General features: G+C 44.8%; 2 long non-coding RNA genes and 1 pseudogene across 3 annotated transcripts; 1 reads left to right on the top strand and 2 right to left on the bottom strand.

The window, feature by feature from the left end:
* Positions 1 to 15859: 15859 nt before the first annotated feature.
* Positions 15860 to 26910, bottom strand: LOC136792071 (uncharacterized). 2 transcript variants are annotated; one of them, XR_010835237.1, is made up of 5 exons: positions 26787 to 26910; positions 25911 to 26020; positions 24900 to 24970; positions 18026 to 18102; positions 15860 to 16695 (listed from the first exon to the last, which is right to left on the bottom strand). It is a non-coding gene; the product is annotated as an uncharacterized lncRNA (long non-coding RNA). The 2 variants fall into 2 exon arrangements; XR_010835238.1 differs by having other exon boundaries at positions 24900 to 24967.
* Positions 26911 to 26996: 86 nt separating this feature from the next.
* LOC131765451 (serine/threonine-protein kinase MARK2 pseudogene) lies at positions 26997 to 63070 on the top strand (annotated as a pseudogene).
* LOC131765455 (uncharacterized) lies at positions 29554 to 30391 on the bottom strand. The gene is made up of 3 exons (XR_010835467.1): positions 30309 to 30391; positions 30124 to 30194; positions 29554 to 29659 (listed from the first exon to the last, which is right to left on the bottom strand). It is a non-coding gene; the product is annotated as an uncharacterized lncRNA (long non-coding RNA).
* Positions 63071 to 72089: the final 9019 nt, after the last annotated feature.

Genomic DNA, 72089 nt, shown 5'->3' with positions numbered 1-72089 from the left:
CACAACTTCCCCCGGCTGCCACATGTTCCCTGGGGCTTGCCCAGCACATACACCTGAGCACTTTCCCAGCTGTAACGAATACCAGTGACCCGGGGTACCTTCAAGGACCAACAGTGCTCACTGCTGAGGACAAGTGAAAGGTCACCCGTGGACAAGTGTGCGGGAAGGTTCTGATCTTTATCAAAGGAGCCTTCCCCTTTGGGCTACAGGATGCTTCCATTCAGACCCTTTCCTGATGGGCCTCTTAGCAAAAGACAAGTGCGTTGTTGCTGGCGAATGGTAAATGGAGCAGTTTGAGGAAGAGGGCCACCCTTGAACTGCACCTTCAAACCCAGGCACCTCTGTGCTGTCGTGTAGACATCTAGATCGGTCCCGTCAGACACATCCCATACTGAGCGGCTGAGTACTAGGGCCGAAGGTGGTGCCCTATTGATGGCAGGAGCAGTAGAACCAAGGGGGAGTGATGAAGTGCTAGCGAGACCGGAGGGCTGAGGAGATGGTGTCCCAGGAGGCTGGGTTGATGTGAGCCTAGGCATGGTACCCAGAACCCGGTTCTGAGTCTCCCGATCACTCTGCCTCAGTATGTGGCCTGTTCTAATCGAGATAAAAGGATCAGAGGACTAGAGTTCCGTGTGGTTGAAACAGGCACTGTAAAAATGGGACCCAAGAGGGGTTGCCAAGGTGGGAGGGGTTCTGAACCAACTTATATTAGATTACCTTTTTGCAAAACTTGAACGATATTTCCATTAAAGCCTCACAAGTGACAGACTGCAAGAAATGTTTTCTCTGTTGTGGAAGGGAGAGATGGAGAGGATCATGCTTGCAATGACTTTCGTGTTCTACTGTTTGCCCTGGAAACGGTGAAGGGACTCCCTCATCTGCTGCAGCCGTAGGCCCTAGGAATCGCTTTTGCAGCCAGGGTCCCTTCTCCAGGGACTCAGAGAGGTGATGGGCCAAGGCTGTGTTTTGGATGTCCAGTAGATGAAAGGTCTCTGGACAGAAACTGGGAGAGACATGAGAGAGGGAGATTCGGCCAGGAGACTGTGCACAGCAGAAGGGACTGATCACTTTTGATTTTCTTTGCAGCAGCAGCGGTTCCCGTTCCTCCTCGTACAGCTGGTCACTGCCACGTCCTCAACCGAGGGTGTGGGGAAACGCAGTTGGGCTGCCATGGGGAGACACACTGCCGCGCTGGTGGCTACTGGGCCTACGGGGATGTTCCTTCGGCCACGCCAGCAAAGGTGGAAGCGGAGCAGGAGCCAGTCGCCAGACGTGCGCCCAAGAGAAAGCGTGCTCCGCAAGACTCGGACGAAGATCTTTGCTCCCGACCCAAAATCCGGCGATTGTAGCATGGTGCCAGGAGGCGGACTCCACAGAATCTTGCTGGCTGAGCCATTCTCAAGAGAGGGCCATGGCAAAGCTCACAAGGTTACCACCCGCCCCCCCCCAACGCACCATTTCCTGCCCCCGAAGCAAGAACAGGATGGAGAGTCAAGCAGCACGCACCCTGCCCCGAGGTTCACATGCTCCTTTATTCCCAGCCCCTTCTGTCCCAAGTGGGGTCCCCTACTGCTCGGCAAAGTGTTTTTCTGTAACAGATTTCTAAAGGTCGCCACAGCTCAGACTTAGGTCACTACCCCTGTGCTGGGTACTCCTGTCACCCGGGAAAGGTTCCAAAGCTGGAGAAGCTCCAGGGGGTGCCAGGGATCAGAGCAAAAACTTGAGAGGCTGGGGATGAAGGAGTTTGGGCACAGTCCCTAAAGCATCTCAGTGGTTGAGCTTCTGTGAGAAGGCACATCCCCACTGTGTGGGGAGGTGGTGGGGGGAAGGGGTCCCTAGAGGAGGCAGCTAGGGGGAGGGCCTGAGGCTGGAAATGGGGAATGGCGTGCGGCCTCTGAGCGAGCACAGGCACTTAGCCCTTGAGGTTTCTGGGAAAGCTAGAGCCACAAGGGCCACGAGAGAAGGCAAGTGGAGCAGCAGAAGCCAGGTGCCAGATCTCTCCTCAGAACCTATACTTCTCCACGAGGCCGGGCCTTCCACGCTGAGGTAGGAGCGATCCTGGCCAGAAGGACAGCCAGCGGCAGCTCTGGGAGGAAGGGTGCTGCACTGGGGGCTCTGCTGCCATGGAAATGACTTCATTTCCTTCCACTCAAATACCGTATGGACTGGGTTCCTGCTCTGGTGAGTACAAGGGTCGCTGACTCTCCCCAGAAGGTTGTTCAGTTCACATCCCCAAAGTCCCTCTATTCGGGCCCTGGGGGGGTGTAGCAACTCCTGAGGGCGCTCTTTCCTGAGGCTGGCTGACCGAAGTGGGGGAGGTTCCTGATAGGTCCCAGGTGCTGGTTGAAGTCCCCAGAGAATGGTCATGAAGGCTGGAGAGTCAAGTAGGTGGAGAGAGAAGGCCGGGGGCAGAGGGCCCCTACCTGAATCCAGAGCTCACAAGGTTATTACCCCCCACCATTTCCAGAAACTATCTCTTCCCCAATACCAGCCCCAATGGCCCGGTACCGGGAAACCGGGAGCGCAGAGCACTTGTGGCCACAGAGACACTCGCACGCAGCCCTCGGCGTGGGCTGGGCCTGCTGCAGGCGGATGGGGACGAGGTGTGCTCCCGGGAGGCCTCGGGCTGAAAGTGGCCCTCTGAGAGAAGCACCCCAGCTTGGACAGGAAGTTTAGAGGTGGGGGAGAGCAACCTAGGGCGCCCCCTCGGAGCAGTGGGAGTGGGAAGAGGGCCGGGGGCAGAGGGCACCCACGATGGGAGGCCAGTGGGCTCTCAGCAGAGGCCAGCTGAGCCCGCGGGACCTGCCTCTGAGCAGGGGCCGGGAGGGCAGTGCTGCCCTGTGGCTTCCGGGCTTCGTGGATCACGGCTCTCCGCACACGGGTCGTAGGGTCCTCTGACCCTGTATCGCCTCCCTCACCCAGGGCCCCTCGCGAGGCCATGCCGCTGGGTGGCCTGTGTCGACGGGCACAACCCCATCACCCGCCCCTCTCAGACCCGCCGCCTCTGCCCGCCTGCCTGGCCCTGTGCAGCTTGTGATCTGGGGGGCCTCGAGGGTCCCCGCGCACTCCACCAGCGGCCTCTGCTGGGTCTGCTGCTCCTGCTGGGTCTGCTGCTGTGGCCGGTAACCCGTGTGCACACCACGCCGGCCACGTCCAGTACCCCAAGTCCGCGGGAGCGCACGCGGGCCCTGATGCGGGACTTCCCGCTTGTGGAAGGGTGGCTGCAGTGTGTGAGGGCTGCTTGGGGCCGTTGGGGGCCTAGCCTGGCCCTGGGCAGCAGAGGAGGTCCGGAGGTGTCCACACAAGCGTGGTGTGAGGCTCCCTCAGGCTGCCCCAGGCCAGGCAATGTATCCTGCCTGATCCCAAGACCTAAGGGGCCCACCCATTTGCCTTGACCTCCCTCCAGCCACAACGACATGCCCCTGGTCCTGAGGCAGTTGCACCACAATGGGCTCCAGGCTGTTAATCTGCGCAAGTTCAGCCACGGCCACACCAGCTTGGACGGGCTGAAAGACGGTCTCGTGGGTGCGCAGGCACCAAGGGGACACACAAGGTGTCCCCGTGGCTGCTGGGGAATAGTGGGGTAGTTTGGGGGCCTCCGAGACCACAGGTTAGTCACATTGGAACTATGTTACCATAGTGACCTAGAGAGTGCCATGCCATGGATGCTGCGGGCTACTGGGGTCACCGTGAGGCACCCTGACGGGCATCCAAGTACCACAGAAAAAAACAATGCGTTACAGGTGACTTCTGGGCACAGTGAGCGCTGTGCCAGCTGAGGAGGCGATGAGAAGCCCAAGGAGTTCCAAGCCCCAAACCAAGCCCTGGCCTTCCCTCACTTCTGGTCAGCCTACGTCCCACGCCAGACCCACCAACGGGATGCCGTGCGCCTCACCTCGGAGCAAATCAACCTCATCCGCCTCATGTGTGCCTCCTATTCTGCGCTGGAGCTTCTGACCTCAGTTAAAGGTACACGGGGGACTTCCCTGGTAGTCCAGAGGTTAGGACTCCACGCTTCCACTGCAGGGGGCTCGGGTTGGATCCCCGCTCACCGGGGAAGAGGCTCAGGTTCAAGGGCTCCTGCTTTGAACCATCTTCTACTCAACATGTAGAAAACAAAGCCTTGATCTGCCCTCCTAAGCCTTGTCCTCTCTCTCCAATTATGGAGTCAACAGACACTTACTGAGCCCCTAAGATATGTCAAGCACTGGTAGGCACTGGACATAACCTGATGAGACAGGAGGGAAAGGTTCAGTAGAACACAGGGTTATAGAAAAGGCACTTAAAATATGTGAGAAATTCAAACTGTGTATGGTGCTATGAAGGAGCAGTTATGTAAGGCTGTGGGAGTCTACGTCAGCAGGAAAGAGATGGATGCGGCTTGAGGAGGGCCTCCCTTAAGAAATAAACTCTGGGGACTACCCTGGTGGTGCAGTGGTACAGAATCCGCCTGCCAACACTATTTACGGTGGCCAGGACAGGGAAGCAACCGAAGTGTCCATCGAGAGACGAACAGATAAAGAAGATGTGGCACATATATACAATGGACTCTTACTCCGCCATAAAAGGAAATGAAACTGAGTTATTTGTAGTGAGGTGGATAGACCCAGAGTCTGTCATACAGAGTGAAGTAAGTCACAAAGAGGAAATCAAGTACCGTATGCTAATACATATATATGAAATCTCAAAAAAAAAAGGCTCTAATGAACCTAGGGGCAGGGCAAGAATAAAGACGCAGATATAGAGAATGGACTTGAGGACTCGGGGAAGGGGAAGGGTAAGCTGGGAGGCAGTAAGAGAGTAGCATTGACAAATATACAATACCAAATGTAAAATACCTGACTAGTGGGAAGCAGCTGCACAGCACAGGAAGATCAGCTTAGTGCCTTGCAACCACCCAGAGGGCTGGGATCAGGAGGGTGGGAGGGAGATGCAGGAGGGAGGGGATGTGGGGATATAGGTATGCATGCAGCTGATTCCCTTTGTTATACAGCAGAAACTGACACACCAGCGTAGAGCAATTATACTCAAACAAAGACGTTTAAAAACAAAAACAAAAAAACAATCTGCCTGCCAAGGCAGGGGACACAGGTCGGCTACCTGGTCCAGGAAGCTCCCACATGCCGCGGAGCCAGTAAGCCCGCGAGCCACCACTACCGAGTCCACGTGCCACAATTAGTGAGGACCGCGTGCGCAGAGCCCGTGCTCGGCAACATGAGAAGCCACTCCACTGAGTAGCCCGTGCACCGCAGAGAAGAGTAGCCCCGGCTCGCCGCAACTACAGAAAGCCCGCGCCCGGCAACGAAAACCCAACGCAACGAAAAATAAATAAATAAATAAATTCATTCATTAAACAAATAATCAAAAGTTATATTAAAAAAAAGAAAGAAACGAAAAGCAAAAATCTCTGCTGGGAATTCCCCGGTGCTCCGGTGGTCTAGTGGTTAGGACCCCGGGCCTCCACTTCAGGGGGCCCGGGTTCAATCCCTGGTTGGGGAACTGAGATCCTGCAAGCTGGCATCGCAGCCCAATTAAAAATGCAATAAAATAAAATATAACTAAATAAGAAAAGAAAGCATCTCTGATTCAAGGTCTAAAGGGTGAGAAGGTATTTATCGGGCCAGTATGTGGGCAGAAAACGTTTCCCATTTCAGTAAGTAGCACCTCCATTTACCCAATTACACACCCTTAACCCACATTCCCCACATCCAATTCATCACTAACTCCTATTCACCTCCAAGCCATCACTAACCTTCCAAATAGGACTCTAACCTGCCTGCTTTACTCCACCTCCAAGGCCACCACTGTGCACAAAGCCAGTCTCCTAATGAGTCTCCCCAAATCCAGTCCTGCCCCCTCCTAGCCATTCTCTTACACTAGCCAGTATGGTGTCTGAAAAAGGCATCTCTGCCAACCCCACTTCTCTCTTTATACCCTGCAATGGCTTCCCACCAAGTTTACGATCAATCCCAAACAGATGATGGACTGCAGGCTGAAAGACAACAAGGAGGTAGGGAGGGTGTCAGATTCGAAAGAGGGATGAAGGGTCTGGACAAACAGCGAAAAGGGCTGAAAAGAAAATGATCAGCACTTGCACAACAGTCCTGATGCAGGCAGGAAAAATGCAGCAATAGTGAAGGCATACCAAGAGCCACTTTTGATTTCTGCAATGCCCTTTGCAGTTCCCCATGTGCTTCATTGATAACTGTGATTCTCAAACCTAGCTGTACATTAGAATCATCTGGGGACATTTGAAAAACTACCAATGGCCAGGCCTCACCCTAAACCAATTACATCACAATATACAGTTCACTGGGGCAGGAATTTTGTCTGTGTCGTTCACTGGACATATGAAAAGTAAGTGGCACATACGTGCTGCTCAGAAAATAGTTCCTGAATGAATGAAGGAAGGAAGGAAGGAAGGAATGCACCACTATCAGCTGAGATCCAAGGAAGAATTCTTTTCAAACCTTAGGGAGTCACCAGGCAACGACAGTTACCATGGCAGCCGTGGGAAACACAATACCAAGTGACACTAACACTCCCAGGAGCCCACACTGGTTTCCACAGTAAGTAAACCTTTCTCGTTTCTAAAGAACTATACTGGGAAATACGCATCTCAGTAACAGCTAGAGGTTACTCAATGTCTGCTGGGAGCAGGAGGAAAAGACAAGGGCCTTACACACTATCGAAAGCCACGACAGGAAGAAACTAGGGGCCACGGGCAGAGACAGACAGGCTCCGACAGGCTCCAATCCCTGTGACATTCCTAGGTGATCCCATTGGAAGGGCTCGAGCACGAGAAAGCAGCCACTAACCAGCTACCCTGCCTCAGATATTTGGAGAAAGTCAATGCAAATACATACCTATGCATTATTCCTTTCTGATCATTCTTTCAGTGTATCCTTTCGGGCTTTGTGCAAAGCGATTCTTTCTTTGGTACCTGAAAAAGGAGTGGCACGTGTCAACGGATGAAACATGTCAGAGCAGACCTCCAAGGAGCTCTGCAGCTCACGAACGAGGAGCTCCGAGTCCTGGGAAAGAATCGTGAAAGTAGTGTAGAATCACAAGATCTTAGAGCATCCTTTATATCAGCCCCCCCATCATATCACCAATCAGTGGGCATCAGCCTATACAGGAACTCTTGAACTCTGCAGTGACAGACAACCCAGCACTCTCTAGACAGATCCAGGCATTGCTCGTTGCTACAGCAGTCGATATCAAATTCACAATCTGACTCCCTGGCACGCATCACTCCCAGGCTGCCTTCTGGAATGGGACACCCCAGGGCACACCTCATCTCTTTTCCATCTGGCACATTTCCCAAACACATGAGGACAATGTTGTTCTTCCTAAAGTTCTCTTTAGGAAGAGAACTTTAGGGCTCCCACGTCACCCTCCTAAATCACTCCTTCCTGTGTTTAGGACTTTCAGGAGCCCCCAAGGGTTTCGCACCCCAAGGACATGACAAGCATTGGCATCAACGTGCCTGCTACAGATTCTGGGAAAGGGGCAGGGCCACACAACAGTCTGGCAAATGTGACTGACTACCTGACGTGAGAGTACATCGGACAACCTCAGCCTCTCTTCAGTCCTCAGCCTCTATCCAAGGTTTCTCCATAGCACACGATTGACATTTTGGGCCAGCTCATTCTTTTGGGGTGGTGGGGAAAGGCTGTCCTGTGCCTTGTACGATATGTGGTACCATCCTGGCCTCTACCCACTAGATGCCTGCAGCACCGCCCCGACCAGATGTGAACCAAGGAAAATGTCTCCAGCCATTGTCAAACGTGCTGGGGGAAGGGTGAGGGCAAAATCACCCTCACTCAAGAGCCACTGCTCTATCCCATGGCGCTGTTCACCCATGAGTACTCAAAACGCTCTCCTCTGCTGGCTTAACAGCTAACCCTCCAGAACGTCTATCGTGTATCAAAATGCTATAGGAAATTGAATAGTATTTATAACGGTATCTCCTGACACCAAAGGAATACTCTTTCTCCAGAGGTTAAGAACCTCCCAGGTGCTTAATCCGCATTTACCTTATCTCCTACCCCAGGCACTGGAAATGACAGAAATGATCTGACACCCATTTTCGGGATCCGTTCAAGAAGTACCAGTAGTGTAAGGCTTTCTGGCAACCTGAACAACCGAACTCACGTAGAATATCCTGCCTGACCCTGGCTTTGTGAGACAAGCCGCAAACCTGTAGCAGGACCCTCCTCGCTGCTATTTACGGAATCGAGGCAGCTGACTGGAAAGCCGGTGGAGGTGAACAAGCCAAGAAAGCAGTGGGCTCAGCATGAGAAGCTGGAAAGGGTGACAAGGGAGGGGAGAATGAGCCTCAGCTGAAAAGAAAGGGGAAAAGTACCAAGCGATGAGTTCTCTTGACTGAAGAGAAGATATGCTGAAGGCCATCAGCTTGCCCTCGGGGCCGCCCTCAGCTGTCTGGGGAGCTATAAGGGAAGGGTGAGCCTGGATCTAGGACTCCGGACCCCTGGTGTCGGACCCCAGGCCTGACCATTCACTCAGACTCTCAATAAATAACTTGTATTCAAAGACCTTGCACGGGGACCCCATCTGGGGAAACATCGCCACACCCTCATAAGTTACAGGGCGAGACCCGAACTGGCCAAGCCATGACAGGAGCTGTGAGGGTGACAAAAGAGCATTGCAGGGATCCGACATCGGATCACCACAAGCCCTCCGCCCTCCTGGCTCCTAATGCCAGGGCCCCATCACCGCGTATCCTCGGACCCCCGTCCTGCCTCCAACACGCACCCTTCCCCAAGGTTGGCCGGGGCCTGGAGTCACCAGCCCTTGTTCGGACCTACCCACCTCGCCGCTGCTGAGCTCTACACATTCCGCTCCTTCCACACGCTTCGCCAATTCCGTGGCCCTGACTGAGCCACGCCAGCCACCGATCGCCAGAACTTGGCGCGCCCGTGAAGTCACTGTCGTGCGCCTCTCTGGCAGCAAGGGGAATAGGGCTCTGGCACCCCGGCTGCGGCTCTTGTCGCTCGTGGCTCGGTTGCTTCTGGCGCTTCGCCGGGACCTCACGGTCCGCGGTCCCAACGAGCCCCGGCCCGTGGTGCGCATCCCGCGGGCGCTACAGTGGCGGCAGGAGGAGCGGCAGAGCGGGCAGCGGAGCACCCCGCGACCGGTTCTGGTGCGACCCGGGCTGCTGCTGATCTCCGCGTGGCGGCCCGAGTTGAACCAGCCGGTACGCCTCACGCTGGGCCCTTGTCAGCCCGCGCCACTGGCTTCGCGCCGCGCCCACGAGGACCAATTCTCAACATGTAGAAAACAAAAATAAAGCCTTGACCTTCCCTCCTAAGCCTTGTCCTCTGTCTCCAATTAGGGATTTAACAGACACTTACTGAGCCCCGAAGATATGCCAAGCACTGGCAGGCACTGGAGATAAAATGATGAGGCAGGAGGGAAAGGATCAGTAGAACAGAGGGTTATAAAAAGGGAACTTACAAATGTCTGTGAAATTAAAACTGTGTATGGTGCTCGAAAGGAGCAGTTACGTAAGGCTGTGGGAGTCTGTGTCAGCAGGGAAGAGACTGGTGGGGCTTGAGGAGGGCCTCCCTTAAGAAATAATCTCTGGGGACTTCCCTGGTGGTGCAGTGGTTCAGAATCCGCCTGCCAGCACAATTTACAGTAGCCAGGACCGGGAAGCAACCTAAGTGTCCATTGACAGACGAATAGATAAAGAAGGTGTGACACATACATACCATAGAATATGACTCAGCCATAAAAGAAATGAAACTGAGCTATTTGTAGTGAGGTGGATAGACCTCGAGTCTGTCATACAGAGTGAAGTAAGTCAGGAAGAGAAAAACAAATATCGTATGCTACCACATATATATGAAACCTATATATATATATACATATATATATATATATGTGTATGTATATAAAGGTTCTCATGAACCTAAGGGCAGGGCAGGAATAAAGACGCAGATAGAAAATGAACTTGAGGACACGGGGAGGGGGAAGGGTAAGCTGGGACGAAAGAAGAGTAGCATTGACATATATACAAGACCAAATGTAAAATACCTAGCTAGCGGGAAGCAGCTGCACAGCATAGGGAGTTCAGCTCAGTGCCTTTCGACCACCTAGAGGGTTGGGCACAGGAGGGTGAGAGAGAGAGACGCAGGAGGGAGGGGATATGGGGATATAGGCATGCATAGAGCTGATTCACTTTGTTACACAGCAGAAACTGACACACCAGTGTAAAGCAATTACACTCCAACAAAGATGTTTAAAAACAAAAACAAAAACAAACAATCCGCCTGCCAAGGCAGGGGACACGGGTTTGCACCCTGGTCCGGGAAGGCCCCACATGCCACGGAGCCAGTAAGCCTGCGCGCCACCTCTACCGAGCCCACGCGCCAAAACTACTGAGGACCGCGTGCAGCATAAAGCCCATGGTCCGCCACATGAGAAGCCACTGCACTGAGAAGCCCGGGCACCACAACGAAGAGTAGCCCCTGCTCGCCGCAACTACCGAAAGCCCACGCGCGGCAATGAAGAACCAATGCGACCCAAAATTCATTCATTCATTCATTCATTAAACAATTAATCAAAACTTATATTGAAAAAAGAAAGAAACGAAAAGTAAAAATCTCTGCTGGGAATTCCCCGGTGGTCCAGTGGTTAGGACCCCGTGCCTCCACTTCAGGGGGCCCGGGTTCAATCCCTGGTTGGGGAACTGAGATCCTGCAAGCTGGCATCGCAGCCCAATTAAAAATGCAATAAAATAAAATATAACTAAATAAAACAAGAAAGCATCTCTGATTCAAGGTCTAAAGGGTGAGAAGGTGTTTATCGGGCCAGTATGTGGGCAGAAAACGTTTCCCATTTCAGTAAGTAGCACCTCCATTTACCCAATTCCACACCCTTAACCCACATTCCCCCCATCCAATTCATCACTAACTCCTATTCACCTCCAAGCCATCACTAACCTTCCAAATAGGACTCTAACCTGCCTGCTTTACTCCACCACCAAGGCCACCACTGTGCACAAAGCCAGTCTCCTAATGAGTCTCCCCAAATCTACTCCTGCCCTCTCCTAGCCATTCTCTTACAGTAGCCAGTGCGGTGTCTGAAAAAGGCATCTCTGCCAACACCACTTCTCTCTTTATACCCTGCAATGGCTTCCCACCAAGTTTACGATCAATCCCAAACTGATGATGGACTGCAGGCTGAAAGACAACAAGGAGGTAGGGAGGGTGTCAGGTTCGAAAGAGGGATGAACGGTCTAGGCAAACAGCGAAAAGGGCTGAAAAGAAAATGATCAGCACTTGCACAACAGTCCTGATGCAGGCAGGAAAGAAAATGCAGGAAGAGTGAAGGAATACCAATAGCCACTTTTTATTTCTGCAATGCCTTTGCAATTCCCAAAGTGCTTCATCGATAACTGTGATTCTCAAACCTCGCTGTACATGAGAATCATCTGGAGAGATTTTAAACGCTACCAATGGCCAGGCCTCACCCCAAGCCAATTAAATCAGCATAGACATTTCACTGTATTACATTTTATTCCCTGCCCCCAAACATCCATTTAGACCCAGGAGAAGGAAAAGGGGATGTGACTAGCAATAGAGAGAAATTTTCTGCACAACAATGGCCATGGCAAGCTTAGGCGCTTTGGGTGAAATCTCTCTGGGAAGTACTGGCAGTGGAAGAAAAAGCCAAACTGACACACAAGTATTGCCTGGTGTGCATTTCCAGCCTCTGCCTTCTTTCTCATCTCTTGGTGGCAGGTGGAGGAAGTGGAGAAACGGTTAAACTTCTTTATAAACCGGCAGAAGGTCATAGCATCCTCTCACTATCTCTGCATAGGTTCTAGTCTCTGCAGCACTACAGAAGCTTTGCCCAAAGTAATGAACATTTGAAAGTCAAATGTAATACTTCATCAGACGACTTAAAAATGCTTGCACACTGGAAAGAATTGCAGAGAACACAAATGGACCCAGAGCAACCTTTGCCAAAAGAGAATACTGTGCTCAATGTACAGCCATAGCTCTTTTCCACATGAGCAAACAGTCAGGAGGATAAAAGAACTTGGTCAAACTCACACAAGTAAGTAGGACAGAATCTGGTCTGTCTGTCCTAAGCGTTGTGTTCTTTAACCACCAGGCTAGCTTTTCTCAGATCTGATTCATGCATACTGTAACCATATACCTCTGTTTGCCTCGAATCTTCCCTGTTTATACGTATGCCTGCTGCCGTTTTAAATACGGCCCACTTGGACTCCCCAAAGCAACCGAGAAGACACAATCATTTGGTCACTCTATACATGGACCACTGTGGTGGGGCTGCCCAGGAAGCTTATTTAAAAAGTGCAGCTTACGGCTTCCCTGGTGGCGCAGTGGTTCAGAGTCCGCCTGCCGATGCAGGGCACACGGGTTCATGCCCCGGTCCGGGAAGATCCCACATGCCGCGGAGCAGCTGGCTCCGTGGGCCATGGCCGCTGAGCCTGCACTCCGCAACGGGAAAGACCACAACAGTGAGAGGCCCACGCACCACACACACATACACACACACACACACACACACACACACACAAGTTGCAGCTTCCTGAGCCCTACTCCACATCTAGATAAGTTTTCTGAGGGTTGTCTCAAGAATCCAGGTACAAGTCTTTTTAAGTGCTTTTGTGGAACTCCCCAGGTGAGTCTCTCACTCTCCGAAGTTAAGAAACTGTTTATTGGGCCTCCCCCAGATGCCCAGCCAGGTCCTGTTAAGGTTGGAGTCCCCACACCACATCAGAGGAATGCTCCCAGCCAAGTCATCTCTGGAGCCTTGGAGAATCTGAATGGTCTCATGCTGGCCCACCTGCCCCGACAAACCTCCTCCAGAGCATTCCCCTTCACACTTCACCTTCTACCACTCCCAAAGGCAGTCTGCTCCAATGAGGCCTGACTTCGTCTGTCCTAACGGGCACCCGCTGATTCAAGCACTTTAGGAGTACAAGGTGCTGTGCTTCTCAACCAGGGTGGCCCAACTTCTAAAATGGTAGTCCAAGCAGTCTCTACCTCCCGGGCAAACCCCCTGTGCAACAGCCCCAGTAAACGAATGTGCCGTGTGGGCTTTTGCAAGGTCGGCAACAGGGAGTCCCCTCCTGAAGAAGGTTCTCTCACACTGCCACACTATCAACGGCTGCCCCAAATGGGGTTCCCTCCTGTGGGCCTGACCAGGCCAAGGGCAGAGTTGTCTCTTTCCTTCTCCGAGTCGGACCAAACTGTCTCAGTGACACCTCTTCGCGGTGTCGACCACGTCCTTCACGGGGGCTGCTGCTGAGCCCTTTATCTCATCCTTTCACGGAGGAGAGAGAGAGGACTCTAGTGATTTTTACTTCTAGGGGAGAGGGGAGTGTCATGACTATGCTGCCATTTCCTGTGATGTCCTTGTGTCACGAACTCGCTTCGAATTTCGTATTAAAATGGGCCCCCCATTCCCATTTGGTGAGGTCATTCAGCACCCCCATTTTGCACCTTTGACGTCTCTCTCAGTCAACACTTGGAAATGTTTGAAACGGCATGAGCTTGTCCTCACGTTCCTATCAGCTGTAAATCCGGGGCCCCAACCTGAACCTAACCATCGAGCACAACACCTCTCCACTCCCTGTGTAACACTGGGCAGGCCCCTTCACCTCTGGGTCTTCTTGAGGCCTCAGGCATGAAAATGGCAGGGTGCTATGAACTTATATTTGGGGCAGGACAAGGTCGAGAAGAGTGTGTCTTTGCTTTTACTCTTCCAAGCTGGAATGCCTTCCCTCTCCTCCCCATGGGTCCAAACGTCACTTGTCCTTCAGGCCCACTGCCGAGGAGCCTTCCCTGATTCCCCAGTCCACACAAATCTCTGCCTCTTAGGGTCAGGGCCGTACAACCTAGCTGTCTCTTTCAACGTTCATTTTGCCTCTCAAGCCAATCTCAGGAAGTGGTTCTCTCTTGCCCTCCCGTGGCCCCTGGGGCTGTTCCAGCCCACCGGCACGCCCCACGTGGGGTGTCGACTACAGCAGGGCATGGGTGGGGAGGCCCAGGTGTGAGGGGCCAGGCAGAGTGCCTCTGCCTCCACCCTGCTCTCCTCCACAGAACTGCCCCTCCTGCTGAAGCCTGCCCCTCAAGCCGACGGTTCCTTATATGACCTCACCGGAATTCCACAGATTCCACGGCAGTTTAACTGTGGAAACACGCTCCCCTCAGAGAAACTTCCCTGCCGGTTCTTCACCAGATACCATTCTCTTTGGTGGCCTGAGAGAGGATGTCTTACCAGATCCTCTATATCTACTCAAACCTGTTCTCTGTTCCCTGGCTGGGCAGTGCACGAGGTACACCCAGACCGGGCATCTGTGCAAGAGGCATGGGGTACACACAACCTCACCGGGCTGCCACATGTTTCTGTGGGTCTTGCCCAGTACGTACACCTGAGTGCTTTCCCAGATGTACGTGATGCCAGTGACCTGAGACACCTTCAGGATCCCACCGTGCTCACTGCTGAGGATGACAGAAAGCTCATCCCTGGACTAGTGTGCAGGAAGCTCCTGATCTTTATAAAGGGAGCCTAACGCCTTGGGCTACAGGATGTTTCCATTCACATCTTTTCCTCATTGGCCCCTTAGCAAAAGACAAGGGCATTTTTTGTTGGCAGATGGTAAATGGAGCAGTTTGAGGAAGAGGGCCACTCTGGAACCGCACCTTCAAACCCAGGCACCTCTGTGCTCTCATGTAGACGACATCTATATACGGGTCCCCTCAGACACATCCCATACGGAGCTGCTGAGTACTAGGGGAGAGGGTGGTGCCCTCTTCGTGGGAAGGCCGGAAGAACCAAGGGGGGTGAGGAAGTGCTAGTGAGACTGGAGGGCTGAGGAGATGGTGTCCCAGGAGGCTGGGTTGATGTGAGCCGAGACTTGGTACCCAGAACCCGGTTCTGAGTCTCCGGATCACTCTGCCTCAGTATTCGGCCTTGTTCTACTCTAGATACAAGTATCCGAGGGCTAGAGTTCAGTGTGGCTGAGACAGGCAGTATAAATGGGGCCCAGGAGCGGAGCCCAACGTGGGAGGGGTTCTTAACCAAGTTAGATTAGAGTATTCTCTTCAAGCCTTGACAGGCATTTGCATGAAAGCCTCAGAAGTGACAGGCTGCAAGAAATGTTTTCTCTGTTGTGGAAGGGAGAGATGGAGAGGATCATGAGCGATGACTCTCGGGCTCTACCGTTTTCCCTGGAAACGGTCAAGAGACTTCCTCATCGGCTGCAGCCGTAGGCTCTAGGAATTGCTCTTGCAGCCAGTGTCCCTTCTCTAGGGACTCCTAGAGGTGATGGGCAAAGGCTGTGTTTGGGTTGTCAAGTAGATTAAAGGTCTTCAGCCAGAAACTGGGAGAGACTTGAGAGAGGGAGATGCTGGCAGGAGACTGTGCACAGCAGAAGTGACTGATCACTTCTGATTTTCTTTGCAGCAGCAGCGGCTCCCGGTTCTCCTCCGACACCTGGTCACTGCCACGTCCTCTACCGAGGGTATGGACAAACGCAAGTGGGCTCCAGTAACTCCGTGGGAGTCTCTGTCAGCAGGGAAGAGACTGATGGGGCTTGAGGAGGGCCTCCCTTAAGAAATAGTCTCTGGGGACTTCCCTGGTGGCTCAGTGGGTCACAATCCGCCTGCCAGCACTACTTACAATAGCCAAGACATGGAAACCACCTAAGTGTCCATCTACCAACGAATAGATAACGAAGATGTGGCACATACATACAAAAGAATATTACTCAGCCATAAAAGAAATGAAACTGACCTATTTGTAGTGAGGTGGGGTGGATATATCTACAGTTTGTCATACAGAGTGAAGTAAGTCAGAAAGAAAAAAACCAATACCATACGCTACCACATATATATGGAATCTATTTTATAAAAAGGTTCTCATGAACCTACAGGCAGGGCAAGAATAAAGACGCAGATAGAAAATGAACTTGAGGACACGGGGAGGGGGAAAGGTAAGCTGGGACGAAATAAGAGAGTAGCATTGACATATATACAATACCAAATGTAAAATAGCTAGCTAGTGGGAAGCAGCTGCATAGCACAGGGAGTTCAGCTCAGTGCCTTGCGACCACCTAGAGGGGTGGGATCAGGAGGGTGGGAGGGAAATGCAAGAGGGAGGGGATATGGGTATACAGGTATGCATATAGCTGATTCACTCTGTTACACAGCAGAAACTAACACACCACTGTAAAGCAATTATACTCCAACAAAGATGTTTAAAAACAAAAAATCAATCCGCCTGCCAATGCTGACGACATGGGTTTGCTTCCTGGTCCGGGAAAATCCCACATGCCGCGGAGCAACTAAGCCTGCGAGCCACCACTACTGAGCCCATGCACCACAACTACTGAAGTCTGCGTGCATAGAGCCCGTGCTCCGCAACATGAGAAGCCACTGAAGTGAGAAGCCCGTGCACCGCAACGAGAAGTAGCCCCTGCTCGCTACAGCTAAAGAAAGCACACGCGTGGCAACGAAGACCCAACGCAACCAAAAATTAATTCATCAAGTAATTAAAACTTATATTTAAAAAAAAGAAATAAAAAAAACTCTGCTGGGAATTCCCCAGTGGTCCAGTGGTTACGACCCTGTGCCTCCAGTTCAGGCGGCCTGGGTTCACTCCGTGGTTGGGGAACTAAGATCCTGCAAGCTGGCATCAAAGACCAAAAAAAAATGAAATAAAATAAAATATAATAACACAAGAAAGAATCTCTGATTCAAGGTCTAAAGGGTGAGAAGGTGTTTATCAGGCCAATATGTGGGCAGAATATTTTTCCCATTGCACTAAGTAGCACCTCCATTTACCCAATTATACATCCTTAATCCATATTCCCCATAACCAATTTATCACTAACTCCTATTCACCTCCAAGCCATGAGTAACCTTCCAATTATGACTCTAACCCGCCTCCTTTACTCCATTCTCCAAGGCCACCACTGTGCACAAAGCCAGTCTCCTAATGAGTCTTCCCAAATCTACTCCCGTCCCCTGCTTTGCATTCTATTACAGTAGCCAGTATGGTGTCTGAAAAAGGCATCTCTGCTAACACCACTTCTCTGTTTATACCCTGCAATGGCTTCCGACCAAGTTTAGGATAAATCCCAAACTGATGATGGATGGCAGGTTGAAAGACAAGAAGGAGGTAGGGTGTTAAGTTAGAAACAGGGATAAAGGGTCTAGGCAAACAGCGAAAAGGGCTGAAAAGAAAATGATCAGCACTTGCACAACAGTCCTGATGCAGTCAGGAAAAATGCAGGAATAGTGAAGGAATACCAATAGCCACTTTTTATTTCTGTAGTGCCTTTGCCATTCCCAAAGTGCTTCATTTATAACTGTGATTCTCAAACCTAGCTGTACATTAGAATCATCTGGAGAGATTTTAAAATACTACCAATGGTCAGGCCTCACCGTAAGCCAATTACATCACAATATACAGTTCACTGGGGCAGGAATTTTGTCTGTGTCGTTCACTGTACATGTGAAAAGTAAATGGCACATACATGGTGCTGAGAAAAGTTCCTGAACGAATAAATGAATGAAGGAATGTACCACTATCACCTAAGATCCAAGGAAGAATTCTTTTCAAACCCTAGGGAGTCACCAGGCAATGACAGTTACGATGGCAGCTGTGGGAAACACAATACCAAGTGACACTAACACTGCCAGGTGCCGACACTGGTTTCCACAATAAGTAAACCTTTCTCATTTCTAAAGTACTATACTGTGAAATACGCATGTAAGTAACAGCTAGATGTTACTCAATGTCTGCTGTGAGCAGGAGGAAAAGACAAGGGTCTTACACAGTATCTACAGCCATGACAAGAAGAAACTAGGGGCCATGGGCAGAGACAGGCTCCGACAGGCTCCAATCCCTGTAACATTCTGAGGTGATCACATTGTAAGGGCTCGAGCACGAGAAAGCAGCCACTGACCAGCTACCCTGTCTCAAATATTTGGAGAAAGTAAATGCAAATACATACCTATGCATTATTCCTTTCCCATCATTCTTTCAGAGTATCCCTTCGGGCTTTGTGCAAAGCCATTCTTTGTTTTGTACCTAAAAAACGAGTGGCACATGTCAATGGATGAAACATGTCAGAGCAGACATCCAAGGAGCTCTGCAGCTCACGAACGAGGAGCTCCGAATCCTGGGAAAGAATCGTAAAAGTAGGGTAGAATCACAATATCTTAAGAGCATCCTTTATATCAGCCACCCTCTATCATATCACCAATCAGTGGGCATCAGCCTATACACGAACTCTGCAGTGACAGACAACACAGCACTCTCTAGACAGATCAAGGCATTGCTCGTTGCTACAGCAGTCTATATCAAATTCAAAATCTGACTCCCTGGCACGCATCAGTCCCAGTCTGCCTTTTGGAATGGGACACCCCAGGGCACACCTCATCTCTTTTCCATCTGGCACATTTCCCAAACACATGAGGACAATGTTGTTCTTCCTAAAGTTCTCTGCTCCCACGTCACCCTCCTAAATCACTCCTTCCTGTGTTTAGGACTTTCAGGAGCCCCCAAGGGTTTCGCACCCCAAGGACATGACAAGCATTGGCATCAACGTGCCTGCTACAGATTCTGGGAAAGGGGCAGGGCCACACAACAGTCTGGCAAATGTGACTGACTACCTGACATGAGAGTACATCGGACAACCTCAGCCTCTCTTCAGTCCTCAGCCTCTATCCAAGGTTTCTCCATAGCACACTATTGACATTTTGGGCCAGCTCATTCTTTTGGGGTGGTGGGGAAAGGCTGTCCTGTGCCTTGTACGATATGTGGTACCATCCTGGCCTCTACCCACTAGATGCCTGCAGCACCGCCCCGACCAGATGTGACCAAGGAAAATGTCTCCAGCCATTGTCAAACGTGCTGGGGGAAGGGTGAGGGCAAAATCACCCTCACTCAAAGGCCACTGCTCTATCCAATGGCTCTGCTCACCCATGAGTACTCAAAACGCTCTCCTCTGCTGCCTTAACAAGTAACTCCAGAAAGTCCATCGTGTATTAAAATGCTATATGAAATTTAATATTATTTATCTCTATAACGGTATCTCCTGACATGAAAGGAATACTCTTTCTCCAGATGTTAAGAACCTCCCAGGTGGTTAATCCGCATTTACCTTATCTCCTACCACAAGCAATGGAAAGGACAGAAATGATCTGACACCAATTTTTGGATTCCGTTCAAGAAGTACCAGTAGTGTAAGGCTTTTTTGCAACCTGAACAACCGAATTCAAATAGAATATTCTGCCTGACCATGGCTTTGTGAGACAAGCCACAAACCTGTAGCAGGACCCTCCTCGTTGCTGTTTATGGAATTGAGGTAGCTGACAGGAAAGCAGGTGGAGGTGCAGGTAAAACATCACCACAAGGCAATGGAACATTATCTTTTGCCATACTTCCCCACATATAGCCATTGCTGGCTTTTGCCAGTTAAACTGTCAGAAGAAAATACCCATTTGGCAAACACATTCATGAAATTTACCCATATCTCCTACTGTTTGCAAGCCAATGGAAGGCATCAGCTGCACTGCAGTGACCAAGGCTACCTAGTATCTATGTTCAAATATAAAGCCGGGAATCTATTCTAAAGATAAAAAGAAATTCTTACGATACTCTAGTACCCATTTGAACCTTTAGTACCGTATTAAGTGCTTGCCATGTAAATATTACGTAACAGCGTATAACCCTAGAGGGCCACTTTCCTGCTTGCAATGGAGTGGAACATTCTAAGTACAGCGAGCATATATCCCCCCCAAATGCAAGTGTCAAGGAAGCAGGGACTTTGCTTTATTCACAACTGTATCCCTAGGACCAGAACAAGTCTTGGCATATAAGAAACGTTCAATGAATTATCTGTTGAATGAATAAATGAATCACAGGTTTTCTGGATAGTATTATCTTAACATACTTTTTAATAGTAAATTTGAAAGGAATTTGCTGTACACACACATGCCACTGACTTGCCGCATGATTTAACTCACAAAGCAAAAAAACATACTTTTGTCAAACTTCATGTCCTCAAAATGTGAGCAGCATCATTACACAGACTCATAGGGTAGGGTTAGTCACCAGATTTGTATACAAAACTCAGTCTCAGTTGCCTTCACTTACAAAGTGATCCACTGCCTCTCCTTTCAGTTCCCGTAACTACTTCACTTCAACTATTATACCAATGGCAATAGCCACCTAACGTCTTTTCTGCCTTTCAATCCATCCAAAACACTTCCACCGGACCATTCTTACTAATGTACTATTTGATTACAACAACCCTGGTTTATTCTCTTCTCCCTATGGCACCCTATTACCTAATCATAAATGCCAATGATCATCTTCATGGTAAAGCACGCACCTGCCAAGGGCTTCTCATTATCATCATTTAATCCTCACAATGCGATAAGGCGCGTTTGGTTTTTATTCCACTACACAGAGGCTGCAGACTGAAGCTCAAAAAGGCCAAGTAACTGGAAATGGAGTTTTGAACTCAGGTTGTCTAACTCCAGAGCTGGAGCACTTAACCCATATCCTAGTGCCTAGCTGGCACGAAGGGCTCTTTAAGATACAGCCCAGCCTACCTCTTCACTTTTCTCTCCTACTCCCTCACCTTCAGGAGGGTATATCGGTTTTATTTCACACTCCCAATCCTATCACTTTGCTCTGGCTGCGTGAACTAAGAAGGAGTCTGAAACCAAGCGCGGGCTTAGCAGGAGGCAATGCTGTGGTATGAAAGCAATGCCTGTGAGAAGCTAAGCACCATGCATCCCTGTCCCCCTCTCATGTCCCGTGCTTTGGTCACATACATTTCATTCTCCCCTTGCTGACACTATTCCCACTTGAAATGTGTGTCCCCATCTGCCATCTTGAATCACCCTTCAGGGGTCATCTCTAACACTCTTATAAAGCCCTTTTCTTAACCCATTACTAGCTTCCCGACCCTCCAGCTCTCTCAACCCTCAGAGTCTACTTTTTCCCTGGCTCATGTTGTGCTGCCTCAACCCCCAAATCAGCTCTCTATATAGTGGGCTGGTGCCCTGTGTATAAATCTCTACCTTCTGACATAGCTAGCAAAATACCTCGAAATTAGCAGATGTTCAGTAAACATCGGACGGGCTTCCCTGGTGGCGCAGCTCTTGATAATTTGCCTGCTGATGCAGGGGCCACGGGTGCGTGAGCTGGTGTGGGAAGATTCCACATGCCGCGGAGCGGCTGGGCCCATAAGCCTGTGCGTCTGGAGCCCGTGCTCCACAATGGGAGAGGCCACAACAGTGAGAGGCCTGCGTACCACAAAAAAAAAAAAAACACAAAAAACTGACAAACAACTTTTACAGTTACTCAAATCTGTCCGACAAAGAATTTGATCAAGTTTATTGTAATGATTGCATCAGTCATCAGATATCCATAACTGTGTCCAGGCCTATAAACTTAAACTCTTGATAGCTCAGCATGACAAAAAGATAGCACAGCAATCACTTTGTCCTCTGAATGATATACTGGGTAAAACATCACCACAAGGCAATGGAACATTATCTTTTGCCATATTTCGCCATGTATGGCCTCAGCTGGCTTTTGCCAGTTAAACTGTGGGAAGAAAATACCCATTTGGCAAAGACATTCACGAAATTTACCCATATCTCCTACTGTTTGCAAGTCAATGGAGGGCATCAGCTACACTGCAGTGACCAAGGCTACCTAGTATCTATGTTCACACATAAACCCAGGAATCTACTCTAATGATAAAAAGAAATTCTTACGATACTCTAGTACCCATTTGAACCTTTAGTACCGTATTAAGTGCTTGCCATGTAAATATTACGTATCAGTGTATAACCCTAGAGCGTCACTTTCCTGCTTCCAATGGAGTGGAACATTCTAAGTACGGCGAGCATATATCCCCCCAAATGAAAGTGTCAAGAAAGCGGGGACTTTGCTTTATTCACAACTGTATCCCTAGGACCAGAACAAGTCTTGGCATATAAGAAACGTTCAATGAATTATCTGTTGAATGAATAAATGAATCACAGGTTTTCTAGGATAGTATTATCTTAACATACTTTTTAATAGTAAATTTGAAAGGAATTTGCTGTACACACACATGCCACTGACTTGCCGCATGATTTAACTCACAAAGCAAAAAAACATACTTTTGTCAAACTTCATGTCCTCAAAATGTGAGCAGCATCATTACACAGACTCATAGGGTAGGGTTAGTCACCAGATTTGTATACAAAACTCAGTCTCAGTTGCCTTCACTTACAAAGTGATCCACTGCCTCTCCTTTCAGTTCCCGTAACTACTTCACTTCAACTATTATACCAATGGCAATAGCCACCTAACGTCTTTTCTGCCTTTCAATCCATCCAAAACACTTCCACCGGACCATTCTTACTAATGTACTATTTGATTACAACAACCCTGGTTTATTCTCTTCTCCCTATGGCACCCTATTACCTAATCATAAATGCCAATGATCATCTTCATGGTAAAGCACGCACCTGCCAAGGGCTTCTCATTATCATCATTTAATCCTCACAATGCGATAAGGCGCGTTTGGTTTTTATTCCACTACACAGAGGCTGCAGACTGAAGCTCAAAAAGGCCAAGTAACTGGAAATGGAGTTTTGAACTCAGGTTGTCTAACTCCAGAGCTGGAGCACTTAACCCATATCCTAGTGCCTAGCTGGCACGAAGGGCTCTTTAAGATACAGCCCAGCCTACCTCTTCACTTTTCTCTCCTACTCCCTCACCTTCAGGAGGGTATATCGGTTTTATTTCACACTCCCAATCCTATCACTTTGCTCTGGCTGCGTGAACTAAGAAGGAGTCTGAAACCAAGCGCGGGCTTAGCAGGAGGCAATGCTGTGGTATGAAAGCAATGCCTGTGAGAAGCTAAGCACCATGCATCCCTGTCCCCCTCTCATGTCCCGTGCTTTGGTCACATACATTTCATTCTCCCCTTGCTGACACTATTCCCACTTGAAATGTGTGTCCCCATCTGCCATCTTGAATCACCCTTCAGGGGTCATCTCTAACACTCTTATAAAGCCCTTTTCTTAACCCATTACTAGCTTCCCGACCCTCCAGCTCTCTCAACCCTCAGAGTCTACTTTTTCCCTGGCTCATGTTGTGCTGCCTCAACCCCCAAATCAGCTCTCTATATAGTGGGCTGGTGCCCTGTGTATAAATCTCTACCTTCTGACATAGCTAGCAAAATACCTCGAAATTAGCAGATGTTCAGTAAACATCGGACGGGCTTCCCTGGTGGCGCAGCTCTTGATAATCTGCCTGCTGATGCAGGAGCCACGGGTGCGTGAGCTGGTGTGGGAAGATCCCACATGCCGCAGAGCGGCTGGGCCCGTGAGCCGTGGCCCGTGAGCCTGTGCGTCCGGAGCCCGTGCTCTGCAACGGGAGAGGCCACAACAGTGAGCGGCCCGCGTACCACAAAAAAAAAAAAAAAAAAGAAAAATTGACTGGAAAGTAAAGAGGTTCCCAAGCATCCACTCCCACACACAGTTCCCCCTATTAGTTACATCTTATATTAGTGTATAGTGTGGTATATGTTACAATGTATGAACCAATATCCATACACTATTATTATTATTATTATTATTATTATTTTTTGCAGTACGTGGACCTCTCACTGTTGTGGCCTCTCCCATTGCAGAGCACAGGCTCCGGACACTCAGGCTCAGCCGCCATGGCTCACGGATCCAGCCGCTCCGCGGCATGTGGAATCTTCCCGGACCAGGGCGTGAACCAGTGTCCCCTGCATCGGCAGGTGGATTCTCAACCACTGCGCCACCAGAGAAGCCCACATACACTATTATTAATTAAAGTCCATAGCTTACATTATGATTCACTCTTTAAATGTATTATGACGTGTCCACCATCACTGTATCGTATTTGTTAGATGTATTAATCATTGTGAAGAACAAATTGAGGTGTCATTGATCTTTTCTACTTCATTAATTTATGGTTTATTATTTCTTTTCATCTACTCACTTTAGAGTTATTGTACTTTTTCTCAGTTGTCAACTGGGAAAAATAAAAGCACCTTATTATTTCATTCAACCCAGGTTTTTCAGCCTTCCATAGACAGTTTCTTGGGCCAGTTCCTCACCCAACGTGCCTCAAATCCCCAAGTCTTCCTTCAGTATCTTAGGTCTAACTTTTTAAATTCAGTTTTGCTTCTCTATCTCCTCTTCTCTATGTTACCAGTCACCTGATAAATCCAGATGAGTATACTGTAAATTCACTGAAGGAGGAACATCTCTACCTTTCTACTGCAAATAAATTATTCCAATTTCTTTCAGTTCACAGTTAAAAACAAAGGTCTCTATCATTTCACTTCCTAAAAAATGATCTTCATCATGACCCTCAGGCTTCAGAAGCCTTCTCTGGTACTTAGGTTAGCCTTCAAGGTCTTTGTAATCTGATACATTTTTTCTACCTGCACCTTTTTCTCTCTCAGTATAGGCAAACGTTCCACTCAAATGAAGCACAATCCACAAATTAGCCTTTATGCATTTTATCCACATTATTCCCCACTGTGAAGCATCTCTTCCACCTGTGAAATTTTCCACAATCACGCCAGGTTATCAAATGATTGGTTGCAAAAACTCATTCTTGCACTTATAAAATATTAATATAAAGTAACATAAAGCAATCTAGACATAACTTTTTCTCAACAATCTATTTTATCTTGCTAAACGAACTGGCAGTTTCTTAGATGCATGAACTATACTTCATACTTTTTCGATCTTTAAGAACACAACGAAGGACTCATCACATTGTAGATTTGCTAATACTTACTGAAATGCAGGTATATATCAAATAGAACATACCTTGCCTGCCAGGCGACTGCAGATGATTCCATTGCTAGATATAAGACAGTCAGCCACAGTAGTTTTTCCTGCTAAAGTAACAATATAAATTTAAATCGATTTCTTTTTTTAAAGGGTATGGTGGGTAGATTGTATCAACAAACTTAACATCTAACCATAGAACTGGTTTAGTAAATATTTCCTATTTACCTATACTAAGTGAAGTGAGATACAACGGGCATGTTAATTAGAACTTTGAACAAAACATCATCTGGAAGGACACAAATTCCAGCACTCCACAGTGCTGTAATCTGTACTGCCAACCCTGCGGATCAACCTCACTTTAAAATCCGTCAAGCAACATTTTTTTTTAAGGACCGAAAAATATTTTTAATTGAGGCATAATTTACACAGAGTAAAATGCACAGTCTTAAGTGATAAGACAAACCACTGTACCAATCAAAATATAAAACATCTCACAGGGCTTCCCCTGTGGCGCAGTGGTTGAGAATTCGCCTGCAGATGCAGGGGACATGGGTTCGTGCCCCAGTCTGGGAAGATCCCACATGCCGCGGAGCGGCTGGGCCCATGAGCCATGGTCCGTGAGCTTGTGCGTCTGTGCGTCCGGAGCCTGTGCTCCGCAACGGGAGAGGCCAGAACATTGAGAGACCCCCGTACCACAAAAAAACAAAAACAAAAAACATCGCACGAGTTAAGCAGAATCATGTAACACAGGTTCTGAGGTTATTATGTCAAGGCTACAGACGTGTTATATTACAAAGCCATTTCAAAATACTTAAAAATACAAATACTTAAAAACTCAACTTTTCGTTTAAACGACAACAAAATATACTACATAGAAGAATAACAATCATTACTTAGCTGTGTTCCTCCCACAGCACACTTTTAAAGGAAATAAGACTTGCAGCTTAGCAAGCATCACTCTCATCTGCCCAGAACATCACTCCACTGACACATGCGGAGACGCAGCACTTAATTAATGAAAATAAGCCATTTGGAACAGATTCTTACCATGGTCAACATGAGCCAAAACACAGGTATTCCTGATGCTAGCCGTGTTTTTCTGGAGTGGAATCATCTTATCCAAACTATTGAGCACCACGGTCACTTATGTCCTGTGACTATTAATTAAACACGTATTACAAATGGCTGAAGATCGGGGCGTTAAAAGATCAAAGTTTCTACTGCTGGGAGCTGACAAGACTTCTCGAGTCCCTTAAAGTAAGAGCCCAACGGCTGCTTCCTGAAGGGACAGACCCACCCAGGCTCAAGTCCAATTTGAGCACTTCAACAAATACTCTACCACGACTGTACTTGCGGAGTTTACTCATCCTCCCGGATCGGCCGTTTGCGATGAATCACAAAGCTCGTGGGGGTTGGGTGCACAGTGACACCTGGAACTCTGCCCCGTACTCTGTACTCGAGCATTATTTCTCCAGGTCAGCGATTACATACTGGAAGGGTCTTATGCAGGAGGGAGAGAAGATGCCGACATCTCTCTCTTCCCCTGCTCGATCTTTTTCCAAGCCTTTCCTATCACTCCCACTTGCTTTCACTGGAGGTGAAACACCCAGCTTCCCGACTAAATTTTGGGGTCACGTGCAGGTGCACTGAACATCTTCCATTCCTTTCCACACTGGGGAAACAAAGGAAAAACAAACCCTCAACTCTACATTCCCTTTATCCTCACTCTCTTTTTCTTTGAGGATCCCGGGTCCGCACTGAGAAACGGACGACCCGGTCTGGACACTACGTTCGGACGGCAGCCGCTCCCAGCCCGGGCTCGCCCCTAGCCCAGTCCCCGCCCTTCCGCCGCGGCGACCCGAGACCGCCACTGCCTGGAGTAGGCGGAAGATGATGCCCGGACGCCTGCGGGCCCGCACTTACCGGCTTCCGCCGACCAGCCAGTCCCCCTTGGACCCCAGCGCCCGGCCACACCACGCACTTCGCAGGCTCCCAGACCTCCGCGTCCACCAAACGCACGCGCGTCAGGTGCGGGGCTGAGGACGCACGACCTTTGACCCGTCCGCGTCTCTGGCGCCGCCGGAAGTAGGCCGTGCGTCCGTTAAACCCGCCCCTCCCCGCCGATTGACTGGGCTGAGGTCAGTGCGGTGGAGTTGCAGGAGCTGCGCGTGCGGAGGAGCTATGGAGCTGACCCCGGGAGCCAGGAGCATGAGGACCTGGAGTCTGTGTCAGATTTGTACCTCCGGGTAAGAAACGGCCGGTGTGGCGACCGCCGGGGCTTGGAAGCGAGCTGGGGTCTCGGGGAACGGAACCCTCAGAGTGGCCGCCCCGCCATGTTGGAGGACGCGGGGCCCAGCGACGTCCCACTTATCCCCGGGTCCGCAGATGCTCGCTGCTCACCCGCCAGCTACCTTGGGTTAAGCAGTTCTGCTTTGTCGGGTCCTATCCAGGGGCGCAAACTGAAATGCTATGGCGCCAGGCGGATAATATACACCTGTGTAGCAGCGGCTGGATGTCAGGCTGCCAAGTGTGGAGACCTGATCCGACGGGGACAGTGTATGCCCACAAAATTTCTTTTTAAATTTATTTATTTTTGTCTGTGTTGGGTCTTCGTTTCTGTGCGAGGGCTTTCTGTAGTTGCGGCAAGCGGGGACCACTCACTATCGCGGCCTCTTTTGTTGCGGAGCATGGGCTCTAGACGCTCAGGCTCAGTAGTTGTGGCTCTCGGGCCTAGTTGCTCCGCGGCATGTGGGATATTCCGAGACCAGGGCTCGAACCCGTGTCCCTTGCATTGGCCAGCAGGTTCTCAACCGCTGCGCCACTAGGGAAGCCCCTATGCCCACAAAATTTAAAAAAAATAAATAAAAGGAAACGGAAGGAGAGTAGAACGGTGTGCAAGTCTATGGGTTTTCGACCCGTGTTACACTTTCTTCTGTTCGTAGCTTTCCATCCCGGCCTGACCATATTCCCTTTCCCAGTCCCATCCAAACTGCTTTCCTTTGGGATCTGACGGACTGAAAATGTAGTAGGTAGTCTCCTGAAACCCAGAATTGGTCAGTGAGTTCTCCCTAACCTGTAAGCAGTCATCTCCTTCCTCAGCTTCCTTGCTGACCCAGAGATTAGACGACTATTTGCTAAATAACTATTATGAATATGTCAATCCTGTCGTACTGTAATCCCCTCCAAAGGAAAAACACTTCACATGGTGATGGAAAGCAGTTTCCCCGTAGTTTCATGGAAAATGTTTTAAATTACTAATTGGATTTAGATTTAAAGATAAGTCGACCTTTGAGGATTTGATTCGTATCTGAAAACCCTGATGTGCAAGAAAATTGTTTAATTTTTTTTCTAATCTTTAAATTAATTTCTATCCAACCTAAGTTCCTTTCCCATCCAGCTGTCGGGAAATTTCAGTCTTCATTATGTTGGAGGCTCCCTTTTCTCCAAGCAGTAAAATGATCCAGGGAGCAGAGGCATTGCCAATGCAAGAGGAGTCTTCTCTGGGCTTTAGACATTGGTAATGCTTCCCCCTGAAATGTCTCTTGCTGAAGTTCGCAGAATCCCTTCAAGAGTGGTGCCCCTGCTGCTTTGAAGTTTACGTATGAGGTACAAGAATCTTGGCAAAGCTGGGAGCCACTGTTGTAGGCTTCCACCTAGCCAACTCTTGATATCCGGCCACCTCCTGGAACACTGATAGAATGGGGCAAAGACCCCTGCTCTTCTAAGAACTCCCTCCCCCTCATCTTCTACCTCCTTCCTCTCTCTGGGGAATCGTCCCCTCTTCCCTCTTTTGCAGTCCAGGACCATCTGTTTCCTCTTAGGACCTTATTTTCAGAAGGACATCTGATTTTATCTCTTCATGAATTGTTTTTTAAAAGACAGGAGAACGTGTTGACTTCAGGCAGCTTATATCCTCGGCCCTTCCAAAAGTCCTGCAAGAAGGAAATATCAGGGTCCTGACTACCTGCTTGAAATAAAGGAGGGGAAAAAAACTGGGAGAACAAAATCATTAATATTTCAATACATTGCCTCTCTTTAGGAGGATCAAGATTGTCAAGAGACCCCTTCAGGGAAATTTTGACCTGCATCTGCTACTTTTTCATCTTGCTGTTTGAATCTTTTTTTTTCATACTATGTAACTAAATCTTTTCAAATGTCTATTTCTTTCACTGTGTCAGTCAAAACAGCCATCTATCTCAGAACATCGTTTTTCTCTGCAATGTGTATATACAATTGCTCATGTGAGTTAAACTATGATAAGTTATTTATGTTTGCATAGGCGACATCATTGCCCACATGGAATGGGCATCATTGCCCACAGTAGGCACTCACTATTCAGTGTGTGAAAGACAAAAAAGTCCTTTTAAGCCTAAACTTTTCGTTTGGACTCAGCTCTTTTGATCTTTGTCCGTTCAGTTCTTTTCTCTATTTTCTTAATGTGTACACTATATTCAAGATACAGTCTTAGGCGGTAAGTATAAAAATATCAATAAAGAGAGGTTCTTGCTTTCCAGGAACTCATACATCAGCTTTCTATAATTTAGGGTTTTTGAAATGCTCTGTAGCAACTTTAATTTTTAGTGCTATCTATTTTCTTTTCATTTCAGATAGAGTTTATTTTACTTACCTAGCAAAAGTGGAGACCTTCAAACTTTTACTCCAGTACTTATACCTTTAACATTTCAGGCAACTCTTGCAGTGCTTTGGTGATTCCAGTTACTTTTGTAGGTTTGCGGCTCTTCCAGAGATGTGAAGATTTTCCATAGTCCTCATACTTTGGTGTGATTTGGAATCATCTAGAAAGGTTAAAATTGCAGATTCCACAGCTCCACCTAAAATAGTCAGTAGATAATGAAGTGGATCCCAGGAATATGCATTTTTAACCAGCACTGCTGGTGATTCTGTTGCTACAGACACAATGCAATGGGCAGGTATTGGACTGTTCACTGGGTATGACAGGGAACAGAAAGAAGGGCTTTCCCACTATGTTTATAGTCTTGTGGGAATGATAGTCCCACAACAAAAATCAGGTAAACAAGATAACGACACATTATAGTAAATGAGATGAAGGAATTGAGCAGTTGGTTGAGACAGAGCAAATGGGAATGGTTGCTCTTTTCTCTTCACCTTTATTCCTTTCTTTCTTGATGCCTTAATGATTCATAATGGAAATTTGAAATAAATTTCACACTGTTCATATTTATTGAATAAAGATTTTGCATTTAACCAACTCGGAGTGTTAAAATCAAGAAAGTTTAACCTGCCACATCTTTCTGTCAAAGGCAGTTGCTTTTCCATTCTGTGCTTTCTCAGTTGCCTTGTTCAAGTAGCCTGTAATAATTTAAAAAAATAAAATAAAAAAAGAAATGTCCCAACTCCCAAAAGGTTCAAATATGCCAACAAAAGTAAAACTTCCATTTCTTAAATCATCATCTTTCCACTTACTAAAACATTAGATCTTTTCTTCGTAGTTTGACTAGGGAACTAGCAGTATTTCCAAGAGCCATATTCAAGGGGTTTGGAAGTCTTGCTTGACTCCCTCATGGTGACCACGTTGACTAGGCAGCAGAAAGCATCTGATTCATCTGTACCAACAAAGAATCGTGTGTCATTCTGTTCTATACTTTTCTATAATATAGGAAGAGACTGTGTAAAGAGCAGATGTCTGGACTTGTACAGGACTTTTGATCCTTTATAGCATTACAGCTGTCGCACAGTAGAACATCGCCAGAGTTGGCCGGAAGTCTGCCCTGAAAGTATGATTCCAGACATGTCAAGTGTTTTAGGATATATCAGATGACTGAGAGTGCATTTACCCTTTACTACTTCTCCATAGAAAGTAGCTTTGGGTTTGGAGGTAAACTTTCTAACTCCTAACTAATCTTACTAGAGAAAGTAAGACTTCTAAGCTTTCTCTGTCCTCTCCACTTCCTGATTGCATTTTAGCCTATTCCTCTCTAGCTGGTATTTGGGAAGAGCAAAGAACAACTCAGATGTCTTGAGAAGCAGAGATATGGGATTTATCCACTAAATAATATTTCATAAGCATTCGTTAACTGTCAGGTGCTATGCTAGGCACCTGGAATACAGTGGTGAGCAAAACAGTCATGATGTCTGTGCTCACAGACGTTGCAGTCTCGTGAAGGTGTCAGTCAAAAACACTCAAAATAAGTATGAAATTGCAACAGTGATCAAATCTGTGAAGGATAGGCGCAAGGTAACTTCGGATCCAGAATAAAGAGGCTTGACTTTATCAGGGAAATGAGAAAAATGAGCTAAAATCTGAAGGCTGTAAAGCAATTAACTGGATTAAGACTGTAAGAAAGTGCCTTCCAAGGAGAGAGCAGCATGTAGCAGGAAGGAGCATGGAAAGAAGGAAATTGTCAGAGAAGGCCAGCAGGAGCAGAGAAAGGAAGAGGAAGCACGGTGTGATTTGAAGCTAGTAAAAGAGGCCGTGTTCAGTTTTTTCTATATCCTTAGAGCAATAAGAAGCCACTGAAGCTTTCTTTTCTTTCTTGTTTTTTGTTTGTGTGTTTGTTTGTTGAGGGGGGTACGAAAGAGAGGTGAGGAAGAGGCTAGGGAGATGAGGGCAAGAATGACCTGATCAAATTTATGTGTGAAAGGATGATTTTGGGTGCAATGTAAGAAAAGATTGGAGAGAGAACTAGTAAATGAGTTTAGGAAGGTATTGAATTGATTTGAATGAGCTATTATGAAAGCTTGGAATGGTGATGAGAGAGAGAAAAGCGGATTTAAGAGATATTTAAGAGGCAGAATTGACAGGAGCTGATGATGAACGAAATATAGGAGGGAGGTGAGGCGTGAAGGGTTAGTCCTAGGTTTCTGAGTGCAACTGAAGAGACGGTGATGCCAGTCGCTAAAATAGGGAACAAGCCAATAGGCCCAGATTTGTTGGGGGAAAATAGTTTGATTAGGGGTATACTAAGTTTTGAGGTGCCACTGAATATCCAACAGGCCACTGTAAAGACTGGTACGGAGCTAAGAGAGGAGGTCTGAGTAGAGACGTACGAGTGAGAGGTGTTTCCACATAGTTAGTAATTACAGCTGTGGGAGTAGGGGCGTTGTCCTCACGAGGGAACATTGGGTGAGAAGGGGAGAGTGGGTAGCCCAGTGTCGAGGAACTGCCCAACTTTCTGACTGACTATAGGAAGGCGAAGCTGCATAGGAGACCAAGAAGAAATAGTGAGGAAGGCAGGGAGAGAGAACTTCTCAGAAATAGAGGGAGTGGGCAATAACGTCAGTTACAACTTGAGAGGTTAAGTAAGATGAGGACTAAAAACGCCTGATGATTTAATCACATAGAAGTCACGGTGCACCTTCAAGCTGTGTTAGAGAAGTGACAGTGCTGGCAACCAGGTTGAAGTGGGTTGATAGGGGTGAGGAAACGGAGTTAACAAGTCTGAGAGGTTATATCGTGACTAGAGAAGGGATTCAGTGAGTTTTGGTTTTTGGAGCTTATGGACATAAACAGAAAATATTGATTAATACAAGATGGTTTAAATGAATGATGCAATGAGTGAAACAATCCATAGTGTCCCAAAGAAAAAAAGCAATTTTGAAGACTTGTAGTCATTTGTAGAGCTAACATATCATCCTTACTGTGTACTAAACACTCATGCGTATGCTGTACATGTGTGCATGTGTCAGTCCTTCCAACAACCCGATGAGGTAGATGGTATTATTGTCCTATTTGATATCTAAGGAAACTGGAGCATGGAGCATAGACAGGGTAAGTTATCCCACATCATAAATCTGGTGAATGACAGAGCCAGGATTTGGACCCAGGTAGTCTGATCAGTCTGAGTCTGTGGTCTCACCACCCCACCAGACAACCTCAGTGTCTGCAGTACTACCTCTGCCACATAATGTTATATAATGTCCAGGGTGGCTAGGGTACCATATGACTCCTATCCCTGGCAAGGGCTTCTGGGGATCTGAAGGTGGATAAGACCTCAATACTATGAATATGATTTATGTCTAAAGGCCAGAGTTTAGACGTAAATTGTTTCTTCAATTGATTACTTAATGGTGAGCAGAAAGACAGCATGACTTCAACAAGAAGAGAGCATGCCCAAATCGTTTATTATAGTCCTTAATAGGATGAATAAGGATTTTGACAAAGTGGACCCAGGCGATAGAGTTAAAATTTTTTTCAGATTCATTAAATCTTTAACCTGAGATTTCCTTCCGGGTTAGGAAAAAATTCAATGATTTGAAGATTGTATTTATGTAAGATCCAGTTAACTGAGGATCCACTGTAAAGATGTTTCGAAAACTAGGATTTTTGACATTTATTTTTCTTATATTTAGTCACTGGATAGGACATAAAGGAATTCAATAATCTCTTTCAAGTAGCTTATCGACCATCACCATTTTAATAACTTCTTAGACTTTTCAAGTAAAAAAAAAAGTCTGGAAAATTTTAATACTGCATTGAAATACTTAGAAATAAAAGAACCTGTGAAGCTATGTTTCAAATTTATATGTTTCAGGTCGGATTCTCGTCCTTGTGAAATAGTCAAACAGCCTCGCCATGCACCAGAAGAATATAAACCAAAGCAGGGGGAGATTGATCTTGGTACTACCTACAAATGGCATCTTAATTCTTGTAAAGTGCAGCGTGTGGCAGTAGCTCGGCCTTTGGAGAGACAAGTTAAAAAAGGGAAGTTGGATACTGTCCCGACCTATAAAGGTAACTTGCCATTTCAAAAACTAAAGAGCCAAAAACCAAAAACTTTACTTCCAGCTTTGAGATCTAACATCAGATCATGATTTTGGTGTATTGCCAAACTTAAGTCTCTGTGGCTTAGGAAAAATCTTTTTTCTCTGTTGTCTAAATAGTATTGTATATGAGAAAAAAGCAGACTATTTGCTTGATGGAGAGTTAAGAGACCTGGATTCCTGTCCAAATTCAGCCACTTAATTAGTTTTCTCTATCTCAAACCATGAAAACAAAGGATACCACTGAACAAGCATTATGTCATATTTGTCACATTATGCCACATTTAGTCGGCACTGTTCCTTTCCTTCCATCCCAGCATGAGTTGAAACTTTACTGAGCATACTGGAGCCTTTGAGAAAGTCAAATAAAGAGCAACCCTCTTCTCCATTGAAGTTCTGAACCAAACGATAAAGCAAAAGAGTTAGCAGGTAGAGAACCAAAATACTCCCTTTATACTGACAAAGGCTGGAGTAGAGGGTGAAGCTTGCATCTGTTAGCAGATGGTCCCTGATACTGAACCTCAGAATACAATAGGTTTGTCCACCCAGTGAGACAGTGTTGGAGCACCACCTAGGCAACCTGCTCCTCCAAGACTTCCAGCATGGAATACCTTCTGCCTCCTGGCAACTGACTTGGAAGAGTAAGGACTGTACAACGTATGACCAGTTTCTTCCCAAAAATCAATCTGATTATATAATAGTCTGTTGCTTTTTGGCAGGGGGTGGGGTCCTTTAGTTTTAAACAATAGGCTCTCTTGTTAGTTCATATTTTTTCTGTATTTTTTTTGTTGTTAATAATGTAATTGCATATTTAGGCTTAAAGCCTTTTCACTAGTTATGTGATATAACTGAATGGGTATGTCCTAATATAAAACCCTTTTGTACGAGTGATGCCATCCACGATAAAAGTCATGATTTATACGTTAAACCGGTAATAACAGAATACATACTTTTTCTTTAAATGTCACTCTTACCAGTTTAATGGGTCACTAAAGTATATGGTATCAGTATGCTGTGATCTATATGTCAGCCCAGGAAGGAGATCCGTACAAAGAACACATTTTTAAGACAATGCACATGGTGAACAAATATATTGTTATAATCTAATATAGCATATAGTAATTGCTAAGATATGTATTTATTGGTATGCAGAGGAGATAGTGTATTGTGTAATAATTTGACATAAAAGATAATTGGTGAACCATCTGTACTAGGTCTTTTAAACAACCATAGTAAGATTTTCTTTTCTTTTTTTTTTCCCCACAAAGTCTTTTTAAAAATACAATAGTGATATTCCTTGATGCTGTGACTATTTACATATGAGACACACACATACACAGTAACACTAGTTCTGGCTTCTCATTACCTGGGTTTCCTATAGATTCCTGTACGTCCACTCCCGTAATCCAGTGTTGAGGATTCCTGGGTTCCTTCTAGCCTTCTCTCTCCTCATCTTCCCTAGTGAGGAAAAGTGATTCTTGTATTTCCAGGTTTTCAGGCATGAGACAACAAATACTAAGGGCTGAGGGAATAATTCGTCGTTCTGCGTGATGATTGTACTGCAGGCTTTGTACATACCTACTGCAGGACAGGTCCATAGCTGAAGAGAAATCACAATGGGAAGAGACTCTCTCACTGTCACCTAAGAATTAGAGAACAGAGCAAAGGCAGAAATGGGGTATGATTAAAAACAAGAACGAAAAACTCTATAAGATGGTGAGAAGGGTGACATCTAGATTCTGGAGATGTGGTTCTGTGAAACTGGTGGCTCTTAGACAAACATACCTGCCCCTAGCAGCCTTGCTTTAGAAAGTCATTCAGATTAAAATGTAGATAATGAAAATAGGTCAGTATTTGATTTGATACTTTTTAGGGATGACTCTTCTGTGTGCTGGGCACTATAAGGAATAGAGATCTGAATTGAGCATCGTTGTTGACATTTAGAAACTTTATAGTTGAGTTGAGAAAAAAAGAGCAGTAATAGCCTGAAGAATTAAATAGTCAAAGAGAAATCAAAATATGAGGTATCACAAGAAGAGGCAAATAATTCACTAGAAAATTAACGGAACAATTAGGACTTCAAACAGACTAAGCAAGATATCACTCCAGGCTAGTCTGGGAATGCGTCACAGACTAGTAAGTATTGATATATAGAAAGAGGAGGGATATCCAAAAAGCTAGGATGAGGTGAGCAAAAAAATCATAAAGCCAGAAAGATAAGAGGGTTGTTCAGTGAACATGGTGGGAACCAGAGAATTTCAGGATCTGAGAGATTGGTGTATAGTTCCAAAAATGTAGGTTGAGATCAGATTGTGAAGTCTTGGTTGTCAGACTGAGGCGCTTAACGTTTTTCTAGTAGCCAGTAAAAATTTTTCAGTTCTGCTACCAGATAGGACATAGCAGATGGCAGAAAGCCATTACTTCCACTGAAACAGCTTAAAAACATACATAAATTTTTAAAAATCTCTTTTTAATGGAAGCAAAGAACTAAAATTACAGAGACAGGGGAGCCCTTCCTAGATGAGCTGAGATGGCCAACTGTGTACTTCTCTGGGAGCATTTGTCAGGTCTAGGCCAAGGCTGAAGATTAGGGTAGCATCAGCAGTGGGACTCTCGTAGGGGAAGGGAAACCAGCGGAGCACCTGACATGTAGGCCAGTGTGACCAACCGGAATCTGTAAATACCCCTGATGTGTGGCTGGTTTTCCTTGCGGGATGTCTGCTGAGTCATTAGGGGGCATGGTAGGCTAGAGGACTGAACCTTCTAATCATCAAATCATGTTTAAAAGGAAGCTAACTAACAGAACATTGGTTTCCCAAGGGCAAAACCAATTTTCTATGGTAGAAAAAAATGTTTATGAGAGCTGAAAAAAAAATCATGTTTTAAATTTTTAAACGAGATTTAGAAAATTTGTTACAGGAAATCAGGATTTTTGTTTTTAAATTTTATTTATTTATTTATGGCCGCACTGGGTCTTCTTTTCTGTGCGCGGGCTTCCTCTAGTTGCGGCGAGCGGGGGCCACTCTTCATCGCGGTGCGTGGGCCTCTCACTGTCGCGGCCTATGTTGTTGAGAAGCACAGGCTCCAGACGTGCAGGCTCAGTAGTTGTGGCTCATGGGCCCAGCTGCTCCGCGGCATGTGGGATCTTCCCAGACCAGGGCTCGAACCCTTGTCCCCTGCATTGGCAGACAGACTGTCAGCCACTGCACGACCAGGGAAGCCCCAGGAAATCAGGATTTTAAAACCCATTTTGTATTAATATTTTAACCAAGATTGTCCTTTAATATGCATTCTGAGAGTTGCATAATGTACATTCCCATCCGAACTCTTTTAATCCAAACATACTTTCTGGTAGCTTGTTGCCTCAATCTACTATCATTTGTACATGTGTTTATAATTATGGCAATTATAGGGTTATTCATATATGAGTTATTTATAAGTGCTTTAGGACTAATAGAACACCATTGAAAATGATACATGCATGATACATGCATTCTTTTCATTGAAAATGATACATGGATTCTTTTTTCAAGAAAACAGTATTTTTTTTCCTTAGATTTCAAGGCATCTGCATAGTGTACCCTGAGTCAAGTTTTGGTTGGCAGTGTCAAGATGGCTGCACTGCTCCTCGCTGTGTTCAAGTTAGAAAGAGGCATTGTGGTGTGACAAGTAAAGGCTCTGTGGCTTGGGAATCAAAGCACCTGTGTTCAAGTTTCAGTGACACCAGTTTCTACTTGTGCCATCCTAGGTAAGTGACTCTTGTCTTTGAGGCTCAGTGTCTTCATTTGTAAAAGAATTACGTGCTCTGCCTACCTCTCAGAAGTTTTGCTCTGAGCATCAGGTCATGTGATACAACATAATGCGTAAACTAAAAGTGCTAACCAAATGTCAGAGATTATTAATAAGTCACTCAGTCTCTTTCCGTACCTGTTTCTCTGTTTTCAAATTAGGAGAATTACCTACTCAATACTCACTTTCTGTCCTGTAGCAAGGACTGTAAAATAACCTAATCTGCTTCGAGCTTCCGAGTAGTATGATTTCTGAGACGAGACTTGCCCTCTAAAGCTTCACAAGCACCCTAGAAGTTGTTACAGAGAATGGAGAGCTTGGATGGGGGGGAATAATGTGTTTCGAATGACAGTACTTCCAAAAAGGGAAAAGCACTTGCGAGAGTAGTTTAAGGAATGACTGACAGCTCTGAAGAAAATTTTCACGGTTACCGCAGGTAATTATGCACCTAATTGCTGCTCCCAGAATCACGATGCAGAAGAAGAATCAGGCTTGGTATGGGCACAATTATGTCCTCCTCCTCCTCCAGTGTGAAGAGAAATGCCAAGAAGGGAAGGAGGGAAGGAATGGTGCCATTAAGTGAAGTAGAAAGAACAGACTGCAATTATAAATGCTGAGACTTTCCTAATGAATTAAACTCTTAGTGGGTGTTTTTTCTTTGATCAATGATGCATTATGGGATAATATGATTTATTTTATCTTTTTAGTCTTTAGTAGCTTTAGAACTGTTTCAAAATATATACTTAACTGAGAACAAGTCCATCAACATTTGGTTAAAATATTTTTCATTATGTGGAAGTAGTTTGTTTTTATTTACTTTCGTACTAATTAGGGAAAATTATGTTGACTTGATATATTAGTCATATTAATAGAGCATCATTAAATGAATTTTCATGAAATCATTTCTGCAACAGATCTTCTCTGGAAAAGATTAAAGAATAAAGTATTTTCCAGGTTAAGCTCTACATAATACACACACACACAAACACACACACAGAGTCACACAACATTTTAACAGCACTGGAAACTAGTAATATTATTATTTAACCATCTGCCAGATTTAGAATGAATTTCCACTAAGCCAAACTTGGATAAATCGGATGAAGGAAGGAGGGCATTTGGAGACAAAATTTCCACCCCCACCCCATCCCATCTCCATCCTGTCTCCCTGCATGTCGTTGTTGTGGAGAATGAGAGCACAGAATGAGACAGAAAGGCTTTGTAGTTTATAAACCCTGCAGGGACAACAACGCTAAGAGTGCACCCTGATGTAAACCGCGGACTTTGGGTGAATGATTATGCTGTGTTAATGTCAAGTCACCCATTGTGACACATGTACCCTGTGGTGCAGGCTATTAATAGTGGCAGGCTGTGCATCTGTGGGGGCAGGAGGTACAGGGTTACTCTCTGTACTCTCCACTCAATTTTGTTCTGAACCTAAAACTGCTCTAAAAAACAAAGAATATTAAAAAAACAAAGACTGCATGGCAGGAAGAAAGGAGGGGAGTGTTCACCAGTCAGAGGTTGGGAAGCCCGTACCCCAGCCCCTGAATACATCAGATTTAGACTTCCTTTCATACAAAACTATCTAAGGCCCTGTCTGAGAATCGCTGTGTGAGAGGAGTCTGGTAATATGAAGCGAAGAGGAGACCTCAGAACATTAATCAGAGAAGGGGAAGGTGAACCTTGTCATCATAAGTTAGCAAACTTCAAAAAGGCTGTTTAAAAAGAGTGCTGATAATGTACCTTTCAAAGGGTCACAGTGTCCAATAAAACATGAAGAAACGTCCATTTTGTTAAGGCTTTAGCTTTTCTTCTCTCTCCACTCATTGGTGTTTTACATGGATGGGTAGAGTTTCACCCCATGTCACAGACCTAGGACTTTCACCAATGTCGCCCCTCCCCATCCTCCCCTTCAACAGGGCACACAGTTTGATAGCTGCCAGGGCTATCTCTCCATCACCTCCAATGTCCCCATCAGTTCTTCTTTATTTGTAGCCATTATGGAACTATAATGACCAATGACACAGATTTGGAGCAACTGGAACACTCGTATGTCGTTAGTGGGAACAGCCACTTTGGAAAACAGTTTGCTAGTTTCTTATAAACATGCACATACCATGTAAGCCAGCAAATCCACTCCTTGGTATTTATCAAAGAAGAATGAAAACTTAGTTTTACATAAAAGCCTGTATGTGAATGTTTATAGAATTTTATTCATAATCACCCCACGCTGGAAACAACCCCTAGGTCTTTTAACTGGAAAAATGATACACCTCTATAGTATACCCATACCAAGCCAATTCAAGGAACAAACTATTGATTCACCCAATATCATGCATGAATCTTAAATGTCTTTTGGTCAGTGAAAGAAGCCTCAAAGGCCACATAATGTATGATCCCACTCGCATGAAACTCTGGAAAAGGTAAAATTATATGGACAGAAAATAAATAAATGCCAGGGGGTGGGGGGTGGAGAAATTATTGACCACCAAGAATCAAGATAAGGGAATCTGTGAGGTGATGGAACCGTTATGTAAGAAACTGTGCTGGTCGACAAACAACTCTGAATTTGTCAAAACTCTTAGAACTGTAAACCACAGAGGCAATTTGACTGCATGTAAAATTATAAAAACCATCACCAGGAGGTGGGGAGACTGCAAGGAGGAATGCAGACTGTGATAAATGAGGATGACTGTACTGCGAATGAATCACATAACCAAACTGCAGGGGGTGGGAAGGAATGGGATGACCTAAGTCACTCTGGAAGTGGGTTCTCACTGGACACCATAAGGCAGTAGACAAAAAGAATACTATACAAATACTGTACTCTAGTTGGTAATTTCTTGTTTTGCTTTCACAGGGGTATGTGTTAGCAGCTCTGAAACTACATGTATAATAAGGTCAAACCAAGAAAATATATTGCAGATAATGAAAGCCAGGCTTCTCCCTGTCAGAGAAAGAAGTTGACAAACAAGAAAAAGGTATGGACTATAATAATAACCCTATGTGCTGGAATGGCATTCAAGGTTTCAGTATGAATGCATAGATACAGGAAAAAAAAATTGTGTGTGTGCGTGCACATGCACGCATATTCAAGGATTAGTGTATACGCAGTCAACCTTTTAACCCTCCCAATGGCCAAAGCTAGACTGCTTTGAGCAACAAAATAATGATAGTGTTGGATTTCAACCCCTAAATATATATCTAGATACAGATATCTAGATATAGATATCTATAGATATCTATAACTATATCTAGATATATAGATATATATGCATCCCCTGGAGTCTATATGGATATACATAAAGTGCATAAATGGGGAAGAAGGGACAACTCTTCCCTTCCAAAGGATTCCAATTAGCAGAAGTAGAAGGAACGAAGAAAATAGAAGGTCACGATTAGAACAACTTCGTAATAATTGTTGTAGGCACAATCCACGGTGGATGCTAACATTAAGGGATAGTATTTTAAGAAGAAGCAGAATATTTGTACAGTGTCAAAGTATTGTCTCTAAAATAAGTATTTATTTATTACAAAGAGAAAAATAGTAACTTAATAGACAGGAAACTTGGCAGAAACTACCTGAACCAAGGATCAAGTCACTAGTAATAGGACTTATTGACATATTGTTCCCCCTGTTAGTATGTATTAAGAAGGGCAATAATGCATAACCTCACTCTAATCTTGAGAAAACACTAGATAACCCCAGATTGAGGGACATTCTACAAAACCTGTAGCCAGTGTCATGGTCAAAAGCGTCAAGATCATGAAAGACAAGAAGAAATTGAGGAAGCATCACAGATTGGAGGAGGCTAGAGAGGCAAGGCAACAAAACACAATGTGGGATCCTGGATTAGACCTTGGGCAGAATAAAGGACAATAGTGGAAAAATGGTAAAATCCCAAAATGTTGATATGTAAAAGCCAGAATATTTGGGATTTCATCACACTGTACATGAGAGAGGACCCAAGCCTTACATTAGTGTTTAGATTGTAAAATGTGGACTTTTTTCGGTGTCCTTGTGGAGTTACTAAAGATTACAAAGTATTTCAAACTGCCAAGAAAATAGAGGGGATTTCCTAGAAAAATTTATCTGAGTTGGAAATAAAGTTGTAACTTTTCCACTGTCCCGATAATGCTGTCCACTGCTTGTAACCTATGTAGGCTTTAGAGAAGGAAGGAAGGGAGGGAGGGAGGGAAGGAAGGGGAAAGAGGGAAAGAGTCAAGGAGAAAAGGAGGAAAGGACAGAAGGAAGGAAAGAAAGAAAAGGAAAGAAGGAAGTAGTACACTGTTGAGATCTCTGAGGTGTCCCATTACTTATCTTCTGTGTGGCTCAGCCTCATTAGGCTAACACAGTCTTACAAGTTACTGTAAAATGGTTGATTTTTGTCTTCATCAAGTGACCTTGGAAACTCCAAGGCCTGTAGCAAATGAAGGGGAATTTCAATTCCAGCACCATGAATGTTTTCTAGAAAGACTCACTGCTCATCTTGAAGCACTATACACTTGACCCTTGCACAATGTGGGAGTTGGGGCGCCACCCTTCCCCGCCATGGAAAATCCACGTATATGTGTAGTTGGCCCTCCGTATATTCAGTTCCTCCGTATCCGAGGTTCCACATCCACATATTCAACCAACCTTGGATAGTGCAGTATTTACTAGTCATAGAAATCTGTGTGTAAGCGGATGCAAGCAGTTCAAACCCACAACTGTATAAGAGAAGGAAGCTATTAAAAGCGGTTACTCACCAACCGCTGCTAAAAAGTGTCTGTGTGCAGACATCTCAAATCCATCCCTAACCTCCTCACAACAGCCAAAACTCAAGGTGGGTGAGCGCCTTCTGCTCCTGCTCTCCCAGCTACCACCCACTTCCGTACCTGCTTCAGGCTGCCCGTTTGGAACTTCTGGCCACTCTTTCCTGCCCTTGACATTCTTTTAGGTGTGATTCACATGAAGTAAATGACTGGGATGAGGCAGTGAGAGTGAATCTCTGTGTGATCCGCTCTGAATCCTGTAACCCACACCCCAAAGACAGCCCAGGGCACTGAGCCCAGCAGGGTTGCTCCTGGACTCGGAGAGGCAGCCAAGGGGACCATACCCAAGGCCACCACAACCTGAATGCAGATAAGTCACCTGCCTTTGTAAGGATGCCGCTGAATAATCAAAGTACATTTATTTCTGAATTCCTAGTCAGGATCATAAAAGAGAAACACTAACTCTTAGGTGATAGAAACAGTAGTAAAATACAGTACACAGGAAAGTCATTTGAATGATAACGAGACAAAAGGTACAACAGCAAATGAAAAATAGCAACTTTAAATACAAAGTGAAGCAGTTTAATAAGAGATGTTGTTAATAAGAAAAATACATTTCCCCTGTCTTTATTACATACTGTACAAAATAAAATATTGCACCTTTGAGTCATATAATAAATATATACAAAGAGTATTGTACAAATGATCTCTCTTTTAATTTAAAAAGCCTTCAACAATCAAGTGTGATTGCGATGAACAACTCACAGGCTGGTGTGACCTCGTCACGTTCCCGCCCCCATTCCCAACCACCAAACCCTCCACGTACAGTAGCGTCCATCCCAGTGTCAGTGAGGCTGCAGTTAACGAACAAGAGACCTGGTGCTCAGGATATGGCAGAGAGACTCAGCAAGCTTGTCCACAGACAAATCCAAAGCCAGAACGCACTGCTCACTTATGAGTGACTGCGGACTAGGGCCAGCACACCTGCTTCGGGTAACTTTGCTGCCGACAGGCTATAGGCAACATGTGCACAGGCAGCTGGGACCCCGAATAAAGAAGTATGACCACTTATTTGGGGTTGTGTGCCATCTAAAGCCATAACTGGTAGAATGTTAAGGTAAGAGCCCCCTAACCAAATCAGCTTTAGAACTTACAATTAAATACTAGTTCCCAATGCCTTCAGCAGCAACATCTTCTCCAAACTTTACCTCCACCCTGACGCCATCACTAATGCCAGCATTGGCACGATCCAAACCCAAACCAATTCTGGCCTAACCCTAAGCCATAAAGCCAACTCTAGCCTTAACAATAACTTAACCTCCATTTTTCTCACCTGACCCAAGGCTAAAACTAAAATGAACCCTAAACTTATTCAACAAATCCTAACTCTGACTCCTCATCCTAACTGTACCTTCCAGCCTAACCCTAATTCACTTTGGATTTACTGAAAAATCGGTTCAAATTAAAACAATTATTTACTATAAACAGCTCTTTTCAGCTATCATGTTTCATTGTTAGATTACTTTCTCATAATTTTTCCAAAATAAAAATCCTTAGGAATTCTATCTTATGCATAAATTAGGTCTAACAAGGCTTTGATTTTTCTGTTTGTGTGCAAGAGAATAGTGCTGAGAAAAGTCTCATTCACAGCTCTTAAAAGAACGCTTTGAATATACTTCAAAATCAGTAGAAGAGGTTAACTTTCCCTCTCCTTTAATTTCCAAGATGCCGCATTTGGTCACAGATCCATTTCCGTAGTTGTGAAAATGGCAGCAATGTTTCCTCTGTGTTTTCTTCCCTAAGTTCTCTGAGAGCAAGGACAAGATGCCATTCTCCCAGGATGCCTGGATCAGTCAGGGTCACAAGCCTGTCCAGAGCGATTGTCTCCTTTTCACAGACTAAACGTAAGGGTCCATAAAAATGCCATTAGAGCCAACATCTTAACAACTACTGGCCAGAGCTTCTAAAATGTAAATGCCTTATAAGCCTGTTGCAACCCTACAACTGAGAGAAGTCATCAGTTGCCGTGTTTCTCAAGCCTTCAGGATGTCATACTCTGTAATAGTCTATAAACACAGACCTACTAGAGCATGGACTTGAGGATATGGGGATGAGGAAGGGTAAGCTGTGACGAAGTGAGAGAGTGGCATGGACATGTATATACTACCAAATGTAGGGTGGATAGCTAGTGGGAAGCAGCCGCATGGCACAGGGAGATCAGCTCCGTGCTTTGTGACCACCTAGAGGGGTGGGATAGGGAGGGTGGGAGGGAGGGAGACACAAGAGGGAAGAGATAAGGGAACATATGTTTAAGTATAACTGATTCACTTTGTTGTAAAGCAGAAACTAACACACCATTGTAAAGCAATTATACTCCAATAAAGATGTTAAAAAAAAAATCACAGGAAGAAGCAGCTCATGACAATGCACAGGTGATCTTGGTGATTTCCTGATTAGAAGGACATGACGAGGTCCCACGTACAATGGTGTGCCTGCTACAGTATTTTATGTTAGTCCTGGAACATATCATTTAAAAGAGTTTCAATTAAAAACCGGCCATGAGGAAATGACAGTCCCAAATTTTAACAGTGGTGATTTTGCATCTTCTGATTGTAGACTCTAGAGGGTTTTTTTGTAAAGAAATACATGTTTTTGTGCCAGCTACATGGGGAAGAGAGCTTTTACATTTTGTTTCATCTTCACAGCAGCATTAGGACCCCCCTGCAAAGTTTTATCCTTCTTTCTTTTTTTCTTTTTTTTTTTTTTAAATTTTATCCTTCTTGACATGACTGACAGCACCTTTGTTTGTAGAGGTCTAATGAACACAAATTAAGATGCTTTACAAACGTACAGTAGTGAGTTGTGTCTGTGCAGCCTCTTGCAAAAAAATACATATATATATATCCATTTAACACATAGCACATTAGAGACCTAGTTTAAAAACATGCTTGATTTTATGAAAAGCGGGAAACTGAGATCACAGAGGGAAGCAAAGAAGCTAGGCTTGGGTTAGGGCCACTGCTTGGCACTGGAGTCAGAAGTGCCCTGGACTCACTTCTTAGCTGGGCCAAGTGGCTTCTTGATGCCCTCCGGGGACGTCACAGCCCTTCAGGCCACCTCTTCCTCCCAGTGCTGACAACAGCACTAGCTTCTGGGGTGTCATGAACCCCAGGGAAAACTTATCAAAGCTATAGACCTCTCCCTAGAAAACTATATATGATTCCATTTCCACATAACTTCAGGGCATTTACACACCTGCCCAATCCCATCCAAGGAAGCCTCGTCTGAGGGGCTGAAACTCCAAAGCAGAAAGAGGCTGTGGAGAGGCTCCCGGTGCTCGTTAGAAGGCCACCGACCACCCTACTCAGGCAACTATTTTTTTTCTCTAAAGAACACTAAGTTGCATTCACATCAAAGCAGCTAATCTCCTGATGTCCCAAGATACCACATCCGTTCAGAACAGCCCTGTGGGCGAGACCCTGACAAGGTTGGCTCCATGCGGTCCGGTTTGCACAAGGCTTCGGGGTGGTCACAGTACCTGAGAGGGGTACGTACTATCACAGGAAGGCCCCAGGCAGTGCCGCCAGGAAGAGGGTTTCTTCCCCGGTTCGCGGCATCTCTCAGCCACCGTCTTGCAGCTCCTCGTGTGGACACAGTCCACCTTCCGAGACTGGAAGCTCTGACCACAGGCTGACGTACAGGGTCTCCAAGGGCCTGCGCGCCAACATGCGTCACAAGCCCCCGACGAGCAGTTCCTCCAAAAGGTGGGTCTGAAATGAGAAAAACAAACAAAAAAGTGGACAACAGGAGAAAGTGGGGTGTCACTTCTTGCTGGGATCAAGCCTTTTACTGTACTGTACTTTCCGTATAGCAAAGGCTTGACAATTCGGACCTTATTCAACAGGAAACTCATCTGCATTGCTCCTGGCTGACTAAGCAAAGTGGTGGAGGAATCACAACCTCAGTAGAGGCGAGCAAACCACGTGTTTCCATGAGCCTCCGGCACCACATCAAGGCACGCACCTCAAAAGACACAGTCTCCTGATGAGCTGGAGCAGATCGATTTAGGCAAGGAAGAGAAGAATGACACATTTGTTAACAAACTGTAAGCTCTGTTAAATAAGCACTTGAAATAGATTCTGGTATGAGTATGAATTTGTGAGCAATCTTCTCTGCTAAGAGGAGTGCTCTAGTTTACATTTAGGACACACTCTTAACTCGTGGTGAGAGCTAACAAAGACCTTCTGGGAAGAGGGGTCTACCTCTAGCCTCCTTTTCCTTTAAGACAGAACAGAAAGTAATGCCCTCTGTTTTGTTGTTGTCAACAAGGGTCCACTGTATGTGTATATTTATTTGACAACCATGTGCCAGAGAATTTTCCGAATACTTTACATAGATTGACTCCTTTAATCCTCACAACTACCCTACACAGTAGCTACTTAATTTTTTTAATTGAAGTATCATTGATTTACAATATTATATTAGCTTCAGGTGTACAATGTAGTGATTCAATATTTTTATACTTTATACTCCATTTAAAGTTATTATAAAATACTGGCTATATTCCCTGTGCTGTGCATTACATCCTTGTACCTTACTTATTTTATACCTACTGGTTGACACCTCTCAGTCTCTTAGCCCTGTCTTGCCCCTCCTCCATGACTTTCCCCCCACTGGTAACCACTAGTTTGTCTCTGAATCTATGAGTCTGTTTCTGTTAGAGTCATTTGTTTTATTTTTGAGATTCCACATATAAGTGACAGCATATGATATTTGTCTTTCTCTGTCTGACTTGCTTCCCTAAGCATATATACACTCCAGGTCTATCCATGTTGCTGCAAATGGCAAAATCTCATTTTTTATAGCTGAGTAATATTTCACTGTATATGTACCACATCTCCTTTATCCATTCATCTGTTGATGGTTACTTAGGTTGTTTCCATATCTTGGCTATTATAAATAATACTGCTCTGAAAATTGGGGTCCCTATATCTTTTTGAATTTATGTTTTCATTTTCTTCAGATTTATACCCAGGAGTGGAATTGCTATATCATCTGGTAGTTCTCTTGTTAGCTTGTTAAGGAGTCTCCATACTGTTTTCCATAGCGGCTGCACTAATTGACATTCCCACTCACAGTGTACAAGTGTTGGCTTTTCCCATCCTCAGCAACATTTATTACTTGTTGTCTTTTTGACAACAGATATTCTGACAGGTGTGAGGTGATACTTCATTCTGGTTTTGATCTGCATTTCCCTGATGATTAGTGATGTTCAGCATCTTTTCATGTGCCTGTTGAATCCCCTCTGATTTTTGAAAAGACATTTACCCTGGATGGTGAGCCACCTTAGTGTACCCACTTTGGGGTATCTGCTCTTGTTCCCTAAGGCAGGGCTCCTGGAACTGATGTATTTGTACCACATGAGAATGTCTCACCGTCCCCTAAGATGACTGGAAGAGGACCCTAACCTGAGCTAGTTCAATCACTGTCTTTCTCCCAGGAATCTGGAAGTTGCTGGAACAAGACATATAAACCTGAAGGCTGGAGTAGTGGTGGCCATACTCTGCCACATGGGCCAGAGAAGTACAGTAAAATAACATTCAGAAAGAACAAAGAGTGAAGCAGACACACACGGAGCTGCAGAGCTGAGAGGAGAAATAACTCCTCCTCATTTCTTGGTTACAGTCCTTCCTGAGGTGTCACGGCATTATCCCTTTGGATCGAGACATTTTTGTGTTCCTATAAAAGGCTCCCTATCAGTGCACATAATCCGTAAGGAGTGTTGAAACATCACTGGAAATGTAATTAGATGGAGAAAATTCTGATCACCTGAACTTCTCTAAGAGACTATTACACATAGTTGGAAGCAATAGTTTGATTAGCCAGTTAGGGGGAGACTCTATTAAAGGGTTTACTTAATACTGTCCCATCAAGCTGTTGATAAGACTTATAAGAGGAAAAGGGATGAGTGTGTCCGCTTAACTGCAGGGTTTTTGTTTTCTCCAGTGGGTATGAACCTCAGGGGGGCGAGAAGTTGAGTTGCTTTGGACAAGAGGGCAGAGACTGAGTACTCTTCAGCCATCCCCTATGCAGAGATCAGCTTTTCTACTGAGAACAGTTGAAGAAATAGTCCAAGAATACTCAAAGAAAACGTTTGATAAGATGCCAAATTGTTCTATGTGAGAATGGTGGTCCTATCTTAATAAGATATTTCCCACCCTCTTTGTATAACTAATTCCAAGTTGACTTTTGTTGTTTCCAGCCCAAAGGACCTTAACTAATACAGCCTCTTTTTCTGCTTTGTTAGAAGACAGGGCCGGTGGGAAGTCAGAAGAAACTATGTAGCTTCCTAAACATGAAAGATGAGAGAGGCACAAGGAGCTAGAGACCAAGGCAGATGCTGAAACTCAGGAGGCTGGTCATTGAGGATGCAGCGAAAGAGTGCAAGGTCAGTCCAGCAGAGAGTGTCCCCTCCTTCCGGGCAGGGATGGGGATGGGGAGGCCGGAGCTAGGGGGACACAGTCTGGGCACCAACACTGTGCACACAATTGGAACTCGTGTTTTTCTGTGTAAAACATGAAAGTAGACATGGCAGCAGAAATCATAAGGTAACCCTGTTTCTACTAGTCTTTCTCAATTTCTCATGCCTATTCAGTCCAGCTCTGTTCCTACCTCAAATAACCCTTTTCATCATCAGCAAGATAGAACTACTGATTCTGTAGGGCAGTAGATTTCAAGTCTGGCTTACTATCAGAGGTATGTGGGCAGCTTTAACAAAATGTAGATTATGAAAGAATTAAAAACAAAAGAAAACATAAACAAACGAACAAAAGAGATATAGATTGCCAGGTTCCACTCCCTCTGAAAGATTCTTATTCATTAAGGGCCACTTGAGGCCCAAGAATCTTTCAAGACACTTCCCAGGGAATTCTGACTCATGGCAGAGGTTAGGAATTACCTCTTTGGGGAACAAACTCTCTAGGTCCTCCAGCACGTCCTCAGATCCCTGTGTTGTCTTCTTGCCATAATGTGGGCTAGTTTACCCTGATAATTCTCACTCCCTTTATAACTCTTTTCAGTGGAAGCCACACCTCCCAAACCCTTCCCAGGGCCAATAATAGAGGCTAGCAGATGGCCTGCTCACCACTGATTCTCTACCAGTGGCCACTAATAATGTTACTCCTTGTAACACACCCTCTAATATTTACTGAGGCCCTACTATGGCAACTGGGGGTCTCCAGCCAGCCCACTGCATTGTAAAGTGAGATCTAGTACCTCACCTACCTTCAGCGAGCCCACAGGAAGCATGCCCAGTCAGCAGAAGAGGTCTGTGGGGGAAAATGAGGCCAGAAAACTGCAAAAGAAACCCACAGAAGCTCTCTCAACTAACCTAGTCCTTCTTCCATAAACCACCAGATATTTGGGGAAAACTAACAGCATGAAAGAAAAGTACTAGGACACTAGTACTAAAAGCTGAACAGCCAACCCTGGAGGAAGCAGAAACCATAGAGAAAATGAAAGGCAACTTGACTCTTTTCCCCCTTCAGGGTCTAGGAATTTTTCTTCTATTACTTCTTTTATGTCTGCCCTTTCACTTCATTTCCATATCTCTTTCTCTAAAATCCCACTTAATCAGATATCCTCCTGATAGATCCTTCCGTGCCTTTTATCCTCTCTATTTCTTGCTTCTTGTGTTGGTTGGAAAGTTCATGGCATATCCAAGGGACTGAAAGAAGGACAGTGGCTGGAACACAAAGAGTGAGACAGAGTGAGGTCTCGAATGAGGCTGTGCAGGGAAGTAGGACTTGACCTTGCAATATTTTATAGGGCACATTGTGGATTTTAGTCAACCTTTTCTCTAAGAGCAAGTGAAGCCTCTAAAGTGATGTTAATCGAGCAGGGAGACGGGGTGTGGTGGTGGTATGATCAGATTTGCATTTTGGAAAAGATTACTCTGGCTGCAGTAGGGAGACTGGGTTGGAAAGGAGCATGGATGGATGAAGGGAGACCAGTTGGATGGCTTGGCCAAGGGTGATGGTGGTAAAGATGGAAAAAAGTGGATGGGTTGGAGAAAAAAATACAAAGAGCCAAAAGTAACCAGAAAAGCACAAATTACAATAAGATATATTTTTTCATCCATCAGATTGGCAAAATTTTTTAAATATTGAAAACCTATATAAAGTTGATTAAAAGGGGGACTCTCATATATTGTTGGTATAGACATTTTGATGGTAATTTAGTAGTATCCAAATGAGCATTACTGTCAGTTCAAGTCCATATCTAAAATTTATCCCATAAGAATATTACCCTTTGTGCATAAAGATGTTCCGGGATGTTCACCGCAGCATTTGTTTGTAATAGGGAAACAACTGGAACAATCAAATGTCCATTAGCAATGGAGTGAGGTAATTCAAGTACAGCAATTCAAAAGAATAAAGTGACTCATGTACTCGGATGGGAAAAAGGTCTATAATGTATTGATAAGTAGAAAAAACAAGTTTCAGAAAAATATAGCCAGTATGTTGTAAAGAAAGCTCAAACCACGTAGGTGTTTGTAATATAAATATATCTTTGAGCGTGCAAAGTAAAACATCTGGGATGATACATATCAATCTGTGTGTGGTCTCCCATCTTCCGAACAAAATTGGAAACTGGGTTTTCTGTTGAGAATAAGGGCAGCTGTTCCAAACATTTTCCATTCGAGGAGAATGGTTCTGGCTGGAATTGTTTTGGGAATAGGAAATGCAGCTGACCCTACATTGTCAAACCGTACTGAAGGCTCAAAGTAGAAACAGAGCCAATTGTCAAGGTCATCTCATTTTCTCCAGCAATACTCAGGATGTGGAGGAGGAAGGAAGAGCCGTAGAGTGAGCATCTTCTATGACCCAGGCTGCTTAAGTGCTTCACACTAAACCAATTAATCAAAACTTCCCGCAAACAAGATAACCTACAGACTGGGAGAAAATACTTGCAGATGATGTGACCGACAAAGGCTTGATCTCCAAGATATACAACCAGCTCATACAACTCAACAACAACAACAAAAAACAAGACAACCCTATCCAAAAATGGGCAGAAGACCTAAATAGACATATGTCAGAAGAAGAAATACAGATAGCCAATAGGCACATGAAAAGATGCTCAACATTGCTAATTATTAGAGAAATGCAAATAAAAACTATAACGAGGTTCCACCTCACACCAGTCAGGATGGCCATCATTAAAACGTCTACAAATAACAAATGCTGGAGAGGGTGCAGAGAAAAGGGAACCCTCTTACACTGTTCGTGGGAATGTGAGGTGGTGCAGCCATTGTGGAAGACAGTATGGAGGTTCCTCAGAAAACTAAAATTAGAATTACCATATGATCCAGCAATCCCACTCCCAGGCATATATCCGGAGAAAACTATAATTCAAAAAGATACATGCACCCCTATGTTCAGGGCATCACTATTCACAATAGCCAAGACATGTAACAACCTAAATGTCCACTAACAGATGAATGGATAAAGAAGATGTGGTACCTATATACAATGGAAAACTACACAGCCATATGAAAGAATGAAATAATGCCATTTGCAGCAACATGGATGAAACTAGAGATTATCATACTAAGTGAAGTTAAGTCAGAAAGAGAAAGACAAATACCATACGATATCACTTATGTGTGAAATCTAAAATATGACACAGATGAACCTGTCTATGAAACAGAAACAGAATTACAGACATAAGAGAATAGACTGGTGGTTGCCAAGGGGGAGGAGGCTGGGGGAGGGATGGAGTAGAAGGCTGGGGTGAGCCGATGTACGTTTGTATATATAATGGATAGACAGTAAGGTCCTACTGGATAGCACAGAGAACTATATTCAATACTCTATGGTAAGCCATAATGGAAAAGAATATTTTTAAAAAAGAATGTGTATGTGTATAACTGAATCACTTCGTTGTACAGCAGAAAATAACACAACATTGTAAATCAACTCTACTTCAATTAAAAAAAAAACCAAACAAACCTCCAAACCAGAATTTCACATGGACACCCCACTGTGCAGATCAGGAGGTTAGGTAGTCCAAGGTTACACAAGAATAGAGTGGTAGAACTCCAAATTTCCCCATTAGTGTTCCCTCTTGGCTTTCTCCTCACTTTCTCTGGCTGGAGCACGCTCCTCTGGGGTGATGGAGTCGCCAGACCGAAGGGGTCTGGGTGACCTCTGAGTGACCTCAGGGAACAAAGTTCTTCTATCCCTAAATAATCTGTCAGCTCAGACTTCTATAAAAGAGGGAAGCATTTTTTTTCTTGTGTAAGCCCCTTAACGAGATAAATGTTAATTTTATTCTCTGCTAAAGTAAATTTTATTCTCTGCTAATAACGTTGGACGTTATTCTGTGCCAACGTCCTAATCAAACAGTTTCTAAACAAAGGAATAAAATAGTTCATTGAAAACACTAGGTTACAGATTTAATCTGTAAACCTAAATGAAATATTATTAGGCTTCATCAGCTTTGTATATAGAGGGAAAGATACCTGTCTATTCTCAATGCTACTTTTTCCTTTCTCTTTGGGGTGTCTCTGTATGTTGAACATCCAAATAATTTGTAATGATAAATAGTACATGTTAATGCGTATTTTGGTATAATACATACTATTGAGGATGGCACCATGAGAAATCATAATTTAGTAGTAACTGTCCATTATGAGAGGTGGTACAGAGGACAGATGATGCCACTTTCAGGCGATCATAGTCACTACTGAGGTGGCAGAGGTTGTGTGCTGCCCTAGGGCGGGGCCGGTACCTCCTGTCATCACAGCCGGACTCAGAACAGTTGAGGTGTTGACAAATTATATGATGCTGCTGCTGCATCCTCACAGCTCGACCCAGGCAACGTCCAGGACACTGGAACAAAAGCACAATGCAGTATAAACAACGTTGTGAGCTCATTCATTCTGGGGTTCCAAAACCATGTGCTGTGGCGGCATTGCTAAGGACTAGCTACAGGGGGTCAGCTGTCCCCAAGGGAAGTTAGGGAGGATGGAAGCCCAGCTCTAAGGACCAGACAGGCCTCCTTCAGAGCCAGAAGTTTCCTTTCCTCCTCTTTTCCCGCAGAAACTTAGACCACGTGTGGGCAGAAGGGGAAAGGACAGGGCCAATCTGTCTGTAATTGACCAGGCTTAGGTTCAGAAATGACTGTGCTTAAAACCATAAGCCATGGGCAGGTTTGGGTTTTCCTGCTCAGAGCAAAAATGAAGGCTCTGTGTTGAGGTGAGTTCAATTACAGAAAAAACATATTTTGACATGCAGTTCTTAAATTTTTCTGTACTCATAACACCTATTAATTTTTCTTGTAATTTGTTTTATGCTTGAAAAGGTCTTTCCTGTCCAGTCCAGTTTAATTACTTTTCCACTGAGCACTTTAATCAAGTCAGAATTTATTCTGATGAGCGTGATGTATGTGAGTTTGGGCTCTCATTTTACTTTTTTTTCTTACATTAGTTGACCAATTTCCCTCATACAGTCTTTTTTTTTCCCTAACATTATTGTGATATAATTCACATACTGTACAAGTCACTGTTTAATGTATACAATTGAATGGTTTTTAGAGTTGTGCAACCATCACCACAATCAATTTTAAGACATTATCACCATCCCCAAAAGAAACCCTGTCCCCTTTAGCATCTACTCCCAATTCCTCCCATGGCCTCTCCCCCTCAGGCCTAGACAACTAACTCTTGAGCTACTTTTTTCTCTAGAGATTTACCTATTGTAGACACTTCGTATGAAGAGAATCATACAATATGTGGTCTTTTGTATCTACCTTCCCTCCCTGACCATAATGTCTTTAAGGTTCATCACCTTGTAATACATATTAGTACTTTATTCTTTTTAATGGCCAGATGATATTCCATTGTACAAATATACCACATTTATCTATCGGTCAGTTATTTCCAATTTCTGAAGTTTTATTATGGGTTTGATTTGAGTTATTCCCACTTTTTGGTTCTTATAAATAATGCTGCTATGAACATTCACATACAAGTTTTTGTGTGAACCTGTTTTCGTTTCTCTTCGTTACATACCTAGGAGTAGAATTACTGGGTCATATGGTAACCCATACATTGAACCTTTTGAAGAACTGTCAGACTGTTTTCCAAAGTGGCTAGACCATTTTACATTCCCGTTTGCAAAGTATTAAGGTTCCAATTTCTCCATGTCCTCATCAACACTTGCTACTATCTCTCTTTGTGATTAGCATTTCGCTAATGACTAATGATGCTAAATATCTTTTCCTGTTCTTATTGGCCATTTGTAAGTCTTTATTGGAGAAACGTCTATTCAGATCCTTTTCAATATTTTAATTAGTTTATTTGTGTTTTTATTATTGAGTTTGAGTGTTCTTTATACATTTGTGTGTGTGTGTGTGTGGTATGCGAGCCTCTCACTGTTGTGGCCTCTCCCGTTGCGGAGCACAGGCTCCGGACGCGCAGGCTCAGCAGCCATGGCTCACGGACCCAGCCGCTTTGCGGCATGTGGGATCTTCCCGGATCAGGGCATGAACCCGTGTCCCCTGCATCGGCAGGCGGATTCTCAACCACCGCGCCACGAGGGAAGCCCTCTTTATACATTTTAGAAACAAGTTCCCTTTCATATATATGATTTTAAAATACTTTTTCCCACTCTGTGGGCTGTCCACTTTCTTGATCATGTCCTTCGTAGCAAAAAAAGTTTTTAATTTTGATGTGGTCCAATTTATTTTTGTTGTTGTTGTAGCTTGTGTTTTGGTGTCATATCTAAGAAACCATCTCCTAATCCAAAGCATGAAGATTTATGGCTACATTTTCTTCCAGGAGCTTTATTGTTTTAGCTCTTAAGTTTAGGTCTCTGATAAATTTTGACTGAATTTTTTATATATGTTGTAGGCTAGGAATCCAAGTTCATTCTTTTGTATGTGGCTATTCAGTTGTCCTGCACCATTTGTTGAGGAGATTATTCCTTCCCCATTGAATGGTCTTGTCACCTTTGCAGAAAATCAGTTGACACAGATACATGGATTTATCTCCAAACTTTCAACTCTCTTTCATCAATCTATGTGTCTATGCTATGCTAGTACCACACTCTCATGATTATTACAGTTTTGTAGTAAGTTTTGAAATTGAGAAGTCTGAGCCCTCCAACTTTGTTCTTTTTCTAGATTGTTCTGGCTATTCTGAGTCCTTTATATTTCCACATGAATTTTAGGATCAGCTTGTCAATTTCTGCAAAGCAGCTGGGATTTTGAAAGGGATTGTGTTGAATCTGTAGATCAGCTTGGGGAGTGCTGTCATCTGAATAATATTAAGTCTTTTGATCCATAAATATAGGATGTCTTTTCATTTATTTAGATCTTTAATGTCTGGGAAAAAAAACTTTCTGTAGTTTTATACTATTTATTTTTTTTGAACTATTCTTCCCTCTATGATGAGCTGCCTTTGAACTTTAAACTCATTTTACATGGGTTTGTTTCTGTACTCTAATTATATTCCATGACTCACGTCTATTCCTGTACTAATGCTGCACTATTTTACTACAACAGCTTTGCAGCATGCTTTGACATCAGATAAGGAAAGTCTTTCTATACCTCTAGTAATTCGCTTTTCTAAAAATTACTTGTCCTCACTCATTCTCCCATATGAATGTCAAAATTATTGTTAAGTTCCGAAAAAAGAATTCTACTGTAATCTGAATTGGAATTACATGTTTCAGTTCACTTAAAGGAATGGACTGTTCAACTTTTCTCTTATGTGTTTCAACAGTGTGTTACAGTTTTCTTTATAGGTTCTGTGATGGTTAATTTTATGTGTCATTTCTCACCCATACCTGATCAGGTGAAATTTAATGAGGCTTTGGACTTGGATTCGGTGTTGGAATGGGTTAAGACCTCTGGGGATATTGAGATGGGGTGAGTGTATTTTGCACATGAGAAGGACGTAAATTTTGGGGGGACCAAAGGGCATAATGTTATGGACCCGTTTCTATCCCCTCAAAATTTATATATTGAAGCTCTAACCACCAGTGTGACTGTATTTGGAGATAGGGTCTCTAAGGAGGTTAGAGGTTAAATGAGGCCATAAGGGTGGGGCCTTAATCTGACAGGAATAGTATCCTTATAAGAAGAGGAAGAGACACCAGAATTCTGTGTGTGTGTGCATGGAGAAGAGGCCATGTGAGGATGTAGTTAGAAGTCTGACCCCAGAAAGAGAAGTCTGACCCAAACCAACCCCGACAGCACCTTGATTTTGGACTTCTAGCCTCTAGAACTGGGAGAACATAAATTTCTGCCGTTTAAGGCACCCAATCTATGGTTTTCTCTTATGGTGCCCTGCAGACTAAGACAGGGTCTACTACACATTTCTTAAGCAGTTTTTCCCAGGTATTTTTTATTATAATAGCATTCAAGGTGGTATTTGGAATACCGGTTCTGAGACTTCTGTGCACATATTACTAGTGTTCCTCTGCTCCTTTTCTTGAAGTCTGCTCTTGTCCCTATTGCCTCAAATCCATCTATCTTGTGGCTTGTTATTGAGCTGCTGCATTCAAAGGGACCCGACCTTGGTTATTAACCTTTGTACTGGAGACAGAGACACTATGATTTCCAAATGCAATCCTTGAGGTCAGACACATACATTCATCTTAGAGACCAATCAGACTTTTCCCCCAAATTAAAAAACACAGTATTAGAAACAAGGTGATGATTTGTATGTGTGTGTGTTTTATTATATATTAGTCTCTTAAATCAAATAGAAAACAAAAAGTGGAGCTACAAACCAAAGTTATGATAGTACTAGCTTTTCTCATTACCCGTCTATCTACTTTTACCAGAGGTCTTTATTTCTTCATAAGGCTTTGAGTTACTGTCCAGGGTCCTTGACTGCAACCTGAAGAATTCCCTGTGGCAGGCAGGTCTGGTGGTTAAAAACTCTCTCAACTCTTGATTAACTGAGAACGTCTTTATTTCTCCCTCATTTTCGAAGGAAAGTTTTGCTAGATATAGGATTCTTTGTTGACGGTTTCTTTCCTTCAACACTTCAAGTACATTGAGCCATGCCATCTGGCCTCCGAGGCTCCTGATGAGAAATCTGCTCATGACCTTCCCGGCAATTCTTCTCTCAGCTTCATAGACTTTCATAACGTACCTTATCGGGTCATATGCAACAGAACATTTTGTATAGTATTGTGAAGTCAGTTAAGTTGTAACATATTTTGAGACCAGAATTTAAGGAAAAGGAATTGAATATTTCAAGTGTAGACATTACGAGGTCTTTAAAATTATTACACATTTTCAAACTAGAAATAAAAAGGCCACTGAAGTATCCTACAGATTTTAATTTATAACAAAGTGAATACCAATATCTAATAACACAAGTAAAGAAAAATTTCTTTGGGATCCTTTTTCCTAAGTGTAAAGGGGCCTTGAACTCAAAAAGTGAGAAAACCACTGTGGCTTATCCCCAGCTTTGATGGGTCCATTTCTTGCTCTGACCTCACAGTGCACCACTGTTATGAACTTCACAGAAGCCCTATAGGAGCCCAGCTGGGACCAGGTTTTTGGTCCTTAGAGCCCAGGAAGCTGCTTTTGGTGACCTGACGGCCTTGGACCCACAGTTACCTTGTTTTTTCCTTGTTTCTGCCATTTTGTTGATTTTTTTTCCTCTTTACTCCTTTTTATTTTTCTCTCTTCTTTGCCTTTTTCTCATTTTTCTTTATTTTTCTCTCTGTATCATTTCTTAGAGTTTTAAATTTTTTCTTCTCAATTTTTTGGTGTTTCTTTTCCATTTCTTCTGCTTTGCTTTCTTCCTTTCTTCTTTTTCTCATTTTTATCTTAATTTTAGTTAGTATTGCTAGATTAGTACAGTTCGCATAGTCAGTATTGTTGGTATAGTTAGCATAGTTGGTATAGTTAATACTTTATTAGCATAGTTAGTGTAGTTAGTAGTAGTTAGCGCTGTTGGCACAGTTAGCATAGTTAGCGTTGTTAGTTAGGATAGTTAGCATTGCTAGTTAGTGCTGTCAGTCAGTGTAGTTAGGTCACAAGTATGCAGGGCCTCACAGCCAACTGTGCTGACAAGGAGGCTCATATTGATGATTATGAGATCCTCCACACCATTGGCGAAGGCAGCTTTGCTAAAGTGAAGCTGGCCCGGCACATTCTGACCGGGAGACAGGTGGCTGTAAAGGTCATTAAAAAGAGGCGTCGGAGCTTCTCAACTTTCCAGCAGCGACTTTTCCGGGAAGTGCACAGTATGAAGGCTCTGAATCACCCCAATATTGTAAAACTGCTGGGGGTGATTGACACGGAGGAGACAATGTTCTTAATAATGGAGTACCTCAGTGGTGGGGACATGTACACCTACTTGAACATACATGGCCGTATGACAGAGGCACAGGCCCGAGGCCCGTTCCAGCAGCTGGTCTCTGCTCTGCAACACTGCCACCAGAGGGGCATCGTGCACCGGGACCTGAAGCCACCGAACCTCCTCTTTGATGCCAACATGAATATAAAACTCACAGACTTTGGCTTCAGCAACAAGTGTGATGACAGCAGGAAACTGGACACGTTCTGCGGCACAGTCGCGTATGCTGCCCCGGAACTCTTGCTGGGGCAGAGGTACAGCGGCCCTGCGGCGGACGTGTGGAGCCTGGGAGTAGTGTTCTACAACATGGTAACTGGGTCCAGTCCCTTTGTGGGAAAAGACGTGCAGGAGCTGCGGAAGCAAATCTTAAAAGGGCAATATCCCATTCCAAATTACCTGTCTGTGGAGATAAGGAGTTTATTACAAAAAATGATCTCCCTCAAGCCCAGTGACAGAGGCACCTTACCTGACCTCATGAAGCACCCATGGGTGAATATGGGCCAGAAGAAGCCACTCCAGCCACCCTGTGAAGAGGACCTGGAGGTGACAGTGAGGAGGATTCTGGACTCGATGTGGGACGAGATCCAGGACGGAGGAGAAGGCAGTGTGAGCTCCAAGAAACCAATGGTGGGGTCCTCCATCATAGCTGCAGGGCCCTTCTCCTCCGGGGACCTCAGTGGCAATGAACTCGAGCCTTTTCCAAGCCCTGAGTTGTCCACCCTGGAAACCAGGCGGCTCCACCAGGGAGAAAATATGCAAGAGCAGGAAGACCAGCAGGCAGGGCAGAAGACCAGTGAGCCTGCCTGTCCCCCACCCAGCCTGGACTCAAGGACTGCCACCCCCAGCCCAGCCCACCAGTGTGGCCCTGGAGCATACCCCTGCACCAGCAGCAGGACTGGAGCCCCAGCGGGAACCAGCTGCCCCCTGCATGTGTCCAACACTGGAAGGTCCTCCCACGCTGCACAGCCTGAGAGTATGTCCTCATCCATTCCCTTTGGCCACAGCCAGAAAAAGCAAGGGGTGGCTGGGACAGTCTGGAACTTTTTAAAAAGGCATCTTGGTGGTTGTTGCCAGCTGCCCAGCAAGAGGCGTCGTAATAAAGTGAGCCCATCTGAACCCCATGGGTGACCGAGGCAGGAAGGTCAGGCCGCCGCGCTCCCTGGGACCCGGTCCAGTGGAAGGTGACTGTGTTCTCTGCACGGCTTTCAGAAGCATCGTATCCAAGACCCTGGCCAGCTCAGAGGATGGTCCAGAGCAGCCAGGGCGACTGAGAGGCCACGGTGGCTGCAGGTCCGCCCCTCAACCCTCACCTGGGTGAAACTTCAGAGACTGGACTGTCATTCCTGTGGCACGTCTCCCCTCCCCCAGTCTTCTGTCTTCCATGTTGGTGGGGGAGGGGGCGGATAGTTCTTGTTCCAAGAACTCCTTGGTTCTTCCAATTCTAGTTAATAAACTTGATGCTCCAGAAGGATGTATCACACTCTGCTTTGCGTCTTCCCTGCACAGAATTGGGGCTGTGCATTTTCCAGTTAGACAAGTGTGTAACCATGTAGTGCTTGGAGTTAATCAGAACAACTAAAGGGAAAAATGACCTAAGAGAATTAGCACAATGACTCCCAACAGCAACAACTGCTGCCCTGCAGGGCAGAAATGCAGAAAGTGTGAAATACCTTCCTGCACTAACATTACCGAACATTTTCAGAAGGGCCGAGGGGAACTTTTGGTCCCTGCAGCCTGTGTTAATGACAACAGAGAGGCCCCTAAGAGGATAAGAAAAAGGTCCCGTGAACCAGCCTGTGCGCGGTGTGGTAAGGTCCCTGTGCAGCTGAGTTTCATGACTGTCACGCAGCAGTTGGGCTCTCCTCTTCCCCCGTGCGGAGGGGCCCTGATGCATGGGTGTATTTTATTTTTTTGATGTGCACCATTTTAAAAGTCTTGTTACAATATTCCTTCTGTTTTATGTTTTGGTATTTTTGGCCGCGAGGCATGTGGGATCTTGGTCCCCGACAAGGGATCCAACCCGCACCCCCTGCACTGGAAGGCGAAGTCTTCACCACTGGACTGCCAGGGAAGTCTCTTTTTAAATTTCATTGTTTTGATGCATGGGTTTGACCACGGGGACTGGATGATTATACTAGATGATCATACTTTCAAAACACTGGATTGGTCAGCGTTCCCTGGTTCCCTGGTTCAATAAGCCCTTGAACACACGGGTGACTGGGCAGGGTCTTCTTCCCAGAGGCCTCTCTCTGGGGGCACATGCTCTCGGAGGCATCACCTGCACAGTCCCATTGGCTCTCGTGTGCTTACAGGTCACTTGCCGACGGCGGAATCCTTCACTGCAAGACACAGAGCACTCTGACCACGTGCCCGTGAACCACCTAAACAAAAAAGTACAGGAGCTTAGTAAAGACAGGTAGGACAGATCCTACAGGAAGTGCCTTCCAAAGGAAAAATCGATCCTAACATGATGACTGTTTCAGGGCCCTCACACGTCTCTCTGGGAATGGGCAGCAGCACAGATAACTCCCAGCCATATGCTCAGAGTTGCTTTTACTCAGAGAAGCAACAGAATCACCACATGGAGACAGCCAAAAGAGGGGCGGGATAGAGCCGTCTTCAAGTATGTGAGGAGCCATGACTTGTGTGGCTTCATAGAGGAGAGCTAGGGCAAAATTAGGTGGAAACTTCAAAAAGGTGGGTTTCAACTCACTGAAACCAAAGGGAAGAAAATATTGCTAAAATCACCTATGTGCTCTTTGTGCTCTGAGACATTTGCATATTTTCTAATGTAATTGTCATCTTGTTCCCATTCTTACAATGAAGACACCGATGTCCACAGGGTTAAATAGCTATGGTCACATGACTAACATGCCAGCAAAGCTGGGACTGCTTCTAGATTTATCTCACCCTAAAGTTCATAATGATTAAAGGAGACTGAACTAGGAACTGGACACCTTGGAGATATTGAGTGCTCTGTCACTCAAGATGTTCGAGCTGCCACCAGGATGCTGCAGAGTAGGGGTTCCTAACCTGAGCCCCATGGTTCTCCAAGGGAACCATGGACTTGGATGGGAAAAGGATTACATCTTCATTGTCACTAAGCTCTAACGGCAATTGAGTATTGCCTTCAGTTGTAAAAATGCAGGCCACAACATATAGTAGGAGTAGCAGCAATACCTGTGATTTTGTTACCAATAGAAATCATAGCTGTTTTCACATGACATGAAAATTGTGGTAGGCATCCAAAACAGCAATTACATTCATCACCATTTCAAAATCAATGGTACTAGTAGATCCTATTATTTAGTGTGTTAATAGAGAAGCAAATTTACTACTACATCACATTTAAAACTCCTTCAGTAACTGTATTTCAATATAATTAATTGGCTTCCTTTGTAATCAAGTATATTTTATTTTATAGATTTAAAACCCTTGTTTGAGAAGGGAGCCATAGGCTTCTCTAGACTACGGAGGGCTCCGTGGCACTGAAATGTGAAGGACCCCTGATGGAGAGGGATCTAGGGTTAGATGATCTCTACTGTTTCTTCTAGGTATGAAAGTGTATGACTCTGTTTTTTCTAGGAGTGGCTAAAGGCTTGAGAGTACTTAATAAATAAGGATAAACTTCCCAATGTGAATTCTCACTTTGTGAGAATCAAGAATTGACATAAACCAGTTTTCTTGGATCAAATCCCTCCTAGTTATTCTAGCATCCGTTTGCTGCTTCCTGAGGGACAGATGACTCTTGCACAAGCTCTTCCTTTGAAGGATAGGAAGAGCTCATGCCAGAGTCAAGGTGCCTGCAGCACTGGAAGACAGGTCAAGGTGCCTACGGTACCCACGGCTCTTCTAAGAACGTGTTCCGAGGCATCTCCTTTGTTTCACCGTGTGACCATGCCTCCCACTTCTCCTCCAAGGCACAGATCATGGATCCGGGGTGGGCATTTGCACAGAGCAGTGAGCTGGACAACATTATGTACACCTCCGATTCCTCCTCAGTAAAATGAGGTTGATAATAGTGTCTGCCTCACAGGTTTGTGCTCAGTAAGTGCTACTACTGTTTGGTTTTTGTCTTGGTTTGTTTTTTTCTTTGTTTTTACTGTGAATTTTGCCACTGTGAGCTAAAATATTGCCTGCCATATCAGTAAACAAAGGATGTTGCAGCCATCAAGCCATCACATGGCTGCCCCGACGGTGCACCACCCGGAGGAGACTCAGGATGAGACAGCACAGGACACTGGCCCCAGGCAGTGGAGGTGCACATCAAAGGAATGATTTCAGTGAGCCCAGACTCTTGCTTCTTCCCCTACAGACAAAGGCGCTAAATTCCTTAACTTGAGATAGCTGGTTTTCTTTAATTAACAGTAATCTTTTCATGTTCCAACTACCTGGTCTTTTGTTGCAAAATCTCCTATATATCGTGGCTCCCCAATCCGCTCCTTGCCACTTCAGAACAGTTTCTCAACATTATCTGGGATGCTATGTCCCAAGCTTGAAGTGCTCAGAATGTCTGTCGAATAAAACATACCTCTCCACTTTTAGGTTGTGTGTTATTTTCAGTTGACAGCATCATTGGTCAATTATCTGCTAGGGACTATGCTATTCAATCATTCATTCATTCAACAAATATTTTTAGAGTGTGCAATGGGGCAATCAGTGTGCTGAGTGCTGGGGATAACTTGTTAATAAGCACACCAACTGTGGATTTGCTCTCCTGGAACTGATGGTCCAGTACGTGGGCAAGACAGGCAGATTGTGGTAAGAGCTGTGCAGAAGAATGACACGGAAATAGAAAAACATATAGCACAGGGGTCTGGTTTAGTTTGGGGCCTAGGTGGTTTCCCTGAAAATAGATGAATAGGAATAACTAAGTGCAAAGAGAGGAAGCAGTATGTGCAAAGGCCACGAGTCAGGAGACAGAACGGTATATCAAACCGACGAAAAAGACTATTGTGGATGGAGATCCAATAACCAGGCTGGGGGCTTCCCTGGTGGCGCAGTGGTTGAGAATCCGCCTGCCGATGCAGGGGACACGGGTTCGTGCCCCGGTCTGGGAAGATCCCACATGCCGCGGAGCGGCTGGGCCCGTGAGCCATGGCCGCTGAGCCTGCGCGTCCGGAGCTTGTGCTCCTCAAAGGGAGAGGCCACAACAGTGAGAGGCCCGCGTACCGCAAAAAAAAAAAAAAAAAAAAAAAAAAAAACCAGGCTGGGAGACACAGCAATGAGGCAGAAAGGCAGCCTGAGACCCAAGCACGGAGGGACTTTTATTCTTTCACTCATGTATTCGGTGAGGCAGCAAATAGGTACTGGGCATTTACTTACCATGTGCAAGGCATTATTTTAGACATTGGGGGACAAAATGAACAAGATAGACACAGTCCCTATGCCAGGAATTTTGACCTTTGTCTTAAGAAGAAAGGGAAGGCATGGAAGGTTTTTTTTTAACATCTGTATTGGAGTATAACTACTTTACAATGGTGTGTTAGTTTCCACTTTATAACAAGTGAATCAGCCATATGTCCACATATATCCCCATATCTCCTCCCTCTTGCGTCTCCCTCCCACCCTCCTATCCCACGGCTTTAGGTGGTCACAAAGCAGCGAGCTGATCTCCCTGTGCTATGCGGCTGCTTCTTACAATTGGTAGTGTATATATGTCCATGCCACTCTCTCACTTCGTCCCAGGTTACCCTTCCCCCTCCCCGTGTCAAGTCCATTCTCTAAGTCTGCGTCTTTATTCCCGTCCTGCCCCTAGGTTCTTCAGATTTTTTTTCTCAGATTCCATAAATATGTGTTAGCATAAGGTATTTGTTTTTCTTTGTGACTTACTTCACTCTGTATGACAGACGTCAGGTCCATCCACCTCACTACAAATAACTCGATTTCGTTTCTTTTTATAGCTGAGTAATATGCCATTGTATATATGTGCCACATCTTAGGTTGCTTCCATGTCCTGGCTATTGTAAAGAGAGCTGCAATGAACACTGTGGTACAGGACTCTTTCTGAATTACGGTTTTCTCAGGGTATACGCCCAGTAGTTGGATTGCTGGATCGCATGGTAGTTCTATTTTTACTTTTTTAAGGAAACCCCATACTGTTCTCCATAGTGGCTGTATGTATTCACATTCCCACCAACAGTGCAAGAGGGCTTTCTTTTCAACAGAGGAGCATCGTGATGAGTTTGTGTTTTCTTTAAGTTTTTTGTTGTTGTTGATCTGAACCATTTTTAAAGTTTTTATTGAATTTCTTACAATATTGCTTCAGTTTTATGTTTTGGTTTTTTGGCCTCGAGGCATGTGGGACCTTAGCTCCCCAACCAGGGATCGAACCCCACAGGCCCTGCAATGGAAGGCAAAGTCTTAACCACTGGACTGCCAGGGAAGTCCCATGAGTTTGTGTTTTCAAAGATGGTTCTGCTTATAGACTGGACAAAGCACTCTAGAGAGGAGATAAAACTCAGGAGGCTCCTAGAGTGGTCCTAGTGAGGAATGATGATGGCTTGGACTCTATTGGTAACAGTGGGAAATTGACAAGAAAGGATGGAACTGAGAGGAAGGGGGGAGTTTAGGATGCTGTCAATGTGATCTGGAACACTGGGGACGGATCAGATTTGGTGGAGATCATGAGTTTGACTTTGGACATTTTTAAAACCATTGATTTGTGTTGTCTGTGACACAGAAAGGTTAGTAATGCTTTTACCCCTGGGGGTAGAGTCTAAGGAACTGTGCTTTTAACTTGTGCCTCTCATGATCTGGCCTACTGCCTTATCTGCGGGGTAAACCCATGAAATGAGCTTCACTGTGCTCTTAAGGTACACTGTGAGTACAAGAAACAGATTTGGGTAGCAATTAAGAACACAAGCTGTGAAATCAGACTATCTCAACTTGAATTCTGGCCCTTGTAACTCTGAGGCCTAGGGGAGTTGTTCCAACTGTAAGATAGAAAATGAATGACATCAACCTCATAGGTGACTGTGAAGTGATCCACATAAAGCACTTAGCAGAGTGTCTTGTATGGTACATGCTAAACAAATCTTCCTGGTTGAGTTATTAAATCCAAATGACTGTGCATTTTAAAACAAGCCAAAACCTGATACCGATGAGATAAGAAGAGTGACCACACACACCTCGAGGGACAGTCCCAGATGTTACAGGGCTGGACCCAGCCATTGGCTTCTGGAGGTGCTCACAGAAGGCCTCACTCACTTCCTGCCCATTGGCCATTACGCACTGGGGTCTCTGAACTCGGGCTCCCAAGTGGCCGCAAGTGGCAGAACAATGTGTCCAGCTACTAAGCTCCCAGAAAGTCTCTACGGAAAGGAATGAATGTCACGACAGCCCCCTGGATGAGAAATGATGAGGGGCTGGAGACAACCTGGCCAAAGACCACTGCCAGCTGTTTTCTGGTTAGCTGCCTGTCTGGTGCTCTGAGTAGCACACTGAGAATAAGCCACCATACAGTGCAAGGGAGTCCTTTAAATCTCCTTTTCCTTCAACTAGCTTATTGTAATAACTGGTGGGAATGGCAGCCAGAATGGGGCCCTTGGACCACAGCCTGGGAGAGGGGCTACTGCGGACCAGCTGGATCTGCCAGAAAAATCTCAGAGAGAAGCCGGAGGTATCCTGTGCAGTGCGCTGACTCCTCAGGACTCTCCAAGCAGAGCCAACAGGACAAGAGTGGAGGGTCTCTCAGGGGATGCCCTAATGGGTTCTATTTCTCCAAAGTGGATCAGGCCGAGAAATGAAAGATGTTTAGCAGGGAGCAGGAATTAAGCAGAAATGTTAAAGTTGCATTTCAATTCCATTCTTACTTTTCCATGAATTCTGAATCTAAACTTCAGATTAGTCTTGAAACTGCATACATCATTTGTCCTGGAGACATCTAGAAAGGTGAAAATGAGAGTTTCCTTTAGAAACGTTGAAGCTGACCCCCTCCAATAATTATAGCGTTTTTTTCTTTAATCCCCATTCTAAGCAGCCTTTCCCTTCACTTTTGACACATGGTAAAAAGATAAGGTAGGACACGATGATGACACATTTGTATATGAGCATAGAAAGTGCCAGATTTTTTTGTAATAATCCCAAGTAATTGACAGTTACCAACTGTGTCCACAGGCTCCCTCACAGAGGGACTGATTTAAGTTAATTGTTTTCCCGGTTTTCCTTTTGATTTAGGAATTTTTGTCCAAAGTTGCAAACGGTATCATTTGCAAAGGAGAAGGGAATATATTTGTAGTTGCCCCCCAGGATTACAGTTTATTTAAAACAAATTTTAAAAATAGCTATGTTTGGGCTTCCCTGGTGGCGCAGTGGTTGAGAATCCGCCTGCCGATGCAGGGGACACGGGTTCGTGCCCCGGTCCGGGAAGATTCCACGTGCCGCGGAGCGGCTGGGCCCGTGAGCCATGGCCACTGAGCCTGCGCGTCCGGAGCCTGCTCTCCGCAACAGGAGAGGCCACAACAGTGAGAGGCCCGTATACCGGAAAAAAAAAAGCGCTAAGTTTATTATTTTCCATTTAATCCTTATGGCCATCTTGTAAATTAGATTAGTTTTACTTGCAGAGGTGGACACTTAAAAAAGCTAAGTGACTTTCCCAAGGTACTTCAGCTGGATTGGGGCCCAGTGTGTCTGTCTCCAAATCTAACTCTTTCTACTCTGTCACATTTCACAAAGACACCTTGACGATTCAAGGCAGGACATACGTGCATTTCTTTAAAAAAATGTTTTTTTACTGAGGTATAATTCACGTACAATAAAATGCTCAGCTATCAGGCATGCGGTTTTATGAGTTTTCACAATTGTATGCACTTATGTAACCGTGATCCCAAGCAAGGTATATAACATTTCATCCCCCACAAAGTTTCCTCTTGCCTCTTTTTTAACCAATTTCCCTCTCCTCCCAGGCAACTACTTCTTCATTTCCATTAATACACATCAGTACTATCTGTTCTTGGTCTTCATACGATACGTAATCTTGTGTGTTTGGCTTCTTTTGGTTAACCTAATATTTCTGAGATTCACCCATATTGTGTATATCAGTCATTCATTCTTTTTTAAAAATAAATTTTATTTATTTATTTATTTATTTATTTTTGGCTGCGTTGGGTTTTGTTGCGGTGCACGGGCTTCTCTCTGCAGTGGCTTCTCTTGTTGTGGAGCAAGGGCTCTGGACGCATGGCTCTCAGTAGTTGTGGCATGCGGGTTCTGTAGTTGTGGCTCGCGAGCTCTGGAGGACAGGCTCGGTAGTTATGGCGCATGGGCTTAGTTGCTCCGCGGCATGTGGGATCTTCCCAGACCAGGGCTCAAACCTGTGTCCCCTGCATTGGCAGGCGGATTCTCAACCACTGTGCCACCAGGGAAGCCCTCATTTTTTTTTTTTATTGCTGAATAATATTCCATTGTATGAATACACCCACAAAGTTACACCTTATTCTCATAAACATTTCTGATTTTCTTAACTCTACCTCACTCCCTTGGCCTCCTAAAGAGTTTTGCAAGCTGGAAATACCTAGATTAGTTTCTTGTGACCAAGTACTGATATGTGTGGAAAAAAATATTTGTGAAAGAAGGCAAATGAAAGAATTGATTCCACAGTTCTTAGCAAATCTTCCCTCTATTAATATTTATCAAGTTAGTAATTGTTTTGCAACTAGAAGACCAGTGTCTGCATTACCACCAATAATGATGCAGATTTGGGATATGAGCTCCGTGGGCTTCCTCAGGACTGAATTGTTTTTTAAAACGTTCAATATGGAAGTAAAACGTTGAACCCCAGAAGGCTGAGGGGGAAGGGAACAGCTGGCTGGACGCCTAGGAATAATTTTACTCAGTTTACTTAGTTTACATAGTTAATCATTATGTAGTACACTTGAAACCAATATAATATGTCAATAATACATGAACAAAACCAAAATGGGCAATGGACATGAAAAGACATTTCACCCATGAGGATATACAGATGACAAGTCAGCTCATGAAAAGATGTTCAACATCACAAGCTGTTAGGAAAATGCGAATTAAAACCATAATAACATACCAGTACACACCTATCAGAATGGCTAAAAAAAGAAAAAAGAAAAAAAATTAGTGACAATACTAAATGAGGGTGAAGATATGGAGAAACTGGATCACCATATTTTGCTAGTGGGAATATAAAATGGTACACCAGTTTGACAGTTTCTTTAAAAAGTAAACATACAACTACCCTAGGACTCAGCTGATGCACTTCTAGGCTTTCATCCCAGAGAAAAGAAAACTTATGTTCACATGAAAACCTACACAGGAATGCTTATAGAAGCTTTACTCATAGTAGCCCCAAACTAGAAAAAAACCCAGATGTCCTTCAGTGGGTAAAGAGTCAAACAAACTGTGGTTCAACCATACATGGAATAGTACTAAGCAATAAAAAGGAACCAACCAGTGATGCACGCAACAACTTAGATAAGTCTCTAGAGAATTATGCTGAAAATCCAATCCAGAAAAGGTTTTATATTATTCAATTACATTTGTGTAACATTCTTGAAATGACAAATTATAGAAATAGAGAAGAGTCAGTCGTTAAGGAGGGGTTGGAAGTGGGAGGGAAGTGGGTGTGGCTATATTAGCGGAACAGGAAGTCTCTTCAAGGTGATGGATTACATCAATGTTAATATCCTGGCTGTGATATTACACTACAGTTCTGCAAGATGTTACCTTTGGAGGGACACTAGGTAAAGGAACAAGAGAACTCTCTGTATTCTTTCTTACGACTGAATGTGAATCTACAATATCTCAAAATAAAAAGTTTAATTTAAAAATTGGATATAAAATCCACAAAGAGATTTAATTATATTGAAACACTTACCCAAAGCCCCACCCATCTATTGCACTTGTAAATACCACATTTCCCTGGTCTGGAGAGAATTAAATGTGAGAATCATCCATGTCCTCCAAGCCAGTGCTCCAGTCATACACTTGCTCTCCTTGCTCAGAATTTGGATTCACTTGGGATTCAGTCTCTCTCTGCTCTTTCTTCTAGCACTTTAGAAGTAAAAAAGAGTTCCTGTGAGTGCATTAATCTAGGAGAGATGGTAAAATGGCAGAATGTCATTCAGATGCTTTGCACGCCCACGACAGGAGACAGTGTCTAACCCTTGCTAAGCCTAGAATCGTAAGTCACAGTTCGAGCTCATATTAAGCACACATGGATGGCGATGACGTTTATAACAATCATTAACTTATATGCTATCAACCCATTCTTTCCGCACCCAGCAAAGCTAAGTTGGAATACTTTTGAAAGGTCATTTTTGTGCTCATGAGTTGAAAGCAGACACTAATCTGTCGTACCTTCAACTTGGTTTCCAGTACCAGGGCCAGGTGTCACTAGAACTCATGGTTCCTACCCCCACAATCTTCCTTTTTAACCTTAGTCAACTCCCTCACCAGTTCTCACAGCAGATGTTTGAACTGTTCGCCCCTCTCTTCAGGCCCTCTTCCTGACCTCTAACCCTCAACTATTTTCACTCTCAAGTACGTAATCTTATTTCCTACCTCCGAGAGAAAATGGAACCTATTATTCAGAAATCCTGCAAGCTCCCCATAATTCAGCCTGTAGTTCCATCTATATCTACAAATACCGCTGGCCCTTCTCCTTGTGCTGCAGGGCGGGAGTATTTCATCTGTACTCATCCCTGACTATCTCTTCAGGGAACTAGATCCACTGATCCATTCTTTTTCACTGCTCTACCTTTATCATTTCCTTTCTTTAGCAAATAAATATTCTCAAGTCAGTCTCATCAACGGTACTCCACCGTCTTGAAGAAGACATTTCAAACCTCCATGCATGGCATACAAGGTGCACCATCATCTAAACTCTATACTCCTTTCTACTCCCGCCTCTTACCACTACTTAACAGGATCTCATTCTTCAACTATAGCAAATAATTTGCAGTTCTTTGAATGAAACATTGTACTATGCTTTTTTTCCTTTATAACTTTGTGTATCTCATTCCTTCTCTCTTGAAGGACTTTACCATAATTCTCTACCTGGCAAACACTACCTCCCTTCCATCTCAAGGCCTCTTTTGTGAGACTTTTCCTAACTCTCCCTTTCCTCCTGACCCAGTCTGGGTGAAGCATCCCTCATTTATGCTCTCAAATCACATCCAGGGTTTATCTCATTGATCTCCAAATATCTCTTTTAAGTGTTTGTCTCCCCTACCACACTGTGAGATCTTTGAAAAGAGGGACTCTGACCTGTCTTTATAGTCATAGCCCTTAGCACAGAGTGAACATCCAAGAACTCATTCATTCAACATATAGGTATGTTAATGTTTGCTGAATAAACAAATGAATGCTTTGGTAAAATTTCATCTAAAGACAGGTAATAAAAAAAGCCAAAGAATCTCCTAATATTGCTTCACTGTGAAACCAAACTACAGGATTTTAAACAAGAGAACATTGAAACCTATTGTCCAAGCTTTATATTCAAGGATGCTGCCAGGAGATGGAGGGGACTCCTAAGATGACACTTGTTCTACTGCCTCTCTTCTGGTATGATGACTGTGACACATGTGAATCGAAGTAAGTGAATTTTCTGTAGCAATGCCTCATACTCAACTCAGCAACTTCCTTACAACTCTTCTTTGAGCCACAATTTTTCAAATACCGAAGTAAAGGATAAAATACCTGTTCTAAAATATTCTTAAGGTGAGAATAGGCCTCTGTGGGGTGAATTTCAGTTCCACTCTCAATAGATCAATCATATTAATCACTAAAACTGGACCGATGTTTTCAAGCCAGGCTTGTCGCAGAACTGCCTGTGTCTGATTAAAAAAGAAAGAAAAATGTAAAGCTCGTGATTTGAAATAAGTAAAGCACATGAGAAAATCCTGATTAATAAGCAGCTCATTTCCATACTCCTTTATCACAACTCAGACCATGCCAGTCAGACACAGGTGTTCAACAGACATTAACAAAGTATATAACACAGAAGCATAGAACTACAGACAAGAAATCGTCCTTGCCTTTATGGAACTGACAACTTATTTATGAAGGATAAATAAAATTATGTAAAAGACAGTGAAGAGGGCTTCCTGTGTGGCGCAGTGGTTAGGAACCTGCCTGCCAACGCAGGGACATGGGTTCGAGCCCTGGTCCGGAAGGATCCCACATGCTGCGGAGCAACTAAGCCCGTGCACCACAGCTAATGAGCCTGCGCTCTGGAGCCCGCGAGCCACTACTGCGGAAGCCCGCATGCCTAGAGCCCGTGCTCCGCAACAGGAGAGGCCACGGCAGTGAGAAGCCTGCGCACCACAATGCTGCAACTGGAGAAAAGCCCACACGCAGCTGCCAAGACCCAGCACAGCCAAAAATAAATAAATTTATTTTTTAAAAAAACACAGTGAAGAGTTTCGTGGAGACAGTGAAGAGTTTTGTGGAATTTTACACACACACACACACACACACACACACACACACACACACACATAGTTTACTGAATTTTATTCAGTAAATAATCAGAAAACAAACACTCATGTTGCAAACACACAGGTTGAGAAACAGAACAT

This window comes from Kogia breviceps, chromosome 11 (assembly GCF_026419965.1).
Source record: "Kogia breviceps isolate mKogBre1 chromosome 11, mKogBre1 haplotype 1, whole genome shotgun sequence".
Lineage (NCBI taxonomy): Eukaryota > Metazoa > Chordata > Mammalia > Artiodactyla > Physeteridae > Kogia > Kogia breviceps.
This window is presented reverse-complemented; position numbering and strand designations above follow the sequence as displayed.